This window comes from Lycium barbarum, chromosome 7 (genome assembly GCF_019175385.1).
Source record: "Lycium barbarum isolate Lr01 chromosome 7, ASM1917538v2, whole genome shotgun sequence".
NCBI classification, from domain to species: domain Eukaryota; kingdom Viridiplantae; phylum Streptophyta; class Magnoliopsida; order Solanales; family Solanaceae; genus Lycium; species Lycium barbarum.
Genome location: NC_083343.1, coordinates 37,184,880 through 37,256,968, shown reverse-complemented (window position 1 = coordinate 37,256,968; position 72,089 = coordinate 37,184,880). Strand labels below are relative to the sequence as shown.

At 38.4% G+C, this 72,089-nt stretch overlaps 2 protein-coding genes and 1 long non-coding RNA gene across 3 annotated transcripts; 1 reads left to right on the top strand and 2 right to left on the bottom strand.

Moving 5' to 3' along the window:
- Window positions 1–24,847: 24,847 nt before the first annotated feature.
- On the top strand, window positions 24,848–46,679 carry LOC132602234 (uncharacterized). Its single transcript, XR_009567674.1, has 3 exons — window positions 24,848–25,254; window positions 43,766–43,852; window positions 46,420–46,679. It is a non-coding gene; the product is annotated as an uncharacterized LOC132602234 (long non-coding RNA).
- An 8,902-nt stretch (window positions 46,680–55,581) lies between these two features.
- LOC132603390 (uncharacterized) lies at window positions 55,582–63,320 on the bottom strand. Its single transcript, XM_060316417.1, has 7 exons — window positions 62,547–63,320; window positions 59,010–59,248; window positions 58,726–58,929; window positions 57,976–58,059; window positions 57,773–57,889; window positions 57,283–57,667; window positions 55,582–55,812 (listed from the first exon to the last, which is right to left on the bottom strand). Exons 1-7 carry the CDS (start codon window positions 62,605–62,607, stop codon window positions 55,760–55,762), a joined length of 1,143 nt encoding a protein of 380 aa, XP_060172400.1. The 5' UTR covers window positions 62,608–63,320; the 3' UTR covers window positions 55,582–55,759.
- Window positions 63,321–63,355: 35 nt separating this feature from the next.
- LOC132601463 (uncharacterized) lies at window positions 63,356–65,104 on the bottom strand. Its single transcript, XM_060314542.1, has one exon. It carries the CDS (start codon window positions 65,102–65,104, stop codon window positions 63,356–63,358), a length of 1,749 nt encoding a protein of 582 aa, XP_060170525.1.
- Between the last annotated feature and the right edge of the window lie 6,985 nt (window positions 65,105–72,089).

The following is a 72,089-nucleotide window of genomic DNA, read 5'->3' as shown; positions in this document are numbered from 1 at the left end:
ATTGCATAAACTTAAGGCACAAGCTACAAGATATGGTTGACAATCATGAGCTTATCCTGGAACCAACACCTCTAAATGTGGACACAAATCCTCTCCCGAAGCATGGAGGGAATCAAATTCACATGATAGAAAGAGGTGATGAATGGGAAGAGAGCCTTATGATCATTTGTCCAGATATTGAAGGATTGGAAAGCACCGTCGCCTCGTTGTCCTTACAAGAGCGAAAAGAAGTGTTAGGCCCTTTGACAAGGAAATCTGAGATATCCCAGTCATTTGCTTTAGCCAAGAAAGAGCCCTTCATGCTAAAATATCCCTCAACAGTCGCTTGAATTCAGAACAAGGCGGTTCTGCTCAAAACATCCAGGGCTAGTTGAGAATGCACCTTTTGTGATCAAACCACCGCACCTGACGATGGTCAATAAAGGAAATGAGATAGCCGCTGTGGTTTAAGGCATGACCAGGTCCGGAAGGTGTTATGCTCCAGAAGAGCCTGTACTTGAAGCGCCACATCGCAAAAATCCTCAAAAAAGACCAATCACTGAAGGTGAAGCTGAAAACTTTTGGAGGCAAATGCCAGTCAAGGATTATTTGATTGTTGAGCACCTGCATAAGACTCCTGCCAGGATATCAGTAATGTCATTATTACTCAGTTCGTCTCAACATCGCTTAGCCTTAATGAAAGCTTTGGATGAAGTCCAAGTGCCCGCCGGCACTATAAGTGAAACATTGGCCGAGATTGTAGGGTATGTTGTACGAGAGCATAGGCTATCATTTTCTGACGATGAATTACCAAGATGGGGTAAGACCCACAACAAGGCCTTACACATAATAATCAAATACCATGATAAGATTATCCCTCAAGTGCTGACTGATGGAGGGCCTAGGTTGAATGTATGCCGTGTGACGACTTTGAAACAGCTTGGATATGATATTGGCAAAATCTGCCAGAGTCGAACAAATATAAAAGCTTATGATGGCGCAACCAGTGACCTAATTAGAAAAATAGATCTACACATACAAATGGGTCCCGCAGGGTTCGTGGTGGAGTTCATAATCATGGATATCAAAACAAACTACAACTTATTATTGGGACGACCATGGTTGCACGCCGCTGGAGTCGTGGCATCTTCGCTGTACCAGTATCTCAAATTTATATGGGATGATCAAGACATCGTGATTCATGGTAAAGGAAGTATTCACAATTATCCGGACAATTCTGTACAGGTCATAGAGAAGTCACCAGTTGGTGCTGATTTTCACACTGTTGAATTAGCCATGATAGATCGCAATGGAGGTAATGAAGATATCGCTATGTCATCAGTCTACAAAATGGTTGCTACGACTGTGATAAAAAGTGGGTTTGAGCTCGGGAAAGGTCTGGGAAGGAACTTACAAGGAATCAAAGAACAGTGAGTATCAAAAATGGGAAATATCGATTTGGGGTTAGATACGAGCCATGTGAGGCAGAAAAAGAAGAAGCAGAACACGAACGGAGAGGTCCTATTAAAATAAGTAAGCCATTTCCTCCTCTATACCAGTTCTTCACCGCATGCCCATTGGCTTACGGTAATGAAGATCCAGAAGAGGGTTTAAGGACATTGTTTTGGGAAGAGGAATGCGCAGCCATCATTGAAGAATGCTTTGAAGCATTGGAGATTCGTCGTGCTAAGCCAGGAGAAACAATAAGTGGATAGACTTCTACCCCGACGTTCACTCTGCGGTAGAAAGAATGCTCACTTTCAGAAAAAAAGGAGAAAGTTAGCTTTGAGGCCCAACTTATCGCCTTTTCATATTTTCTTATTATGTGTTGTTTAATAACAGAAATGGCTCAATGTTCCATTCCGAGTCAGGACAACAGTTTGTATCACTCTTTTAAAATTTCAATGAAAACGCCTCAAAGTTTGCAATAAGACAAAATTGTTTTACTTTACCTATATATATATACACGTAATTAAGATTGCTTTTACATGATTGATAACCATGTTATTTTACTTTACAGTAATAATACTGAAGCCACAAATAATGTCATGACATGTTACGAAATAAGTAAAAATGACGACGAACAAAACAATGATCAAGAAGAAGAGATAACTGGACCAGAAAGGTTGTAGACGTCGAAGAGGAATGTGAAAATAGACCAACACCAAACCTATAGGAAACAGAGGCAGTAATCTAGGGAATAAGGAATTGATTCGGGAAACCAGAATCAGTGTACATCTAATAGAGATTGAGAAACAAAGGTACCAGAGCTTGTTGAAAGAGTATGAAGATGTTTTCGCTTGATCATATGTCGTTACGCTGAGTTTGAGTACAAACATTATTGCCCATAGGTTCCTCGAGGGATTCGCCCCGGTAAAACAGAGAATCTGGCAGCCTAAGCCTGATGTCAGCATCCGAATTAAAGAAGAAGTAGAAAAACAGATACAGTCGGGAGTTGTGAAAGTGACACCATACCCGACATGGTTAGCAAACATAGTCCCGGTGTAAAAGAAAGATGGGAAAAGAAGAATATGTGTGGACTATCGTGATCATAACCGCGCTAATCCAAAGGATAACTTCTCGCTCCCTAACATTCACATAATTATTGACAATTTCGCCAAGCATGAGGTGCAATATTTTGTGAATTGTTATGCGGGTTATCATCAGATACTGATTGATGAAAAAGATGCTCAGAAAATGCATTTCGTCACACCATGGGGGGTATATCATTATCAGGTAATGCTTTTTGGGCTCCAGAATGCTGGCACTACTTACATGAGGCCGATGACTGCCATCTTTCATGATATGATGCATAGAGAGATTGAGGTATATGTAGACGACGTCGTTATCAAGTCTCGAGTGGGTGAGGATTACCTTGAACATTTGAGAAAATCCTTCGACAGACTCCGTAAGTACGATTTGAAGTTGAATCCTGCGAAATGCGCATTTGGAGTGCCCGCTGGAAAGTTGCTAGGATTCATAGTCAGTCATCGTAGAATTGAGTTGGATCCCACAAAGATCAAATAAATTCAAGAACTCTCACCACCAACGACAACGAAAGAGGTCATAAGCTTCATAGGAAGGTTGAATTACATTGGACGCTTCATTGCTCAGTCCACAGTAATTGTAGAACCAATTCTCAAACTCCTCAAGAAAGATGCTCCGACTAAATGGATAGAAGATTGTTAGAAAGCCTTCGACACAATCAAAAGATACTTGTCAAATCCACCCATTTTGGTCCCACCAAGGCCGGGAAGCCCTTTACTGCTGTACATGTCAGTATCAGAGAATGCTTTTGGGTGCATGCTGGCACAAAATGACGAAATAGGCAAGAAAGAGAGAGCCATCTATTACATCAGTAAGAAGCTCACACCATGTGAATCCAGATATTCCTTAGTGGAAAAGACGTGTTGCGCTCTGACATGGGTGTCTCAAAAATTAAGATATTATATGGCTGCATACACGACTCATTTGATTTCGAGAATGGACCTCCTAAGGTACATCTTTTTGCAACCTATGCCGATAGGGAAGCTGGCCAAATGGCAAATGCTATTGAGCGAGTTTGACATCCAATACATCGTACAGAAAGCAATTAAGGGGAAAGCGTCAGCATATTTACTAGCAGGAAGCCTAGTGGATAACAACCCCATACCTTTGTGGACTTACTTCCCAGATGAAGAAGTGATGACAATTGAGGGCGAAGAGAATGAAAATGAATTAGGCTGGAAATTATACTTTAATGGAGCCGTCAACTTTAAAGGATCAGAAATCGGAGCCGTTTTGGTTTCAGACTCGGTCAATACTATCCAGTGGCTGCTAAGCTAAACTTCAGTTGCACCAACAACATGGCTGAATATGAAGCATGTATCATGGGTCTTCATCTAGCCCTTGACATGGATGTGAAAGATCTTCAGGTAATTGGCGACTCGGATTTGCTGATTCATCAAGTTCGAGGAGAATGGGCCACCAAAAATGAAATAATCATACCATATGTGGGACATGTACAAAGATTGGCAGATCGATTTCAAGAAGTCCAATTCACACACATACCAAGAACCCAAAATGAGTTTGCTGACGCATTAGCGACAATAACATCCATTGTTCAACATCCTGACAGTAAATACATTGATCCTGTCAAAATCAAAATCAAAGATCAACCAGCCCATTGTGCTTTTGTAAAAGTAGAGATCGATGGGAAACCCTGGTACGCCGACATAAAAATGTATTTATAAAAAGGAGAATATCCAGAAGGAATTATCATCAATTAAAAGATGACTATTAGGAAGTTGGCGAATGCTTTCTTCCTCAACAAGAATGTTCTGTACAAAAGAGCCCCAGATTTGGGATTGCTTAGATCCGTTGACTTCGTCGAAGCCACAAGATTTATTGAAGAAGTGTATGCTGGAACCTACGGGCCTCACGTGAATGGGTTCGTGCTAGCAAAGAAAATCTTAAGAACAGGTTATTACTGGATGACCATAGAAAATGATGGTAGCAAATTCGTCCAAAAATGCCACAAGTGTCATCTTGATAAAGGTTCCTCCAACAAAACTAAACGCAATGACGTCACCTTGGCCCTGCACCGTTTGGGGAATGGACGTCATAGGGCCAATCGAGCCAGCAACGTCAAACAAACACCGTTTCATTTTGGTCCCCACAGACTACTTCACCAAGTGGGTGGAAGAAGCATCTTATGTATCAGTAACAAAGAAAGTAATCGCAGATTTTGTGCGCAACAACATCATATGCCGATTTGGCATCCCAAAATTAATCATAACAGACAATGGGGCTAATCTGAATAGCCACCTGATGAAAGAGATATGTGCTCAATTCCAAATTACTCATCGGAATTCAACTGCATGCCGACCACAAAAGAATGGAGCTGTAGAAGCCACCAACAAAAACACCTAGAAGATCTTAAGAAAGATGATTGATAACTACAAACACTGGCATGAGAAATTTCGCTATGCATTACTGGAATATCGCACTACTGCCAGGACTTAAACTGGGGCCACTCCGTACCTGTTGGTGTATGACATTGAAGCAGTAATACCAGCCGAAGTAGAAATCCCTTCACTTCGAATCATACAAGAATCTGAATTGGACGATGCAGAATGGATCTGCAGGAGGTATGAACAGTTAGCTTTGATAGATGAAAAGCTAATGATTGTTGTTTGCCATGGTCAATTATACCATCAAAGGATGGCGCGAGCTTTCAACAAGCATGTAAGAACCAGGGTTTTTCAAATTAGGCAATTGGTGCTCAAACGAATATTCCCAAATCAAGAAGAATACAAAGGAAAGTTTGCACCAAACTGGCAAGGGCCCTATATGGTGCGAAAGGTACTATCAGGAAGAGTAGTGGTACTTGCTGAAATGGATGGTCAGGTGTGGCCCAGAGTAATAAATTCAGACGCCATCAAGAGATACTACGTGTGAGAAAGAAGACAACTTCAGATATTGTAGCTTCTAGTTTATGTTGCTTTTTATTTGCATTTCCTTTACTTGTAATTTTGCATTTTTTTAGGAAAAAGCTAAAACCCAAATTATGTACGAACTACGCAAGGACCTGATTTCCTATACTTATAAGGGGATACGTAGGCGCTTTTCAAAGCTCAGTCGCTTTCAACCAAAAAAACTAAAATTATGTATTCTGAACTATGTTATGACCTAATTCCCATTTGGGATACGTAGACGCTCTTTGAGTTCGGTCTCACCAAAAAATTCCAATATATTTACCCCGAACTACGTCGACCTAATTTCCTGAAACAAGATACGTAGGCGCTGTTCCGAGGTCGGTCATTCCAAACAAAATTCCTAACGAACCCTAGGGAACCTCAGAATTGATCTAGCAAGAGAGAGATCAAAGTAACCCCACATAGAAACCGGGGCAGAATTTTTGAGAGGACCTCAAATATTCTATCAGTATATCAGTTCAAAAGAATGAACTGATTAAAACTTCTACACTAGGGTAGAATTTTTGAAAAAGGTCTCAAAAATTCTTTCGACGCCATAAAATCCAGAATCAACAAGTTCACACTTACACTGGGGCAGAATTTTTGAGAGGGTCTCAAAAATTCCCTCGACATAGCAAAATTCGAGTTGGTAGAAAGACATATACAAACTGGGGCAAAATTTTTGAAAGGGATTCGAAAATTTTACAAGTCGAGATCAAGAAGAAGAAGAAGAGATGGAAGACCTTGTTTGAGTAATTAATGTCATGACATTAAAAGGTTGTATATAAAATATATCATTTTCAAAAAATATATAATATACCAAATATATATATGTTTTCCAAAATCGTCGCCAAAAATTTTCAACTTTGCTAAAAAAATAAAAGGATTTTTAAGGAAAATGAGCATTCTTTCCTGTTGAAGTATGAACAAAAGAAGTCCATGTGCAGGGAGAGCAGTCGACCATATAGGAAACTAATGAATTTTTCTATGGATGTAGGAACAAACAAGCGTGGACGCTTTACGCTAACTTTTTTGCTAAGATTTTTGAAACAAGATAACAACATCGAGCAAAGTGAAGAAGAAATTTCAAGGAAAGCGGCAAAGAAGAGCATATGAAAGGGTAACGAAGCCCTCCCTAAGTAAAGTTCATTTTAGGCTAACAAGTTTGTTCGTTTTGCAGAGCATGAAGATTTTTACAAAAGAATTTTTTTTAAGATAACAAAAAGATATAATCACGATTTACTGAAGTCTGGTCTTCACTAAACAGTATTGTATCAAATTATTGAGACCCTGGCCTAGACGTCGCATGGCTTGCCTTGAATACAATGATTGATTAGCCATCTTAAATTTGGTAAGCACAATCCTCACCGAAATTAGGTGACATAATTCTAACATCAAATTTAAGATCGTCGACACAGAATGTCACCAAAGATGGATTAATTTTGACCCGAAGGGTGGTAACAATTTTCATCCTAACAATCTGTGATTTGAAGAAGATGCGTTGATATCGACATTGAAATGTCGTATTCACAAACAAAAGAATCTAGTTCTTTCGGAAGATATAAACCCTGTCAACGGGCGGATATTTTTCACCGGAGTCAAAAAAGAAGGTGTCAGTCTTGCCACCGAGGTAAGATTCATTCCTCAAGGTGGTGATATGGATTAAACGACTACGTGCCGAAGGAGCTGAGTCGTCATCAATATATATAGCCAAAAAGAAGTAGCATAATTTCGAGGTTGATGTCCACAATCGTTGAATTACGAATGAGATTCCTATATCAAGATTTGCGGTCGCCACTGCAATTTATCTCAAGTTAGCGTAATCCTAGTTGAGGGATAGTGGTAATCATGAGAAAAGGCTTCGCACTTGAGTATGCAGTAGTTAACTTAAATATTCTGACTAAACATTGCAATTCTGGACACAGAGGTTAGTAGTCCTCATGAAAGGAATATGATACTGCACTCTGATGTGCAATCTTCATTTGGGTATTTTTGACTATAAGGGGTCGTTTGGTAGGAGGGAGAGGATGGGCTGGATTATTAATCCAATGGGATTGGAACTAATCCTATGTTTGGTTGGTGGGATAACCTTTTTGATATCCCATCCTATCCCATGTAGATGGGATAAAAGGTGGGATTAGGTGGGATCAGTAATCCCACATAAAGTGTGGGATCAGTAATCCCTTCTTATCCCACCCAATCCCATCTACAAGGGATAACTTATTCTCCTACCAAACGACCCATAAGTGATGTAGTCCCAAACTGGTATACCACAGGCTTTGTATGAGGATAACGTTGCAGTCGACACCATATTTGCGACAGTCACCGCAGTGTGTGAAAATGATGTGAGTCCAAATCTTTAGGGGTAGCGGATGTCATAAGAAACAAGAATGACCCCGCACTTGAAGACACGGTTTTCATTAATAGCATCCTGCTTACAAAAACGACAACCAGACTAGGTTGTGAAGGTTTCATAAAATGCGGTATAGCCCGACCCAGACCCCGATAGAAGTTATCATTGAAAAATGACAACATATGAAAATAACGAGAAAAGAGACAACTGAAGTATCGTGATTATTATTCCAAAATTATTTCAAAAAATATGCATACACAAAAGCACACACTTACAGGAAAAGAAGGAAACACGGATGAACGTTCGCCAAGAGCCGAACAAATTACGGAAACTGACAGAGCCAACCTTTAAAGCAGATGGAAAGAATGCCGCATAGGTATGGAATTTACGATAAAGATAAAAAAAATTATAAATCACTAACGCGCAGGACTTAGCACTTAGAGATGGCTAAAAGCTACCGAGATAGGAGCAAAAGAGCAAGACTCAAGACATGCGGAGCAAGCGTGGAACTTTTCTTGGGCAACCGGTCAAAAACCATGTACGAGAGTCAAGCTTTCTACACCAGGGTTTGAAAAATCACTTCAAGCATCAACACTCATAAACCTCTTCAAAAACCGCTTCCGGTCGGATTTTTCACTGGAAATAGTCAAAGGGATTCCCACATAAAGGGATATTTCTTTTTGAGCTATCGAGTCCAACTACAATGGGTCTGATTCCCAAAGCTAGGGATATGTAGGCTACTCAAGTTTCGAGGATCGGCCAAATAATTATCCCGGGACAACCCGAGATAGTTTAAAGATTCTTTATTTATGGTCCTCATAGAGTCAGAACTACAAGCAGCCTGAATTCTCATGTAACCTGAGATATGTAGGAAGCCTAGAAATCGGGGTCCGACCATACTTTCAAAATTTTGCACAAAAGAAAGCTGTAATTTCCTTTATTCAGTAAAACATTAAGTTTGTCAAATTTGTAGCTTAAGGATGGCCTTGCCATTCTCAAACTCCTAAAGGGAAGTTGTTGACACCTAATTTTCACCTTATAAAATGTGTATTTTAATTTTCATAGTTTCCGAGTCCAAGACGGATTAAGGATGCTCTTAAAAAAATCAAAAAATTCAAAAAGACCGAGAAAATGCATCTTAATTATTATTTCATAAAAATTGATGATTGCAAGAAAATTTCGAGTTATTTAATTTCATAAATATAATTTGAAATGAAGATACATATCCCACTCTATCTTGCTCGGAAAAATTGTTAATTGAAACCACGTATGAATTACGGCTGATTTTGACCGCATTTTTCACATTTCTAAATATTATCCGGAACCATGTCAATATTGGGCTCATATTAACGCTCGTATTTTAAAACAACATATTATAAATTTTATTTCCGTCAAAAGACCTTTTACAAAAAGGATTTTAGATGAATACATTTTAAAAAGGAGATGTATTTATTTTTAAAAGTGAGGTACAAGGTTTGGAAAAGGTCTTTATTTAAACTAGGGGATCATTTTGAATACTTTAAAAACTTCAGGGGGCGGGGGGATTTATTTTAAAAGGGGGAGAGAAAAGTTTAATAAAATAACTTTTCACCCCCCCCCCCCCACCCCCCACCATATCCTCATTTCCACCCCGACCCCTTCTCTTTTCTTTTTAGGAAAAAATGGTGACTTTTCTAGGGTTTGATTAGAAATCAAATTCGTAGTGTTTCATGGTTGTTTTACGCCGAAATTTTGAGGGCTTTTGTCCTCTACCATGTTTCCTCATGATTGTCAGGTTTATTTTTGTGTAATTCGTATTTTTTGATCTCGAATTTGATTCGTATATCGAGATGTTGCTCGGTTCCTTCATGTGTATGGTTGCCATGGGCGGAGCCTCGAGCTCTTGGCCATCTTGTGCCCCACACACAACAAAGTGAAGGACCCAGGGATGATTTCCCATGAGTCCGTTCAATTCGAATACTATTTTGAGGATTCTATCCTGTTTTGGTACTATTATGCTGTTGGAATGTACTGGTTTTTGTTTTATTAGTGACTAAGCGTACTATCCTAGGATTTTCGATTTTATTGGATTTTATTTGAATTTTTAGGGTACAATTAGTTGGATTCTTAGTTGTATTATGTGATTTATCTGAAATTGTGATTGGAAATAGTATGAATTGGTACAATTTTGAGAAAATTCCTTTTGTCTTATCTGATTTTTAGAATTATTTGGGGATATTTTGGAATTGGGGGAAAATCTGTTTTGGGGGAACACCTAGAACTTTCCATTTTAGTTTTTAGGGTTCACATTTGTGTCCTATAAATATCTAGCGTTCATGACTAGTAAAAGATCCCCAACTTTTCATTTCCCGCGGCTAAGGTTGAAATTTTTAAGTTTCTATACTAGCTTTACACATATTAATATACTACCCCCCTACAATACCTATACAAACATAATACTACTTAATATACACTATAATCATATCAATATACTACAACACCGTATAAAAACACAACTATTTTTTTAGAAAAATCTCAGAGTTAAGGGCTGTTTAAAGGTTTTTGGTTGTTGGTGTTTGAAGTTTGAAGATTCAATACCCATTTTGATCCTTAGGTTGCACCACAAAAAGGTAATACTACTATTCTAGCCTACTTTACTCTATTTCTAGCCTATATTGTTATTTGTATTGTTTAAATCATGTTCTGCTATCTTAGCTTTTGAAACTGTTTAGCTGTGTAAAATGATAGAATGGAGTTGTTTGAATGTTTCTAGTGTTGTTTAATATAGTTTAGAACTGAAAATGGTTATTTGATTATGGAAAATTTATTTGAAACCTCTACTTACTGTTCTGTAGGTTTTTTTGGACTATGAAAGCTTGGACTCGTAGATTCTGAGTTATAGTATGTTTATGAGTGATGGCATGATGTTGTTTGAAGGATTTTTTGCTCTAGAAATAGCATTAGATAGGTGACAAGCTATGTTTGGTGTTGAGTTTATAGTTTCATTAGTTTTTCCTCTTTGTCTTTGTATATGGAATTGATTCTATACCTTAATGTAGTTGTTAGTTTGTTTTCTTGATGTGGTTTCAGGTGTTTGATTTCTTGACATGGTCCTAAAATGAATGAGGGGTCTATTTTAGTTTGATGATTATGTCCATCATTTTCTTGTTGTCAAGTTGCTAAAAATCTGATACATGATAGGGTAAATTACCTCTAACTTGACTTGTAGACTGTACATTCTCATTTATGTGAAAAAATGATTTCAAAACCTTAAGTCACTAACTAGAAGTTAGCTTGTAAACCTGAAACTTTGGAAATCTGTTACATGTTCATTTTTTATTAGAAACTGAAAACTAAGTAGCTTGTTGACCTTATCAACTTGACTGAGCAAGTTTAAGAAGATGGAACACTGATTTGGAATGTAGTTTGTAAGGTTTTTGAAATCACAAAGTTGCTAGTGTAAGGCTGGTTATCAAACTAAAACCCGTTAGGCTAAAATGAAGTACTAACAAGCTCTTATAGGCTTATGTGTGTTTATTTGAAGTTTTGAGAGTTGAAGATAAAAACAGGTTGGAAAGTTCCTTTATTTTGACATTTACTCTATTTTGAAGACCCCTTAAGTCAAATAAGTTTGAATAAATAAATCCAGTCTGAAGAAATAAGCAAAAAGGTCTAAGTTAGTGTCATGTTTTTTGAGAAATTTCAGAATTTATAAAAGTTGATTTCATCTTCCTTTGTACATCTTAAGTGTTTAACCTACTTCCCTTTTATAACCAAGTTCTTACCTAGATCATTTAGCTAACTATTTGCCTCAAAAAACAGCTTGCCTTACTTGAATTTGCATAATTAGGCATTGGAGAATAGAAAAATAGCTCTAAAACAGGAAGAACCTTATAAAGTCTTAGTTTAATCTCTTTTCACTTATGAATAGTCTAAAATGTGAACCTAATCATTTTGTCATTGCATAACTTACTATGTGCTCATTCCAATACCTTAAAATAGGATCATCTACCCTATGTGAATTCTTATCTTTAAATTCTTTATGGACTGACACAATTTTGTGGAAAATTTTGAGATGTGTGACTTGATATGGAAAACTTGTTTGCAGTTTGCTTTCTTGACCATGCAGTGTTCATTTAAGTCTTATATAGGGTCATGATGGTCCATTTAGGAAAAGAACTCATAAGACAATTTTGGTTCTAGTTAGACCCAAATTGAACTTGCTATATGGTTGTTTGATATCACCTAGTTATTAAGGTTTTGAATACCTCACAGAATTGGCATTGTTGATTCTCTTTGGATTTTGCCTTAGCTTATGGTTGGGAAACCCAACTGTGCATCATTTTAAGATCTGCCAACCTCTTTACATTTCTATAAAAAAAATGTAACTTGGGATTTTGGCTTTGGGATTCAGTTTGGACCTGTGGTTGCATAAATGTCTTTTAAAAGCCTTTTGAGTCCACATTTGGGAAAGTCTAAAAACTGAAAATCACATTGAGAGTAAACTGGTGTTGTTTCACTTCTTATTTAAATTTGCAACATAGTTAATGTGATAATGCATCTCTATGCTACTCCTCTGCATTAACACCTCTGAAAAATGCTTTTGAACTTGGTTCATGTTTAGCTTGTTTGCTTGAGACTGCTTGGTTTTCCCTTTTGTGCTAGATGAATTACTCTATGACACTTTTGTTTTTAACATGTTGGAGACTGGCCTTGTACAAAATTGATTTTGAAAAAAAAAATAACTCACGATTTTAAAATAAAGGATGGACTGATTAAGTATAAATTAGACTGAAAAAGATAAATTTTTAAAATTTTGGGATGGATTGGAACATTTTTTAAACCTGTGGACTATTGACCCGCACTAGACTGATTTAGATTCTCTTGGACAATTTTGGACTGTTTAAACACTTGGACTATAAAATATAAAAAGACTAAAATTGGACTATAAAAAAAAAGTTAAATTAACACGCCTAAAAAATATTTTTTCTACACTTAAAAATCTTTTCAAACCTAAAAACGTACAACGGGTGGACTTACGTGGTGTTGTACTTAGGTTAAAGGCCTTCGGGAGTTAACTTAGGTGTTCTAGTCCGAAACCCAATGCCCAATTTTGGGCAAAACTCTGTCATTTTCATTTCTTGAAAGAATGTGATATTTTGCATGAATGATTGACTTTTATTTGCGGAAATGTACACAAAAAACAGTTTTATCACAAACAGTTTATAGTTGCAAAAACTAAACTATTAGAACTCGTAGGCCAACTGTATTTTACGGATCCTTAATACCGGGGTGCCTAACACCTTCCTCGGGGGGTCACCACAACCCTTACCTGAACTTTGGTTAGATTAGGATTCTTTTAAAATTTGACCGTTTTAAATGAACCCTTTTCGAACTGGTTTTCCTAATTTCCAAAAAATTAGGTGGCGACTCTAAAATAATATCCATTTAGAGTACCATCCACATAGGAGTATATTTTTTCCTTTTTCCCAGTACAACTGACACCCATATTTCCCCGGGACACTTTCCTTTTCGAATCAGGTAAGTGCAAATACGAATCGGAAAAAATAGAACTGCTACAATGCGTGCTTTTTGTCTCCAAAATTCTTCCTCAAAATGTATATATCTTTTCTATTCAGCCTATGCCAGCTGCAACACCCCTCTGTTTTCTTTTGTTGGATCTTCTTCAAATAATTGTTCTTTAATCCTAACAATATCCTCCCTTATTGTTAACTGTTTAAAAAAATCTTCAAATGTATCTTTGCTCTATTTTGATAAAGCAGATTTCAACCTTTTCATCTTAAAATTAAAAGTAAGGAAAGGATCACCCACAAAATCAGTTCTCCAATGTTGTTCCACCACTTCTCTAAATGTCTCATGCTCCAACCAAAACTTCAAGAATCTAAAATGCTTTTGAAACCGCTGAATTTGTTCTTTTGCCGAGAGAAGAAGAGGAGCATTATCTGATCCAGTTCTTGCTAAATGATCCATACTCAAGTTACTAAACCAATTCTGGTATTGCTGATTGAACAGGATCCTGTCTAATCTCTTGAATATGCAATCTTGACCAGCCCTTCCATTCCACCAAGTAAATTGTCTACCTTTAAACTCAACCTCTGATAATTCACAAGAGTTCATGCAAAACGCAAAAACTTCATATTCTATTGGATATACTGGTAAACCTCCTATCATTTTATCCTCATGCATAATGACATTAAAATCACCCCCTATCATCCATGGAAAATTCATTGAGTTTGCCAATTGATAGATATTATCCCAAAACACCAATCTTTCACCAGCATCACACTTTGCACATTCTAAGGTTGAAATCAAAGACTTGCCACTATCTTGAAACAACATTTTAATGGTCACTTGTTGATCAGTGTTCATTAATACATCCACCTCAATACCATTAGCAACAAAATACCAAATATTTCCTTGCAATTATGATTAGCAATGTTCATACCTAATCTTCTATTGTATCTGTCTATATGTCTGGATTGTTGGAAAGGCTCCAGTAAAGTTACCAATACAAACTTATGGTGTTTGTGCAATTTCTGAACCTGTGAAAAGCCTTCTTAGTATTGACAGGCCTGATATTCCAAATAAATGTTTTCATCATTGAGAATTTGTTTTGTTTGCAACATTTCTCTTTGGTAGAATCTTGGATGGTTGTACTTCACCAATTTTGTATCCTGTTTGCAGTTTTTTACCCTGAGCTTTAGCAAACTGAATTTCTCCTCCATGCTTATTCCTTCTACCCTTATTTGAACTTTTATTTCCTTTTTTGACAATCACATCAGCCACTTTTGAAATATCTACTTTATGAACCATAATATCTTCATCCTCCATGTTTCCTGATTCTGTACTTTTGCATATATCTTTCTTCAAACCCTCTCCTTCTTTGTTGTTATCCATGCTATTTAGATCATGAGAGCCTAAGGCATGCAACTCTTTATGTAGAGACCTCTTTTTATTGACAGACACGATATGAGTATTCTCTTTCAGTACCATAACTATAATATCAGAAACTGCATTGCTATTTCTATTGGAAGGTGGATAACATCCAACAACAAGAATTTTCAATGGGACTACCTGATACGTCACTATCATCTTGATAAAAAACTATATTAGTTCCATCCTCAGTGCTATCCTCCTTTGTTAGAATATCTTCCTCATGTTGGTTATCTAGTGAACATCTTGTCACTTCTTCAAACTTTTCATGCTGATCCACTGCCTTCAGTTCTTCAAAATCCAAATCCTTTTCCTGATGAATTGCCTGAACAACTTCCTTATTTATTGCAAAGTTGACCTCTTCCCCATTATTATCAACAGCTGCAATAATTGCAATATCAGTCTCCACATTATCCAAAACAGTCTCCAAGTCAGATTGCCTAGGGATTTGCACTACTTTCATTACTCCTTCTAGCTCTTCACTTGTTGTAGGTTTAAGGCATTACTAGAAACACCATTTTCGTTCTCCTGTTTCATTTTTATTGGGAAAATTTTCTCCCTTCTCCTCTGAGTCTTTGTTTTCACCATCTACCTTGTTGATATTACTTACCACTGCTTCAAAATCATTCAAAGCTCCCTTAATAAATTCCCCATTGTCAATACTGATATCAGTATCACTAGTAAAATTATCATTTTGATCTTCTTCCATATTTAAAGCTAACTGTTTATCTGTCACCTCCACCTTATTCCTACTATTACTCATAATTACAGAAATATGTGGACCATTATCATTCATTTCCACATAGATAGGATCTACTGCTACACCATCTACAACTTTCTCAATTTCAGACATATGTGGTTCATCCTTATTCACTTCCACATTATTAGGATCAGCTACAAAAACCTTAGCTTTCTCACTTGCATCCTTGTTCTGTAAACCATCATAATCCAGGTCAAGATTATTAGGATGTGCTACTTTAACAACAAAATCACCAACTTTCTCCACTTCATCCTTGTTCATATCTACTCCATTGACTGTCAAACTCTTGTTTTTTCCTGCAACTTGTTGGCAGTGTTCTCCACCACCGCTACATCTTGACCATCAGTGGAGTTTTGACATGACTCAAATTTGTCCAGCACCCAATCCTTTGTTTTCTGCTTTTCCTGAACCTTTTTCAGAAATACTTGTACTTTCCTGATTGTGTTGATCTTCCTCTACCAAACTACGAAGAACATCAAATTTATTCTGATTTTGGACTCCTTGTTGTTGCTTTGTGTTTTTATTCTTCTCTTTCACATCAACCTTGTTCTTTTTCACTTCACTTTGATTAAGTTTATTCTTCTTAGCAGTCTCCCCAGGATATGTAACTACAACACCACTGGACAAAACGTTTGGAACAAATTTTTGTATTAATCTTCCTATATATCTCAAGTTACTTCATGGTTTTGTTACACTAGCTACTTCTTCTGATCATCATGGTTCTCCAATCGTTTATCCATGCAAGGAATATCAACATTCTCCTCCTCCAGTCCTGGATGCAACACTCTACATTCAACATTTGAGTGTCCTTGTAACATGCATTCAGTGCAATATCGAGGTAAGTAATCGTATTGAATCTTTACCTTGGCTTCACTGATATCATTAGTATCATCATCCTCAATTTCCATCATCACAAACTTTGGTTTATCAGTTATTAAGTCCACCTGAACTTTAACCCTCGCATAGTTTGGCCTTGTTTTGTTACCAACAGCCAAATCCAATTGTATAGGTTTTCCAACAGCAGATGCCATTGTAAATAGAGACTCCTTCACAAAGTAGGTAGGCAACAAGTTTGGAAACGAAATCCAAGCCATGGATATGGATGTTTCTTCCTCTATTTTAAAGTTGGAATCATAAATTAGAGGCCTCATTTGATAAGTACAACCATCCCTCGACTTCTACCAAAATGCAAGTTTAGAAGAAATAGTAACAAAATCTTCCATTAACGTGCATCGTATCAAAACATGTCGATTTCTAAAAAACCCTACCATACATTTACCCTTTGCACCACATTGTTTAGGAATGATAGTTCTCAATTCTTCCAATTCAAGCCAACTATATGAAAACTTACTAACGATGACATATTGCAAGTTTTCTATCAATTTCATTCGAGCCACTTCATTCAACGTCTATTTCACATACGGTATACCATCAATGTACGTTACTTTATTCTGAGGGATTGGTTCACAATACACTAATGATGAAGACTCAGTAGCTTGTAGTACAGTTTGAGCAAAAGAGATATTAGGGTTTGATGAAAGAGATGGGAGAGAAGGTGAGGTTGTGGGTATTTTCGTAGAAGGTAATGCAGGGAAAAGATCGTAAGAGACAATATCTAGAGGCTAGCCAGCCATTGTAGATGGATGAACAGTGTCCGACGTAGCCATGGAGGCTACACTAGGTTTAGAGTTTGCATGGGAGAGGAGAGAGAAGAGAGCATATAAACAGTCCAATCTTATCGCATACCTCAAATAAAGAAATGTAGCAACTTGGAATTGAACCTGGATATGTTCGTTGGCATTAAAGGGCTTTACCACTAGACCACTATATAGAATATATATATATATATATTTTAAATGGAGGACTTGTTGGACGAATTTTATCCACCATTCACATTTCTAATGTGTGGTTATAACAACAATAGAAAAAGAATTATAAGAAATTTATGGCCACTGTAAGTGGTAATACTTCAAAGGTTCGAGGGTGAGTCCCAATACAACTTGGTCTATTATGTCATTGGTTGAGGGTAAGACGGTGGATTCAAGTCTCATTTCACCAAGAGGGTAAGAAATCGGACTTGAGTCCTGATGCATTGTAATGATAAGATGTTTGGTTCAAGTACCATTTTATTTTATCCTTACACGCCTTCTTATGTGTAAGACGTTGGATTTCAAGTTCCAATTCACTCTATTGATGACTGATGAGCAAAGCTCTTGATTCAAAATTTCTGACGATTGTCACATTGAATCTACTCAATTCTATAATGTGAATCGGGTAGCAATACATAAAAAGTCCAAAAAAATATAAGTGGTTATATGTATGAATGTGAGCATGGAGGATAAAATAATAGTCATCGTTGTGGTAATTTAAAAAAATAAAAAATAAAAACAATATGTGTTCTCAAAATGGTCCTTCAAAAGGTGAAGGTCATTTTTGCCATCAATGTGGTATGAAAGGTCATTGGACATGTGGTTGTCATGCAACGTGATTTGATAAGTTTTATAAATTCTCCATAAAAAAAGGAATATAAAGAGGAGGTGCACTTAAGCTTTCAAAGTGATGTTGAGATGACTCATATAAATAAATGTCAAGGAATGATAATGAACTGATAATCAAAAATTTATGAAGCATGTCCAGATGATTATAGTTCAATCCGTGAAGAGAATGTTACATGTGATTAGTATCGTGATTGCTCACACAATATTCTTGAAAGTGAATGCATGTGTTAAGATGTGATAAAAATTATGAATAAGGACGTGCTTATGTATGATTGGATAAATACCAAAATTTACTTTCACGGGAGGTTTGAGAGAAATTAAAAAAAAAATTGGCATAGACGGTTATTGGTCACATACTTTTAGTACGTCACAAATATTGTAGCATGTCTTATCATGAACTACCGAAGGACAAAAGCAAGAATCTTTCCTATAAATATTTTAGCCATGATCAAATTATTATTGTGAGATAATTATAAAGACAAAAGTAAAGCAAGAAACGAGTTTTGCCTATAATGATTTTGACCATAACAATAAGAATATGATTATGCTCAAGGAGTAGACATTCACCATATGAGTGTTAGTTGTTCCACTCTTAATCTCCCACCATATTTCATGTTCCACTGCTTCTCTAGCCGCTAACTTAAATTTCCTCACTTGAGATCTCCCTTTCCATTGTACAAGATTAGGAACATGTTTTTTGCAATATTTATTCCACATGTAGTTTGTCCAGACTAAGTTTGTGATTTTAAATCTCCACCATAGCTTAGCTAATAATGTTTTTTATACATCAGACATGAATTTAAAGCTCAAATCATCCACATATGTTGGTAAACAAATATTTTGCCAAGATAACCAATGTCTACTCCTCTTATCCTCCTTGCTGCTCCAAAAGTATCTAGCAAATATTTTGTGTAGCTCTATCAATACAAACGTAGTGTTACACCTCTCGCTTTTATGGTGGGAAGAACTTACGGTTTCCTAGTAAAGTATGCCTTGAAATGGAGAATTGTACCCGAGTATTGAGATGCTAAGCATTTTACCCCGCGTATGGAGGTACTAGGAGGTATTCCAGGTACATGGAGGGATTAGAAGTTGAACGGATCGAACCGATGCAGGCTGAGCAGATTGAGGGAAATTTGCAGACACCAGACATTATCGATGGACCGTCGATCACGTCGACGGGCCGTCAATATGAACCGTCGTTATGTTCTGAGAATTCTGATCTGCAGAAACCGATTGACGAGACATGCCGACGGACCGTCGACGGGCCATCAATCGCCGCCGTCGATATGACTCTGCAGCTTCTAATCTGCATAAGCAGGTCGACAGAGCAAGTCGACGGATCGTCGACACGTCGACGTGACTGTCGACCCGTTCGTCGAACCGCTCATTTGGAACATTCCAGTTCCAGTTATAAATAGACGAGTCACACCCCGAAATTCAGATTTTATTCTCTCTCCAAGTATTGAAGGTTCTAGAAAAATTCTCTCATTATATTATCACATATCCAAGGGAAATCAAGGAGTAAACACCAAGAAATTGTGGAATCAAGGGTGAGGATACTCTCCAGGGTTTGTGGAACCCAAGAATCTTTTGGTGTTGGAGTAGGGTTTTCTCCAAGTGAAGAAATTCCATTCAAATTCCATTCCTACACTATCCAAGGTAAGCTTTATGTTTATTTCATGTTATTAAAAGTATTGAGAGGTTGAAAGACTTGGATCATGGAAAGGAGGAGAATATGGAGTGCAAATATGAAAATAATGATATTCTTGAATCATGACTTGACTTGAATTATAGTTCTTGATATGTAATGAGTATAATATTGCTATAGATAGTATTAAGGATGTTGTAGAAGCGTTGTATGAGGACGGATACAGTATGGTGCTATAGTTAGGGTTATAAAGGAGTTTGATAGGGAATGTTGAGCATTCAATAATGTCTAGCTTGATGAAGTTGTTGATTAAGATATTGTGGGTGTTGTTATTGATATTGGGAGTTATTTATTATGTGGAGGAAGTCATCGAAATAAAGGAAGATGTTACCCAATTTTCGTTAGCTTTAGCTTAAGCCTAAGTATGTCTTCGATTATCTAATTTTAGTACTAACTCTCTTGAAGGTAGAAACGTGAATATTGGAAGGAAGCATTCAAGCGATATAGTTAGCGAAATGTAAAGGTATGTAAGGCTAGTCCCATCTTTTCTAAGGCTGATTCCTATGACATGACTTCCTTTATCTTTCCATGACCTTCTTATGTTCCGAAAATTATGAGTCAATGTTTATAAAAATCTTCCTATGAGATAAAGATAAGAGATATGTCATGAGTATGATAACGATAATGATGAGTCTAAGCCTAGAGATCCAAAAGCTTATGATATGTATTTCCATGAAGCCAACAATCCCTATACGATTCTTAGACGTTATTTATTGTTGCTAAACCTACCTTAGATGCTGGTTCCTTCAAGGTGAGGAATGGTGATTATAATTACTCCATAACGGAATCGGGGGTTCTCGACCTTGCGTCACCCCGATATGGTTATAGATTATCTTTGAGTTCTAATGCATGCTTTATGATAAGTATATGATGATGAGATTACACCGTGCGTAGATGGCCAGACATGTCACCGCGAAGGCGGGCTGCATATTATTACACCGTTCCTAGATGGTCGGACATGACACCACTAGTGGGCGGCGTGGGATGGTTACCCGGACGCGGGTTAATGATGATGATATATGTGATATGTATGACATGTGTTTTCTTTTAAAGGATAAGCAGGTCATATCTTTATCTCATGTTTCCCTGATTTCTTTATTTTGCTAGTATCATTCATGCCTTACATAGTCAGTATAATGTTCGTACTGACATCCATTCTTTTTGGACGCTGTGTTCATACCCACAGGTAGACAGGGAGACGGTGCAGATCCATAGGAGCTTGTCAGCGGATTCACAGGAGCACTCCACTACTTTGGAGGTGCTACTTATGATCATATTCTTCTGTGTATATATTTGGGCACGACGGGGTCCTGTCCCGTCCTTATGTCTAGTACTCTAGTGGAGGCTCGTAGACACTTACGTGTGGGTAGCAGATGTCCCAGGATGATCATATTGAATATTTGTATCTTATGTTGATAGCCCGAGGGCCGTATGCATATGATTTTAGATATGTTTTGGAAGTGATAAAGGTTTCCTTATGGCTAGTCGTGTGGAGAATAGTAAATGCATTTAAGATGAGTATGATGATTAACATGAGTGGTGCTCGGTAGTCAGCTCCGGGTACCCGTCACGGCCCCCTAGGCGGGTCGTGACAAAAGTGGTATCAGAGCAGTTCCGTCCTAGGGTGTGTCTACGAGCCGTGTCTAGTAGAGATGGGTGTGAAGCGCGCCACACTTATAAACAAGAGGCTGCAGGGCATCTAGGAAAAATGACCATTCTTCTTCTTATTAGATCGTGCCATAGAACCATGTTATAAGGTTTTCTCCTTCCTAATTGTGCGTTATGATTCAATGATGCCGCCAAAGACAAAAGCTACACCCGAAGGGCAGGGCTACAACGATAGAAAGGGAGCCGCCAACGAATATAGAAAAAGGTGAATCACATAATGAGCCTCCATCTAATACCTCTCACACTCCGCCTATTCTGGAAGAACAAGAGGGGGCCTCAACTCCAGCTCCTATACCTCCAGTTCCTCCATCGGGTCCTTCGGATCAACAAATGACTGAAGCTATTCAGTTATTGACAACTTTTGAAATAACTTTGTTGATGAAGTTTGACAGACTGATTGGCCTCATATGTGAGAAGGTTTTGACAGTTGGTTCTTTAGGAAGAAGGATTAGATTAGTATTGGTGATAGATTTAGGAAATTCTGCACTATCAAAGAAAGCTAACATCAAAGTATGTACATCATTACCAACAATATCCTAGCATTTGTGAAAAAATAATCCAGTGAATTCATCTGGCCCAGTGCCACTTTTACCATTTAGTGCAAAAATTGCATTCTTCACTTCCTCTTTTCCTAGATAATAGCATAAGTCCATATTTTGAATGTTTGTTACCATGTTAGGTACATTTTTTAACTGTTCAAAATTATGGATATCTCCTTTTGTTGTGAATTTCTTCTGAAAAAACTATACTGCTTCTCTCGATATCTGCTGAATATCTTCTAACCAGTTCCAATGATTGTCTTGAATTCTTGACAGCTGCAGTTTCTTTCCTCTACTAGTTATATGATTGTGAAAAAATTTGGGGTTTATGTCCCCCTCCAGATACCACGTTAAGCCTACTTTTTGTCTCCAAAACTGTTCTGCCAAAGATATGTACTTCTTCAATTCTGTTTGGACTTCCTAAAGAACTACCGTGTTTAAAATGCTAGGCTCTTCTTCAAACAACTATTCCTTCACTTTCACTATGTCCTCCCTTATGGCCAGTTGCTTCAATATGTCTCCAAAAGTTTCTCAAATTAGACCTTGGGTCTAACTCACATCCCAAAAACTAGCTCAAATAGAGGAGGATCATCCAAGCCAATAGCCGTTAAGGAGTCCAAGGAGCTCGTCCTCCACTGTTGTTGGATATATCCATTCCATTCATCACTAAACTATCCTTAATTAAATATTTTACCTAATTACTATAGTTTCTTGATTACAAAAAAAAAAAAAAAAAAAAAAAAAAAAAAACTCACTTATCTAAATAGGGATAAATTTGAAAAAGAAATAATTAGTTCCTTCTTGAGTATGTAAATAAATACTTATTTTGAACAAAAATAAAAAAGCTAAGTGAACACTTATTATGAACCAGAGAGAGTAATAAAATTATAGTTCTTTCTTGAACAATCATGTCTAAACCAAATGACACACTATGATGTATACAATACCTTACATCATAGCGAGCATGGGTACTGGAGGGCAAGATCGATCACTTATTCATGCCACTTTGACATAACGATTCGTAAAGAATCTTTAAATTTAGTTAACTTAGCTAATAGCATCACTTTCCTAAATCACAGGAAACTAATTGAGCAAGTTGGAAAGTAACAGTTTGTTCTAAGTAGTAGCTTTTCAAGTCGACATTCACAAACAGACCATTATAAATGATAGCCCAAACATAGAACCTAAGGCTGGAAACTCTGGTCATTGCACAAATGGCCCTATTTGGAGTGGTCTTTAATTTTTGTTCCTTAAGGTTGTGGTCTTTAATTTTTCCTCTTCAGTATTTTTAGCACGACATAATTCAGATTTCACTCGGCATAGTTTATATTTAGCTTCGGCATATGTAGTATAACATTCTACAAATTGGCAAAACTTTCAATACTCAACATAATCTAAAAAATACTACTCATAACTTATGCTGCATAACTTAATTCTTACAGAACTTGTGCCGAGCTAGGCAAAAGTTCAGTTTCTGAAGATACAAATGCAGAATTTATGCCGAGCGAAACATGTCTAGATATTTTTTTATTAAATAAGAAACAAGGCCAAAAATTAAAGACCACGGATATGAGAGGTAAAATTAAATACCGCACATTTGAAGAACAATCCGTCCAAAAACTTCAAACTCTGATTTACACTGTTCAGCTTAATTGAAGTGGGCCTGGTCCAACATTTTCTTTAACAATTTTGATAAAAGAAGATTAAAAGAGACAGTGAATCAGAAACAGGAGTCCAAAAAAAAAAAAAAAAAAACACACACACACACACACAAAATTCTTACTATATATAAAAGTAAAGTCCAAGTTTGATGTTCTCTCAATAAATTTATTTGCCATGTGGGTGGAATGAGCTTTGACATTTTAGCTACTACAAATACTTTATTTATAAATTTCTCTTATATATTAAAGTTGTTGGGGTGTCAGGCATATTTGTTGATATGTAATTTTCATCTATAAAAGAATATAATGGATTAAAAAAACGTCAACATAATTTTCGTCAATCGTGAAACAGAAAAAATCATAAAGTCATATTCGTAGGAATAAATCTCGTATGAAATATTCTTGTTGGTGGAAATCATCGTGTAATCCAATCAAAGGTGATTGTTAGCGTTAAAAATAGGGTACTAAACAATTATATTTCTTAATTTGGAAATTCCGTGATCTCATCCCTTACCGATGTGTCCAATGGACTTTCTTATAACTTATAATTATGTTTTTTTGGTTTATCTATGGGCTTGGAAAATACTAAAATTGTAAGGTAAGTATTTAGAAGACAAAAATAGCCGTTCCCAACTTATGATTTTACAACTTATATGCACTTTTAGTTTGAGCACTCCTTTTTACAATTAAATCCCTAATATCTTTTGTAATCTCCCAAATACTATTTCTAAAACATGACTTTTAATTCTTTCTCTATTCTATTTTCGTCATTTATTTATTTTTACGTAAACATCAATCACTTTTAAATATATATTGTTTCCGAAATAACTTTGAGGACATTTTCGTCATTTTAAAAGAAAAAGTGCTTATTAACATCTTTTACTAAACACATTAACTGCTTATTATTAATTTCAACACTATTATCTAAACACGTAATTACTTATTTATAAATTCAACTTCAATACCTATAAGTGCTTTTCAGTACTTGATGATTATCAGTTACTTTTAATCAGCTAACCTAAATAGACTCTAAAGCATACCATTTCCCTCCAACTTTCCGCGACGAGAAGGTCAAGAAAAGGAAGAAAAAAAAAAGGATGATAACGCAATTGGACAAAATATACTGCCAGAGTTTAAACAACTAAGGACCTGTTGGGATATTATTGTGAAATATCTAGATTATATAATTACTAGTGTAATAATTACACAATCAAGTGATCATATATTTTTTTATATATATAAAATTATGGTGCTCGATTGGGCTTTTATTTATTCAGCAAAATAATCTAATCTAAAACAAAATGGGTTGAGCCCATAATAAGGCCCAACCCCAAATAAAGAAAAACAACATGGTCTGTCTAACTTTTGTCCTAAATCACATTTAGGAAAGTAAACTCTATGCCCTAATTTGCATTTGCTGATATGCGCCGGTGTGGAAATGACGAAGTTGCCCGAGTTTGTAACTCTCCCTGTTCGCTTGATTTGATCCACTCCTCCATTCCTTGCTCTTTTGTGCTGTTAATGTTGAAATCGATGTAAGTACGTCTTTTTCAACATCTTTTGCTTTGTGTTGGATTTCCAAATTTTTGAGAGATTTGAACCTTGTTCTTGTTCCGCATGTACTGATTCTGTGCTCGAGCTACTGAGTCGATCTCTCCCTGAGTTGATCTTGATGTTTCCATCTCCACTCAACTTGGTAAGCTCTTCATCTGTCACTGTTTTGCCCTTTTGTTGCAATTTACTTCTCTTATGAACTATCGATGTGAAAAATATAAGTCTCCTTCTCTTCGTAATTTTGACTCATATAGATTTGATTTTTGTCTATTTGAATGAGCACCATACGATGCTAATACCACAATAAAACATCCATCCTATCTATTTGGTCTAAATTAGTAATGAGAATCTGACTATATTTGTTCTGCATAGGTTGTCTCTAATGTGCGCTACTAAATCTTGTATCTGGGCTAAGATGAACTTGTGTGCTTGTTTCTTTTCCTTTGGCATTGCTGTTTTTGTGCTATTGTTGTCTCATGAATACTCCATTATAATAACATGAGTACCTAGAAACCTTGAATCTCTAAAATTAGAGCCTCCTACCCTTGTGTGTGTTGAATTATATAGTTTAGAAACCTGCAAAAAGGTAAACAAAGTTAGTAAAAAGTACCACCATGTTTTCCTCCAAAGGGATTTGAACATGATGATTAATCTTCTTCCATTGTCCTTTCTCCAGCTTCCCAAACTACTCCCCTGGCTGCCATCACACCTTTCCATTATCTTTTAGTCCTTACAATCAAGTATGGAATCCGAGAATTATCACTATTGAGAATCTTTCTACAATTTGGTCCTAAATCCTGAAAATCATGACATTGAAAAGAGGCTTCATCTAAAGCCTGATTGGCTAAAGCATCAGCAAGCTTATTCCCTTCCCTCAAAATATGACTGAAAGAGATACTCATAGTATTCCTTATTTCCAAAATCTCTTCTATCCAAGTAGCAATTCCCCATAGTGGTTTCCATCCTTCCTCTAAAATTTTATAAATCATTTCAGAGTCAGTTTAAACTATTACATTATCAAGTCCTCCAATCCTACAATACCTTATAGCTTCTAAATGTCATCATCTCAGCATCTGTATTTGTGGTGATGCCTATCGCTGCAGCTTGAGCATATTCCAAGTTCCCATCAGTGTTCCTCAAACAGAAACCATAAGCATTTCTACCAGGATTTCCCCTAGAGGCTCCATCTATATTGCACAACAACCAACCTGCTGGTGAAAAATTCCATACAACCTTTGTAACTTTTCAAACTATTACTTCCATTCTCTAGCATAGTAATCAATTCTTCCCATTTGTGTGGCACCTGTGTCATTAAGGGATTTCTGATCATCGCCAATCTTTGAATAGTTGCAAAAACTTGGTATATGACTCTACCAATTGATATTTTCCCTCCATGCTTGATTACATTCCTTTTCTTCCATAGTTCCTAAATAATGATAGCAGAAATAGCCTGAAAAATCATCTTTTATCTTCCTTTAACTGGTGCAGTCCACCACTTCACAATTCTTTGTTGTAGAAGTATATCCTTCCATGTTCAACCCTACAATTGAAGAAAAGTAGGACCAAGTCCTATTAGCTGCATGTGAGGTAGCAAACAAACGTTGGATTGTCTCTTCCTTAGGATTAGAGCAATACCAACATCTGGATGCTAGATTATAATGCATTTTCTTCAAAACATCATCCAAAGGTATCTTGTATTTCTAACATCTCCATAAGAAAATATATATCTTGAATGGAAACCCCTTAATCCACATGTGCTTATAAACATTCATATTTTTCCCTCTCAATCTAATATACTCCTATGCTGATTTTACAGTAAATTCACCCTTAGTATCTAGAATCCACCATGGTCTGTCCATTCCCCTTTATATAATTATAGGTCTAATTGTGTTGCTAATATGCTGCACTATATCTTCAGGAAGTAATTCTCTCAATCTCTCCAAATTCCACTGTCCCTGATCAACCACAGCAGCAACATTTTGAACATTCTCATCATAACCTTCTACAGAGTAGTATAGATCACCCATTCTTGTCTAATTATCAAACCAAAATTGAGAATTCCCATACCTACTTGCCACCAAATGTGTTGTTATTGTCACGACCCAACCCCGTAGGCCGTGACTGGTGCCCGACCTGGACACCCGTATACATACTCTTTAGCCATATGTTCATTTCACAACAAATTCAATATGGATCATATAACGACCAAACCATGGTCTCAGAACTGTCACATAAATATTCATATAAATGCAAGCCGACAAGGCTGCTACCACAACATGATGATATTTGCAAGCCGTCGAGGCTGCTACCATGATAGAATAAGCATACTGATAACACACACACAACTGATCACGTCTGAATACGACCCACACACATGTCCACAGACCTCTAAGAGTTTAACAGTAAAATATGACGGGACAGGGCCCCGTCGTACCCTTAAACAACATATGCATATATTTAGATCAAAGGGTCTATACCAAAGTCTAGGCTCCGGAACAACAGAACTCTCCAAGATAGCAGAAGGGAAATCTTAAGCTGTCGGATCACCAAAGCGAGTATCTGCACCTACGGGTATGAAACGCAGCCCCCCGAAGAAAGAGGGTCAGTACGGAATATGTACTGAGCATGTAAAGCATGAAATACAGCAAACAGGATTATAACTGAAATAAGGGGTACATAAAATTGGTACAATAATCAGAATACCAAATGCTTGCTTTCGAAACATAATCATGCATGTCATTATCATATATTATATCCGGCACCATAATGGGACTCGGTGAACATGGTCGCCACCCCGTCTCTGGCGCCATAACACAGCATACTCCAGAACATAATATAACTCCGTAACACAGCATAACTCCGTAACATAGCATAACATCATAACACAGCATAACACCATAACACAGCATAACTCCAGAATATATACTTATATATTGTACCCGACCCTTTAATGAGGGACTCGGCGAACAATGCAGTGGAAGTGTGCACGATAACATACCCGGCCCGGGACTCGGTGAAAGATATAATGAGATATGCACGATCAGAGTAGTGAGAAACTATATGCAATTTAAAACATTTTTTAAGGACTCAATAGAATAGTCAACACGAACCATCGTTCGCAAATTTCAAATAATAGTCATCTCATATACCTTTCGAACGTCCCTGTGGATTATATCAAAATGGAACTTTTAAATCATGTGTATATATCAATATATATGAACCAAAATATAAATTATGGGAATCAAGATCAATAGCCATCCTAGTGGCTCTAGGAATAGGAATTTCCTTTGGAATCGTATATATATCGTATATTCATTTCACAACGATCATGCCAAAAGAAAGAAGGGTTAGCTTCACATACCTTTAGTGCTTATTCGTCACACAGTATGTATACGCTACCCAATAATACTTCGACCTATATTAAGATGCCAACAACTACGTTTAAGTTACGGGGAGATTCAAAACGTATTCTAACGTTAGTAACTCCTTTCTAGATGTTTAGACGACATTTTCTCTTGCATCCAAACCAACCACACACAACCAATCCAACATCAATAATTATGTGTTCAATACCAATCCAGACAGCCCACACAACATTCCAAACAGCCCACATTCATAACATGCAATAACGATTCACATACGGCTACGACATTCTCAAGTTACTTCTAATAGTTTGTAGCCTTAACGTTTGCATGTAACAACTTACAACAGCCCATCCAACATACAATATGATGTATACTCTTAACCTATAATTAGGCTTTCCAACTTAATGAAAACACAAGTCCAAAACAGTCCCTAACCAACAACACATCCAAAACAGTCCCTAATCGATAACATAACAATGTTCGGAATTCTTGCAAACGTTTACGAACATACTAAGACAACCACATACGATTTTTACGCATTATTTCATGTCTTCTTTTCATATAATTTCAGTAAGTTATGACCAGCTATCCACACGACAAGTACAACATCAATTCATACGCAACTAAGCTATATCGTCATTTCTATAATCCTTACAACAACTCACAAACGACTTTAGTTTCAACTCCAACCATTAAACACCTTCATTTCCATCATAAATTTCATGATAATAACAATCAAAATATCAAGTAAAAATAGTTCACTAACTTCCTTACAAAACAGTCCACACACGGTTTCAACATGCTTCAACATCACTCACATAAAATCATAGATTCACTTTATTTTCATACTAACACAACTTCACCTTTAACCTTCCAATTCTTTTCATTATTTTTACCATGAGATCTATGATAGTAACATCCATATTTATTAAAGAAAATTAGTTCATTAATTCCACCAAAACAGTCCCCTTGGTCACAACAACATTCCAACACCAACGTTCATGATTTTATGCATGCGATTCATGTTCATCAAGTTACAACCATACTTCAACATCAACACCTATAACCTCATGGTTATTATCATGTTCCAACATCAAAACACCTTATTTCATGCATACAACTTATATTCACACATCTACATCACCCTTAATACAAGCAAAAGAAAGTTAGATCTTACCTTGACAACTTGACTTCTCAACTTGGTTAGAGTTTGTGAATTGAGATGAAAATGGTTCTTGTTGCTCCAAAGAATATCTTCACGTTTTAGGGACCTTATAAAGGGTTGAAACACCTTGGAAAATAATTTTTGGATCAAGACTCAAAGAGCTCAAAAATCAGCCAAGGTGGCCGAATGCTTTCTCTCACTAGGTTTAGGTTTTTCTTTCTTTGTGTTGTGTAGTTGAAATGAATTGTGATGGCTGATTTCTTGGTCAATATTTGGTTCAACTTTGATGCCTACAAGTTGGAACATGCTCCACTTATGGCATGAGTCATTCCATTAACTTTACACTTAAAATTTTCTAATTTTTTTCCCCTCAACATTCGGCTAGACTCCTTGGCCGAACACCCCCCTTTGTCTCCTTTCTTCTTTATTTTCAATTGTTTACAAGACAATTGTAAGTGTGTTGAATGATTCATACACCACCCTTTGTCCTTTTGTAATCATACCAAGATGAATGATCAATTTTTAATGTGAAATGATCCCTCCACCATGTTATGTCTTCACAAAATAATGTATACTTTCATAAAGTAGTGGATGCTTCATTATTCAATTGCATGACTAACTTTTTCTCCTCCAAATTTCAGTCCTATGGCCGAATGTAACATGCATATTTCTTCCAATTTAATTGTCCACAATATATTGAAAATGTAGTGGATGAATCAACATTTATTTGCACATTTGTATGTCTTCCATTAGCCTTATTTTAGATGACTTTGTGTCATCCTTTTACCTTGGACGTTGATGCTCTTGTTGACTCATTATTGTCACAAATTTTTACTTAACACCACAATTAAGTAATTCCTAATCTCCAATAACATTTTTATACTAAGTAAAATTTATAACCGATTAGTTCTAGTTTAGAAATTAAAAATCCGAGGTTTCTATCTCACGTCGATTCCTCCGCGAATAACTCGACGTATAAAATACGGGGTCTAACATTCTCCCCCCCCCCCCCCCCCCCCCATTTAGAACATTCATCCTCGAATGTTGAATTGGTCCAGTAAGGTCCTATAGAAATTTTGGGGCGTCTCCCTTATCGTTATAACATACAGTTCATCAGGCAATTAATATAATCAAGTGAGGAGTTGAAGTTACCCTTAGGCGTAGAGAACAAGTAGGGATACTTGTCTTTCATCTCCTCCTCGGCTTCCCAAGTCATCTCTTCCCTGTTGTTGTTTCGCCATAATACTTTGACGGAAGCCACGTCCTTAGTCCGTAACCTCCTAACCTGCCGATCAAGTATGGCTATAGGCTGCTCCTCGTATGATAGTTCCTCTGTCACTTGGACATCATCTATAGGGAATACTCTGGACGAATCGCCTATACATTTGCGAAGCATTGACACATGGAAGACTGGATGCACTGCTTCCAAATCAGCCGGTAGGTCTAATTCGTAGGAAACCTGGCCCACTCTGCGGACAATCTGATAAGGTCCAATATATCTCGGACTTAGCTTCCCTTTCTTGCCAAATTTCATAACACCTTTCATGGGCGACACCTTCAGAAATACCCAGTCACCAACCTGAAACTCTAAGTGTCGACGTCGATTATCTGCATATGATTTCTGCCGACTCTGGGCTGCCAGTAATCTCTCCTGGATAAGCTTCACTTTATCAACAGCCTGCTGAATCATATCTGGGCCTATCAAGTTGGTCTCACCAACATCAAACCATCCAATAGGTGATCTGCACTTCCTCCCATACAAGGCCTCATACGGTGCCATCTGAATACTTGAATGGTAGCTGTTATTATAGGCGAACTCAATAAGTGGCAAATGATCATCCCAGCTACCCCGGAAATCCATAACACAGGCCCGTAACATATCTTGTAATGTCTGAATGGTACGCTCGGCCTGTCCGTCAGTCTGAGGGTGAAACGCCGTGCTGAGACTCACTTGTGTCCCCAATCCCTCCTGGAAGGATCTCCAGAAGTTAGCTGTGAACTGGGCTCCTCTATCAGAAATAATAGTTGTGGGAACCCCGTGAAGTCTCACTATCTCCTTAAGGTACAACCTGGCATAATCCTCAGCTGAATATGTAGTCCTGACTGGAAGGAAATGAGCTGACTTTGTCAACCTATCAACGATGGCCCAAACAGAGTCATATTTTCGCAGAGTGCGAGGTAAACCTATGACGAAGTCCATATTGATCACCTCCCACTTCCAGGTCGGAATCTCCATCTCTTGTAATAGTCCTCCGGGCTTCTGGTGTTCAACCTTAACCTGCTGACAATTCGGACACTGAGTAACAAATTCTGCTATATCCTTCTTCATGCCATCCCACCAATCTGAGGTCATGATACATCTTCGTTGACCCTGGATGAATAGAATAACGGGCACAGTGTGCCTCTCCCATCACCTGTTGTCGTAACCCTGCAACCTCAGGTACACATAATCTATCTTTGTATCGTAGTACCCCGTCAGGTGCAACCTTAAATGGGGTCTCTTCCTTTTGAAGAGCTGCATACCTATGATGTACAAGGATAGGGTCCTCGTACTGGTGTCTCTTTATCTCTTCTATGATAAAGGACTCAGTAACTCCCCGAACAGAAACCCTGCCGTTATCAGAATCGGCCAAACAGATTCCTAAATTAGCTAGCTGGCGAATCTCACGGACTATCTCGTTCTGTTCTGGTTGCACGTCTGCCAAACTACCCATAGATCTACGGCTGAGTGCATCTGCTACAACATTTGATTTCCCTGGGTGGTATAGAATATCAACATCATAGTCTTTCAGCAACTCTAGCCACCGCCACTGCCGCAAATTCAGCTCCTTCTGCTTAAAGATGTACTGGAGACTCTTATGATCTGTATAAATGTCCACATGCACACCATATAAATAATGTCTCCATATTTTTAGAGCATGAATCACCGCTGCTAATTCCAGGTCATGGGTGGGATAATTTCTTTCGTGCTTTCTGAGCTGTCGGGAGGCATAGGCTATAACTTTTCCATGCTGCATCAGCACACAACCTACCCCAACACCGGAAGCATCACAATAAATGACATAGCCATCCGGTCCCTCAGGAAGAGTTAGAACTGGGTTTGTAGTCAATTTATCTTTCAGCAATTGGAAGCTCCGCTCAAAAGCGTCGGTCCACTGGAACTTAGCTGCCTTCTGGGTTAGCCTCGTTAAAGGTGCTGAAATTGAGGCAAACTTCTCTACGAACCTTCTATAATACCCTGCTAGCCCCAGAAAGTTGCGTACTTCAGTAGGTGTCGTAGGTCTAGGCCAAGTCTTCACCGCCTCAATCTTCTGCGTATCTACCCGAACGCCATCAGCTCCAATAATATGCCCCAAGAATGCTACTGAAGTCAACCACAATTCACACATAGAGAACTTAGCATACAATTTCTGGTGCTGGAGCACCCTAAGTACCGTTCTCAAGTGATCTGCATGCTCCTCTTCTGATCGTGAGTAGACCAGAATATCGTCAATGAATACGATTACGAACAGATCAAGAAATGGCTTGAACACTCTATTCATCAAATCCATAAATACCGCTGGAGCATTGGTCAACCCAAAGGACATCACTCTAAACTCGTAATGCCCGTATCGGGTCCTGAATGCAGTCTTCGGAATGTCTGCCTCCTTTACCCGCACCTGGTGATAACCTGACCGCAGGTCTATCTTCGAGAAACACTTAGCACCCTGCAACTGGTCAAATAGATCATCGATCCTGGGGAGAGGATACCTGTTCTTTATTATTACTTTATTCAGCTACCTATAATCAATACACATCCGCAACGACCCATCCTTCTTCTTTACAAATAATACCGGTGCTCCCCAAGGTGATGTACTAGGCCTTATGAAACCCTTTTCTAATAAATCTTTCAGTTGCTCCTTTAGTTCCTTCAGTTCCGCCGGTGCCATTCTGTAAGGAGGAATAGATATGGGCTGAGTGTCTGGTAACACGTCTATAGCGAACTCTATCTCCCGCTCAGGCGGAAGGCCTGGGAGTTCATCTGGGAATACATCGGGAAACTCGCTAACCACCGGCACTGACTGAATAGTCGGCGCCTCTGCCTTCAGGTCGTGTACCCGTACCAGATGATAGATATAACCTTTTTGACCATCTTCCTTGCCTTGAGGTATGAAATAAACTTACCCCTCGGCGATGCTGTATTTCCCATCCACTCTATCATCGGCTCTCCTGGGAACTTAAATCAGACTATCTTGCCTCGACAGTCGACGTTAGCATAACAAGAAGCTAACCAATCCATACCCATAATAACATCAAACTCAGTCATATCTAGTTCTATCAAATCTGCCTTAGTGCAACGACTATATATGTTCACTGAACAGTCTCTATATACTTGTCTTGGTATAATAGAACTCCTACTGGTGTAGCTACCTCAAATGGTTCTATCGATTCGGGTTTTATCGCAATTCTACTAGCAATAAGTTGGGAAATATATGATAATGTGGAGCTTGGGTCTATCAATGCATACACATCTCGAGAGAAAATCAATAGCATACCTGTAACCACATTAGGTGACGCCTCCTGATCCTGCCTAGTAGACAAGGCATATATGCGGTTCGAAGGACCGCTAGAACTGGAAGCTCCGTCACGACCTCTACCGCGGCCTGCTGGTACCTAGAAACCCTGCCCCATAGGGCGCACAGCCACAAAAGAAGATGAACCAGCCACTAATCCAGTAGGCTGAGCTGCACCGCCTGGACTACCTCCGAGTGGGCAATCCCTCATAATATGGCCCTGACGGCCGCAAGAAAAGCAAGCACCTGTAGCACGATAACATTCGCCAGAATGTTGTTTCCCACATCAAGAAAACCGAGGCAAGGGTGGCCTCGACTGACTCGGAACCCTAGGCATTTGTGAACCCGAAGCCTTGGAGTTCTGACCGGCTCCTGAATACCCAGTATTATCAAATCTCCTACCAGTGAGTTGTGGGGGTGCACTCCGTGCTAGCTGAGAAGGATATCTACTGTGCTGCTGCTGAGGCTGCCTGCCTCGAAATTCACCCGGATAGCCGGCTGACCTAGCTCTCTTGTGCTGGCCTCTGTCATAGTCTCTATCGGGCTGACACCCCCTGTATCGATCCTCCATCCCCTGGGCATACGCCTGCAACCGAGCGATATCCATCCCTGGCTGGGAGGCCATTACCATACAGCTATCAACCATGTAACGATCCAAACCCATCACATACCGATGCATCCTATCGGTCATATCAGCTACAATGATAGCCGCATATCTAGCCAACGAATCGAACTCGAGACTATAATCCAGAACGCTCCTGCCATTCTGCCTCAGTCGTAAGAATCTATCGACTCTGGCTCGCCGCATTTCTGGAGGCAGAAAATGGCCAAGGAAAGCCTCCACGAACTCATCCCACACTGCTGGAGGAGCATCCGCGCCCCTAGACAACTCCCACAACTCATACCAGTTGACAACTACGTCCCGCAGTCGATACAAAGCTAACTCCACAGACTCAGTCTCAGAAGCCTTAATTAACCTCAGCGTACGCTGCATCTGTCGAACGAACTCTTGCGGGTCCTCCTCGGGCTTCGACCCGAAAAATTCTGGAGGGTTACAACTTAGGAAGTCACAGGCCCTCAGACTGTCATGTCTATCCGCCTGGTCAACCCCTAGTCCTTGCCTGCGAGTCTGTCCGACCACTAGTCTGGTGAGTAACTGAACTGCATCCCTCATAGCTCTATCCTCCGCCCCTGGTTGAGGAGCTGGAGGCTCATGTGCTAGGTCCTCGGTAGCTGGCAGTGGAGCCGCCCCCTGACCCGGAGCTGTCGCTGCCCTAGGTTCCTCTTGAAATGGCGGTGTGGCAGAACTCGCGGACTGAAGAAAAACCTCAGGCAAAATCTGAGCACGAGCCCTAGTAACTCTCCCAGTCTGGCTAGTTTCTCCTGCTATTGATTTACCCTTCTGGGCAGCTGTCGCTTTCATCGGTGGCATAGCTGTAAACGTAATAGTCTGTTAGAAAAAGATCACCCTAATAATATAACTCTATCGCACGATCTAAGATAAGAAGGAAAGATGACATCCTAAATATCCTGTAGCTTCCTGTTTATAGATGTGGTGCACAACACACCGATAAACAAGACTCTACTAGACACGGTCTGTAGACACTCCGAGGATGAACTGCTCTGATACCACTTTTGTCACGACCCAACCCCATAGGCCGTGACTGGTGCCCGAACTGGACACCCGTATACATACTCTTTAGCCATATGTTCATTTCACAACAAATTCAATGTGGATCATATAACGACCAAACCATGGTCTCAGAACTGTCATATAAATATTCATATAAATGCAAGCCGACAAGGCTGCTACCACAACATGATGATATTTGCAAGCCGGCGAGGCTGCTACCATGATAGAATAAGCATACTGATAACACACACACAACTGATCACGTCTGAATACGACCCACACACATGTCCACAGACCTCTAAGAGTTTAACAGTAAAATATGACGGGACAGAGCCCCGTCGTACCCTTAAACAACATATGTATATATTTAGATCAAAGGGTTTATACCAAAGTCTGGGCTCCGGAACAACAGAACTCTCCAAGATAGCAGAAGGGAAATCTTAAGCTGTCGGATCACCAAAGCGAGTATCTGCACCTACGAGTATGAAACGCAGCCCCCCGAAGAAAGAGGGTCAGTACGGAATATGTACTGAGCATGTAAAGCATGAAATACAGCAAACAGGATTATAAGTGAAATAAGGGGTACTGAAAATTGGTACAATAATCAGAATACCAAATGCTTGCTTTCGAAACATAATCATGCATGTCATTATCATATATTATATCCGGCACCATAATGGGACTCGGTGAACATGGTCGCCACCCCGTCTCTGGCGCCATAACACAGCATACTCCAGAACATAATACAACTCCGTAACACAGCATAACTCCGTAACACAGCATAACTCCGTAACATAGCATAACATCATAACACCATAACACAGCATAACTCCAGAATATATACTTATATATTGTACCCGGCCCTTTAATGAGGGACTCGGCGAACAATGCAGTGGAAGTGTGCACGATAACATACCCGGCCCGGGACTCGGTGAAAGATATAATGAGATATGCACGAGCAGAGTAGTGAGAAACTATATGCAATTTAAAACATTTTTTTATGGACTCAATAGAATAGTCAACACGAACCATCATTCGGAAATTTCAAATAATAGTCATCTCATATACCTTTCGAACGTCCCTGTGGATTATATCAAAATGGAACTTTGAAATCATCTGTATATATCAATATATATGAACCAAAACATAAATTATGGGAATCAAGATCAATAGCCATCGTAGTGGCTCTAGGAATAGGAATTTCCTTTGGAATCGTATATATATCGTATATTCATTTCACAACGATCATGCCAAAAGAAAGAAGGGTTAGCTTCACATGCCTTTAGCGCTTATTCGTCACACAGTATGTATACGCTGCCCAATAATACTTCGACCTATATTAAGATGCCAACAACTACGTTTAAGTTACGGGGAGATTCAAAACGTATTCTAACGTTAGTAACTCCTTTCTAGATGTTTAGACGACGTTTTCTCTTGCATCCAAACCAACCACACACAACCAATCCAACATCAATAATTATGTGTTCAATACCAATCCGGACAGCCCACACAACATTCCAAACAGCCCACATTCATAACCTGCAATAACGATTAACATACGGCTACGACATTCTCAAGTTACTTCTAAAAGTTTGTAGCCTTAACGTTTGCATGTAACAACTTACAACAGCCCATCCAACATACAATATGATGTATAATCTTAACTTATAATTAGTCTTTCCAACTTAATGGAAACACAAGTCCAAAACAGTCCCTAACCAACAACACATCCAAAACAGTCCCTAACCGACAACATAACAATATTCGGAATTCTTGCAAACGTTTACGAACATACTAAGCCAACCACATACGATTTTTACACATTATTTCATGTCTTCTTTTCATATAATTTCAGTAAGTTATGACCAGCTATCCACACGACAAGTACAACATTAATTCATACGCAACTAAGCTATATCGTCATTTCTATAATCCTTACAACAACTCACAAACGACTTTAGTTTCAACTCCAACCATTAAACATCTTCATTTCCATCATAAATTTCATGATACTAACAATCAAAATATCAAGTAAAAACAGTTCACTAACTTCCTCACAAAACAGTCCACACACGGTTTCAACATGCTTCAACATCACTCACATAAAATCATAGATTCACTTTATTTTCATACTAACACAACTTCACCTTTAACCTTCCAATTCTTTTCATTATTTTTACCATGAGATCTATGATAGTTCTCTAGCTTGCAACAAGTTCTTCCAGGTTTGATATTCATATTTCCATTGAATAATCACAGGATTCTCTTTTCTACAATATTTATTGAACATAAATGCACTCCATAAAGAAGGTTTTGTTCTAAGATTCCACCACAATTTATAAAATAAAGCCATACATACTGGCACGCCCCAAAACCCACCCTTAACGTGACCGGCATCCGACATCATGAACAACATCGGAAGAACCTAAAACATGCAATAACAACACTTGAACCCGCCAGGTTCAATATTCACCTCCAATAGTTTATAAAATAAATACAATCAAATCATGAATATATAAATTAAATCAGCGACAGTCTTTATTAATCAAATACATAGTTAAACGTAACAACGTGCCCGAGATTTAATCAATAACTCAACAACTACCCACAAATGTATACTATAGAGATTCTAAGCTAAAGGAATAATAGTCTGACTCATCGGGACGCCGCCCGGAAAACTAATATAATGAATGAATGAATAAATAAATAAATAAATAAATAAATAAATAGGGTGTCCCACGAATGAATGTGTGGACTTACCAAATTAGCAGCAACAGAAAGTCCTTCCTTATACGCCTGGAGTATCAAGAACCCGCTCTTCTCCATTACCTAACACACCATAAAAAACAACAATGGTATGCCTGAGTACTTCGTACTTAGTGAGTGCCTCGGGGACAATCAGTAATAAGAAAATAGAGTACATAATACATAAAGAAATTAGTCTTGAAGATCATGTGAAAGTAATGTAAGAGCAGTTATTCAGTTTGTGTGTCTCAATAAGAATTATCAAAACCGATTACAAGGCCTCTTGTCAAGGTACGACTTCAAATATGCCTTTCAGCTGACCATAATTAACAACGACAATTCCATGAGAAAATAAGAATATCACACATGCCAATACAGGCCCAAAAATCAAGCACATCGAATGGGTGACTGTAGAGGTTCCCTTGTCACAGCGCACCACACCGAAATATGAAATTCAACGGTGGCTATCCTTCCTTCCGAATAGCTAGGCATAATCACACCCCAAATAGCGAACCCGGAATTAGACACTCTTCCTCCCGAATGGCTAGGCATTATCACACTAGGATCCATAGTGATCACCCTTCCTCCTGAGTAGCTAGGCCAAACACAACAATGAAGTTCATAGCATAGCAGCCGAATCATATTTCCTCTCAAGGTAGTCACTTTATCAATTTGCATTAAAATTCATTAGAACATTATAAAGTTATATCATCTCATGGTTAGCGTTGAAAACGTTTGCAATTCTTTAAACAAGATTCAATTATCATTGTTTCATTATGAACACCATTATCAACAATTAGCATTCAATTATGATCATCTCTTATAGACGAAAACAATAATGATTTCATATACAAATATAGAGTATGTTACAATCTAAGTTTAATGTGGGTTTGTCCCCTCACACACATTAACAACCGTTTAGACATGAATTAGAGTTCAAGAAACATGAAAAGGTTACCTTTTTATTCATTAATGAACATTGAATGATTTCAAACAAGTTTTCAAAGGAGAGATATACCTTAATATGTTAAACAAAGTTTAACAATTCACTTTTCTAGTGAAGAACACCCAAACCCTAGCCTGAATCACTTTAGGAAGAATTATGTTGCAAACCCTAGGTTGTAGTAACAAGAATCATGGGTTTGATGTTAGGATTGATAATTAACGATTAAGACGTTCTTACCTTAGTTTGGAGCCCTAGAGAGAGATTTTCATCCTTAGGGTTTTTAAGAGTGAAAAGAATGAAAGAGAACTAAAATTTTGCAACTTATATAATTTCAGCCCGTCAGGTACATTCTACGGTACAAACAACGGAGCGTCGATCTGCTCCATCGAATGGTCTTTGTGCTAGGTCAATTCTACAGTACAAATGACGGAGCGTCGATCTGCTCCGTCAAAGTCATGAAATTTTCAGTGAGCAACTTTCTTTTCCTTACTTTCAACAGTGCAATGGATGGAGTGTCGAATAGATCGACGACACAAAGGACGACCGTCAAACCTCATTTTCGCGAAACTACTATGAATTTTAATTTTCACCATCTCCTCTTGGGTCTTTAGCCTAAAGTCATGCACGTAACCCAATGTATAAGGTTCCAAAGGACTCATACAATGCTTTCACACTCTATATGAATTTACGGGATGTTACATTATCCCCTCCCCTTAAGATTCATTCGTCCTCGAATGCGAATAATAGTCGGGAAAAGGGTACCAAACACGGGTTGTATCAATCAATGAAATCAATCCATCTAAGAATAACTAAAACCTTAACTCCTGCCTGCAACGGGGAACAAGTGAGGATATCACTTCTTCATGTCTTCCTCTATTTCCCAAGTAGCTTCCTCAATATTATGGTTTGCCACAAAACTTTAATCGATCTAGAATCTGGGTTTCTCTTCATAGGTTAACCCGTTATTAATTTCAATCTCTTCATAGTTCAACACATGGGTCAGGTTGTAACAACCTTAACATCGAAATGTGAAACACAGGATGCACCATGGCCATACCAGATGGTAACTTCAACTCATAAGCCACCGTCCCAATTTTCCTAACAATCTCATAAGGGCCAATAAAATGAGGACTAGGTTTCCCATTTTTACCAAACCGCATTACTCCTTTCATCGGCGACACTTTTAAGAACACCTTGTCACTGACAGAAAACTCTAGCTCACGCTGCCTCATATCCGTACAAGACTTCTGTCTACTCTGAGCTGTCTTGTGTCGTTGCACAATAAGATTAACTTTCTCAATTGCTTCATGAACTGAATCAGGACCCAACATTTCCACTCCAGTTGGTTCAAACCAACCAACTGGAGACTGACAACGCCTCCCATAAGAGCCTCATAGGGAGCCATTTGAATACTCGCTTGGTAACTATTATTGTACGCGAACTCCACAAGAGGTAGGTGTTCATCCCAAATTCCTCCAAAATCAATTGCACAAGCACGTAACATATCCTCCAAAGTTTGAATAGTTCTCTCTGCCTGCCCGTCAGTTTGAGGATGAAAGGCAGTGCTCAACTCACTCTAGTCTCCAAACCTTCTTGAAACGCCTGCCAGAAATGAGCAGTAAATTGCGTACCTCTATCAGATATGATGGACGCCGGAACACCGTGCAACCTAACAATATCCTTCAAATATAACTTGGCGTACTCCGCCGCAGCATATGACGTCTTCACCAGAAGAAAATGGGCAGACTTTAGGGGTCTATCCACGATGACCCAAATCGAATCAAACTTGGCCCTGGTGTGAGGTGAACCCGCTACAAAATCAATATTTATCATCTCCCACTTCTATTGAGGAATATCAATGTTTTTGTAACGACCCGTTTGGTCGTTATAGTCCTTTATTGACTCATTTTGACCCGAGGTTAAACTTTTGATAAACGGACCTTTTCAGAAATTTCGTCAACTCCGAGAGGTCCGATTGATTTTTTAGAACTTGTATGTATGATTGGTTCGGTTCCCAATGCATTTTGATGCATTTTGGGACTTTGGATGGGAAATGAGAAGTAGGCACCGGTGGTTGACTGTTACACCTTGGATAAAAAAAACTTCCGTTGGTATGCAAGTGAATGAACTAGTGATGAGTACGAGCGTACGATGTTTCCGCGAGTAAGAAATAACATTTGACGACCCTAAGTGAGATTACGAAGGTAATCGCAATAAGAGAGAGGTTATGCTCCATAATGAATAATTATAGGTTTTGGAAATGTGAAAAGTTGCAAGTTTGCATTCTGGCCAGTTGGTCATAAAATGAAATACGGACCGTAAAGTGGTATACGTTCCGTAAACTGCCATGTCGTATTTTGGCTTCCAAAAATTTAACTTTCTGCCAAATGAGCAAATGGTTAAAAACGACCCAAAATACGGACCGTAAAGTGATTTACGGCCCGTAAACTGCGTCCGTAAATCACCACATCTCAGTTTGAGTTTCTGTTTCTGATATGATTAAATATGACCACGAAGGGCGGTCCGTAAACTGGAATACGGATCGTAAACCAAGTTTACGACCACTGTGCACTTCAAATCAGATTTTAAGTCATTAAATATGGGGACCAAGGCTTATTTCATTTCACTTCTACATCACACCCCTTCTCTCTAGAACATCTCTCTACATATATTCCATAAGAATTCAAGGATATTTGGTGATCAACAACATAAATCAAGGGAATCAAGTGTAAGAAAACCATCAAGATCATCCAAGGTCAAGAAATCCAAATGGAGATAAACTAGGGTTTTGCTCAAAGTGGAGTATTATCAACTAAAGCTTGTTCCTACAACATTTAAGGTAAGATTCATGATATTTATATGTTGTTTAAGGTAGTTAAGAGTTGAAATACTTGGATTGTAGAAGAGTATAGAAAAATGAGTCATGAATATGGAATAGTGTCATTTTGAGAAATAGTATGAATTGAGCTATGGGTCTTGATGTATTGTGATGTAAATACGATATAAATGATGTTGAGAACATGAGATGAACAATGTATGTAAATGGACGTCGTGTGTGTTATGGCCATGGTTATGGATGAATTACATGTAAGTCTAGAAATATGGATAATGTGAATGAGTGATGGATATTGTTATGGCATCGTGAATTTATTATTGACGTTTGGGAGTTGAGATACGTTATGGAGGAGATGCTATCCGATTTTCTCTAGTTTTAGTCATAGATGCTAGTTATCGATTCTAATGATAGTATGACTTTAATGAAGGTAGAAACGCGATCGTTGAAGGGGAACGTACAAGCGATAAATAGTCGAACAAAAAGGTATGTAAGGCTAACCCTTCTTTTATAAGGCATGATTCTTTGACCAAACATCTAAATCCTCTATACGAGTATGTTGTCTTTCAAATAATTTTATCTTCCGAGCTTGTAAGCTCATGAGTCTTGATACGCTACGATTGTACTAAGTTCCTCGCATGACGAGTAGGCCTATTAAGGTAGATGAAATGAATGATGATGATAGTGATAATGGTATTGATGATGGCTATAATGATAATAACGATGACGATTGTGATAATGGGGTTAAAAGTAAAGATGCTTATGAGCTATTGTGTATATGTATGACTATTACGGAATACCGAGCTTATATGGCCGGGTAGTATATGTATAGATGTATATGTATGTATATTTACGTAACGCGCGCACACCACTGCAGTCGGGTATGGACAACACTGAGCCTTGGTAGGGCCAGGTACGTGTAACACTGAGCCTTTTTTGGCCAAGTATGTATGATCACCGAGCCTATATATGATCGAGTACGTGAAACACCGATCCTACGTGGTCGGGTATGTTATATAAGGATATGTATGAAACACCGATCCTACGTGGTCGGGTATGCTATGTAAATGCTATGTGTATGACATGATTATGTATATGATATGATTACGAATATGATATGACCATGTATATGAATGTGAATAAGGGCATGTATACGAATACGAGCACAAATATGGTACGGGTATTATGGTGGAGTACGGATAGTGATGTATGTACACAAATACATATTAGTAAGGGAAAGTTCCTATGAAAGGCAAGTAAGTGCATATGACGATGATATTGCCATTTCCCATCTTATGATATTTCTTATGTTGCTATCTATGATTCTATATTGATATTGACTATGCTTTACATACTCAGTACATTCTTCGTACTGACGTCTTTTTATTTGTGGACGCTGCGTCATGCCCGCAGGTGCACAGGAAGACAGGCTTGATCCATAGCGGTATTCTCAGAGAGCACCTAGCAGAGCTCCATTTCATTCGAAGCCATAGCTTTTAGGTACTCATTCTTTTGTGTACATAATTATGGGCACAACGGGGTCCTGTCCCGCTCATGTGATATGTTATACCCTTCTTAGAGGCTCGTAGTGACTTGTATATGGTTAGATATGTCTGGTCTTGTTGGCCCATATTTTGTATATCGTTTTGATAGCCTTGTCGGCTCATGTACGCTGGTGTGGCATAGATGCCAATCATTATATAAAGGCATTGTCGTCCAATGGGACTGGTATGATGAACGAATAGATTTATGTGTTTAATTGTATGGCTCACCTAGATGTAAGCATAAAAGTGAGTTAAGGGGTGCCCGGGTGGGCTAGAACCGAGTGCTCGTCGCGGCCCTCTAGACGGGTCGTGACATTGACTCGGTCAACGAGACCTTCATTGGAAATTTTCAGACCATGAGTGCGCTCATAGCATCTTTTTGTATGGTTGGATTATGAGCAGATGGCCTCGGGAATAACCCAGAAATTCGATGGAACACATGAGAATTTGGAGATTTCTGGTGTCTGGTGCCCGCAACAGCGGCACTAGAGCCGCCACGGCGGTACCGTTGTGGCGGTGTAGTGACCACTGGGGCGGTCATGAGAAAAAAGGCCCATACTGCTACAGCGGTGTACCCGACGCCGCAGCGGCGCCGCTGTGGCGGCACTCCCTTCGCCGCGGCGGTCACGGGCAGGGGAGTTTCATTAAATGTATCTTAAAATAAGACCTAGACCCTCATTATGTCATAACTCAATATTGGAGCTTGGGAAGGCTATTCTTGGGAATAAATTGAGGAATTTCTTGGAGGTAAAGCTTTGTCTAATCACTTACTTCTCTTTAAGTATTATCATCTTAGAATCATCCTTTCTCTTTTCAATCCCTTAGAAGTAGAATTTGAAGAAGGGTTTTGGGATACTTCTCCGTAAGGTTATAATTGATAAAATTGATGATGTTAGTACTAAAATGTGATGAATCTTAGCTTAGTAACCCCATATCTTCCACTTTTAACGTTGAATTTCAAATTTGGGGAATTAGGGTTCATACCCAATTTGGGGGTTTAACTAGGATGATTTAGGGATAATCCTTGAGCTAAATCATGAATTAATGTTTGGGTTATGATTGCCTAGGATTCAATTTGGTATTTTACTCGTGAATTTCCCATTTGGCCCTTGTGGGCCCTTTTCGCCCTTGTAGGTCCGTTTCCCCAATTTCTATGGTGAAATTGGACCTAATTTATATCATAGCAATATTAGTATCATTATTCATGATTTATAATTTAGAGTTAGATTATATTTAGACTACTTTGGTTCTGAGCTTCAGAGGAAGGGCAAGGCGATTGAGTGACTTGTTGGTGTTACAGTTCGGCAGTCTAGGTAGGTTTGGTTTACCTTTAGTTAGACTTAGTATAGTGAATCACATATTTATATTATGATGTCGGAGAAAGCATGTGAACCTTCGGGTGTGAAGTTGGGATGAATATTGCCTTAGGTTGGGCCCTGATGTGTGTTGCGACTAGCCACCCCGTTATATGGGTTCGAATTAATTGTGTTAGCTTGATGCCATGTGTAGTTGGTACCTAGTGAATATTGCTTATTTTCCTGATTTGGGATAGGATTGACATACCCGTTGATGGTATTTGTACTATGATACCTTACAGGCGTACCCACTGTTGGTACTTAAGTTATTGATATATGTTGGCATACCCACTGTTGGTATTGAGATGTGATATATTTTTGGCGTACCCGGTGATGCTCCGGTATCGTTGATTGAGAGAAACTGATATTTTATAAACTCTGTTACTTGAGTGATTGTGGAAAAGGCCGATGTCCGAAGATTCATTCCGGAATCTTTGTTTATATGAAACTGATAATGAATAAACTCTTTTACTTGAGTGATTGTGAGGAGGCCAATGTCCGAGGTTCAATTTCGGAATCGCTGATTTATGAAACTGATATTTGAAAACTCTTTGAGTGATTGTGAGGAGGCCGATGTCCGATGGTTATTTTCGGGCATCGTTGTGCATGTCCGTTTCCGATGTTAACCCAGATTTGATTGTAGTGCATGGGCTCCGCGAGTCCCCAGAGTGGTGCCGGTGAGACTCCCCCTGGGAGAAATTAGCCAGGGTCCCGTCTGTCTGTTTGGCAAAGATCCAGGATGAGTGGCACTTAGACTTTGCGAGTCACACTGGGTTGTGTTGCCGTGACGTCGATATTTCCGTCCAGAGTACATGTGTACATCTTATTTTCATAGCATGTCATGGCATCACATTCATACCATCATTGCATTGCATTATGACTTGAGTGAGATGTCGTGATGACTGTATTGTAATGGATTGTATTGTTGGTTCTATTGTGTTGAATGTTCCAGGATTAGATATACTCAGACTCATTATAGTGGGGTTATATACTTACATAGGTGTTGATGGATACTCGGTTATGATTATATGGTTTCATGCGTGATTGTTCTACTTGTTTATTTGCGTTATTTTCTGAACTGTGTTAACTATGCTTAGTCGGCCTATGATGCCTACCAGTACTGTTGTTTGTACTGACCTACACTTGTTGCATTCTTTTATGAATACAGAGTATCAGGCCGGATCTACTTCTCTGACTCGTAGCTGATCGACTGCTCAACTTCTACTTGAGTTTTCCAGGGTGAGCATGGTGTCCGCTAAGCTCGAAGACTCTTCTATTATTTATGTCTTACTTTTCTTCCAAGAAATGAATTGAGACATTTAATATATTTTTATTCAGACCAGAGTTATTCGGATGTAGATGCTCTTGTATGACTAAACCAGATACTGGGGTTCATTTACTTTCGGACTTATCTATATTATGCTATATTGTGCGACTCAAGTCATTTATTTCTTCCGCTATTTATTATATTTATTGATTGTGAACGTTGAGCTAAGGGTTCACCAGCCGAGGTGGGAATAGTAGGTGCTCGCATGACCTAGGCTAAAATGGGTCGTGACAAGTTAGTATCAAAGCCCTAGGTTACTCGGTCTTTAATATAAGAGTGTGTCTAGTAGAGTCTCATGGATCGGTACGATGAGCTTCGTACTTATCCGCGGGAAGCTATGGGACATTTAGGATATCTCATCTTCTTTCTGTCCATCGTGCTAATTTATTCAAATTGGTATTTGGAAAGACCAAATTGGTATTTGACTCTTATCTCTTCTCTCACAGATGGTGAGGACTCGAGCTACTACAGCCTGAGGTCAGGTGCCGGAGCCCATAGCTACAGCTGGCTCTCGAGGGCGCCTAGTCAGAGGTCGCGGCAGAGCAAGTGGCCACGGGGCTGCCCCAGCCAGAGGTAGAGCTCTGACGATAGGCCAGCGACGAGAGAGGTCTCCATCTCCCGAGCCCAAGTACCAGTCGGGTGAAGACCAGACTGTAGGGGAGGGCATAACCCTAGCACGGACACAACCTGAGGTTACTTCTAACCAAGCCATGCATGACACTATGGCTAGGATCTTAGTTCATCTTGATGGCTAGCAGGCGGCCGCTGGTGTTGCTACTCCTGGCAGGGGTTCACAGACTAGGGTTGGAGCACATACCCCTGAGCAGGGACCCACGCGGGTAGTACATCCCACTGCAGCTATGGCTCCCTGCATTGATGATATACTCGCTCATGGAGAGGATATTAGGCCTATGGATGGCGCCGTTATGACTGTTGCTGATCAGGATCTGGTGGGGAGGTTCAGGAAGTTAGAGCCGCCGAGGTTCCCTGGTACTTTGTCTGAGGATTCCTATGAGTTTATTCTTGATATGCATGAGTTGCTGCACCGTATGGGAATAGTGGCCACCCACGGCGTTGATTATGTGTCCTACCAATTTCAGGGCGACGCGAAGACGAGGTGGAGGTATTTCGTGTCGTGCAGACCTGAGGGTTCTCCTCCATTGACTTGGACTCAGTTCTACCGGGCCTTCCTTGAGAAGTATGTACCCCGGTATTTGAGATAGGCTCGTAGGGAGCAGTTTCTACACCTTGAGAAGAGGGCCATGTCCTTAGAGTCTTATGTGACTTATTTCCTTTATCTGGCCCGATACTCTACTCCGTTGATTCCTACCGAGGCTAATAGGGTCAGACGCTTTGTTGGAGGGCAAGTGGGCTCTCTATAGATTCCTTGCCTTCAGATGGAGTCTATGGGGGCTTCTTTCCAGTCTATTATTGAGCATACTTCGATGGTTGAGGGCGCCCAGGCCCGTACTTTTAGTGGTGGTGACTAGAGGCAACGTAAGACTGGCAGCTTTGGGGGTTCTGGTACAAGGGGCGCTGGTCAGTTTTCGAGGCCACCTCAGCCCTATTCCAGTCGTCCCGTACATTCATCATTACCGGCTTCCTCTAGTGAGCCACCTAGACAGAGAGCTCATGTGAGCTCGTTCTCTAGACCAGTGGACAGGACTGCTTTATTCGGTCTTCAGTGTCCGTGTTTCAGCATTCGACTCCTCTTACCTATTTCTGTTGTGGGGAGGTTGTGTATATTGGCAAGAGATGTCCCCGACCTTGGCGAGATTATCAGCCGTCGAGGACTTCTGTATCATCCGGTAGTCGAGGAGGGACTTCTCGGATAAGCCGTGCTCAGTCAGGCCGCGGTATTTCCCATGGTTCTATAGGTGGTCCCAGTGAGCTAGAAGTGGTACTCAAAGTTCGAGAGAGGGATCCTAGGCTGGGCGTGGTGGAGCCCATTGTTACTCATTTCCTGGTTGGCCCGTGGCAGAGGCCTCAGATGCCGTGATCTCAAGTACCATTTCTGTCTGTCATAGAGCAACATCTGTGTTATTTGATCCTGGATCCACTTATTCGTATGTATCTGTATTTCATGCCGTTGGTTAGGATTTACCCTGTGATAGCATAGATATACATGTTCATGTTTCTACTTCAGTCGGAGATTTTGTGGTGGTTGATCGAGTCTACCGGTCTTGTTTAGTTACTTTTATGGGGTATGGAACTGGGTGGATTTAAGGATTCAGGATATGGTGGACTTTGATATTATATTGGGTATGTCCTGAGTTTCTCCTTATTATGCGATCTTGGACTGTCACGCCAAGGCAGTCACTTTAGCCATGCCGGGCATCCCTAGCTTGAGTGGAGAGGTACTCCTAGTCCTGCTCCGAAGAAGATTATTTCCTTCCTTCGGGCGAAGAAGTTAGTAAGTAAGGGGTGTTTAGTGTATTTGGCGCATATTGGTGATACGACTGTTGCATCACCATCCCTTGAGTCTATTCCTGTTATATCCTGCATTTTCGAACGTCGAATTATTTGTAAGCTGAGGTGGGGCCCACACGTCAAGATTTTTTTTGGGACATGTGACAAATTATATAACTCACATATGTGAAGTTAAACACAACTCAAGAAGGACCCTTGGGCCAAATAAAAGTGGAAGCCCTTCAAAAGGACAATTTAAGGAAGCATTTTCGGATGATCTGACTTCTAGGGGCAAAAACGGTATTATAAGTTTGGAATTTGGGAAAACGCCCAGAAATAAACGTTGTAGATAATTGAATTATCTTTCCATCCATAGGTCGTGGGCCCTCATACGATATCGGGTTCAAAGGTTATGACCGTTTTACTGAACGAACATCCAGTCAGAAATTTTAACCCTGCGCGAACGCGCCCAGAGGGGGCGCGAACGCGCAGAAGGAAATCATTTACTCTACGCGATCGCGCCAGAAGGCAGCGCGATCGCGATGAGCACTTTTCTAGCTGCTTCTGGCAGCTTCCAAAACAATTATAAAGAGGGGGAGACCCCCTCTTTTTCAGTCCAAAACCACGAACACCACCCCAAAAATCCCAGAAAATTTCCCAACTTTCCACCACCAAATTTTAGCCCAAACCAGGTATAATTTCCCAATTTCAGTCCGGATAGCGTATAATTTTCACTGCAGAATCGTATGGCGGTGTGTTGTGGCATAAAAATAAGGTGAAAAAGGGAAGATACAACAATATTAAAAGGAGAAAGGTATGAATCTCTTCCTATTTGTGTTAATACTAGTTTATTTACGAAGAAGACGCGATTAAATAATTGTATACTGAGTTAATTAGTTAGGAAAGTTGGAAAACAGCGTGTGGGCTGTTTTATGGAATATGTTGATATGAAAAAAAGGATATTATTGATGTTGGTATTGTTGTTGTGTTGTTGACTGCTGAATTAAAAATTCGGGCTAGGCATATAAGCAGGGGAGATGCTGCCCAAATTTCTGTAGACAAATAGTGAATTAAAGAATGCTAAAAGTCTTACTATTGACAATTGGTAAATGTTACCATTTGTAGATTTTGAGCGAAACGGGAATTGAATTTGGACAAGCGTAAGACGCAGCTAAGGTATGTAAAGCCTTTCCCTTCATTCTTAGGCATGTTCTGAACATAATAGGCTCGGCCGCGAGCCTTAAATACGACTCCGTTCCTCGGAATTCGATATGGAAATCTGCTCCAATTCCTTCAGTAAGATTGAAACCATGTCCTTATAAAATATCTTTAAAGTATGCTTTTGTACGAAACCTTCCTAAACGGAGTCGGAATACTTCCGAATGATTATGGGTGACCTCATAAAGTCTTTTATCAGTAATTTATGTATCTTGCCTCGAGTTGGTCCGAGGTGGGCCCACGGAGCCCCGATACCCCGTGAATGATCTAAATTACCTCATTTCCGTCCGTTTTTCACAGGCAACATCTGAACTATCATTTTGAACATAATATGACTGTTTTTATATAAATCTCACAATATGATTTTGATATCTGAAAATCTAGTTCGGGTTATGATCGGTCGTGCCTCCCCAAGTGACGTGTAGGCGCGTAGTTTGAAAACTATCTGAATACTTTGATTCGATCTGCCAGTTGGCCTATTTCTGTTCCGTTGAATCTGTACGACGATCTGTACGTATGTGGTTTTTCATTAATCAGTTCGTGCATGTGCTATGATTCCTTTCACCGGATCCCGGACCGGTACGTGTATCGTGCGGTGGGCCGCCGAGCCCCATATGTGAATTCCGAAGTATGACGTGTCCGGTTCCGGGGTACTGTGTTATATGTCCGTCCCCGGTTACCGAGGATAAATTACGAAGTATGATGTGTCCGGGCTCGGGGTGCTGTATTATCTGTCCGTCCCCGGGTACCGTGGTTATGTTATGATGTGTGACGGAGATCGGAGAAGAATTTCTGATATCTGACGTATTGTGGTGCCAATGGCAGGAGTGGCGACCACATTCCTGTACCCTATGTGTGATTCTGTCTGTCTGTATGATTTACGCTTCTGTCTGTCCGTCTGGATTATCTGACCGACGGGTTACGATTCTGTCTGTCCGTCCGGATCATCTGTCCGACTGGTTATGATTCTGTCTGTCCGTCCGGACCTTCTTTCCGACTGGTTATGATTCTGTTTGTCCGTCCGGATTATCTGTCCGACTGGTTATGATTCCGTATGTCCGCATGGATTCCGATTCTGTATGTCCGTAGGGATTCTGATTTTGTCTGTCTGGATCATGATTCTGTCCATCTGTCGGGACTATGACTCTGTCTGTCCGGCTTATGAGCCTGTCTATTATATTTTTGTGCTTCCGGTCCAGATCATGATTTTGTTTGATATATTTCTGCTTTACATACTCGGTACATTTTTGTACTGACCCCCGGTTCTTCGGGGGCTGCGCTACATGCCCGCAGGTACAGACGCACCAGGTGATACGCCGCCAGCGTAGGTTTCTGACTCTGCTGGTTGAAGAGCTCCTTCGATCCGGAGCATATACTTTTGGTATATATCTTCTGTTCTTCCGTATGTTCTGTATGTATGGAAATTCTGGGTACGGCGGGGCCCTGTCCCGTCATATGATTCTGTATGTCTGTAGAGGCCTGTAGATAGATGTGTGGGTTACGGGTTTTGTCTGTATGTTAGCCTTATCGGCTTATCTGTAAATGTCTGCATGTTCAGGTATATACATATATATATGTTGCGCGCCTGTCGTATCTGTATCGGCCTACTTCTGTAACATCTGTTTAAAAAAAAAAATTTGTATGATATGAGATTCGGCCAGGTAGGTATGTACGGGTACCCAGTTAGGGTACCAGTCTCGGCCCACGGGGTTGGGTCGTGACAATTCCTATTGTGAGCGAGTTCGTGGAGGTATTTCCGTCAGATTTGCCAGGAATGCCCCCCGATCGTGACATTGATTTCTGTATCGACGTGGACACGGGTACTCGTCCTATTTCCATCCCACCATATCGAATGGCACCAGCCGAGTTGAGAGAACTAAAGGAACAATTGCAGGATTTATTAAGCAAGGGTTTCATTAGACCGAGCGTCTCCCCTTGGGGGTTCCCGTGTTATTTGTGAAGAAGAAAGATGGGACCATAAGGATGTGCATTGATTACCATCAGTTGAACAAGTTCACTATCTGGAACAATTTCCATATGCCTCGTATTGATGATCTATTTGGCCAGCTTAAGGGTGCTTCGGTGTTTTCTAAGATTGATTTTCGTTCCGGCTATCATCAGTTGAAGATTAGGGAGGAGGATATTCCGAAGACAGCATTTCGGATGAGATATGGTCACTATGAGTTTCTAGTAATGTCTTTCGGGCATACTAATGCCCCAGCTGTATTTATGACCTTGGTGAATGGCATCTTTAGGCCGTTCCTTGATTTTTTTGTGATTGTGTTTATTGATGACATCTTGGTGTATTCCAAGGGTAGAGTGGAGCATGAGAGCCATCTTCGTATTGCCCTTGGGTTGTTGAAGAAACATAGTTTGTTTGCCAAATTTTCTAAGTGTAGAATTCCTGGGCCATATAGTGTCCAAAGAGGGAATTATGGTTGATCCATAAAAGATTGAGGCTGTGAGGGGTTGGGTGAGGCCCACTACTGTTACCGAGATTTGTAGTTTTGTTGGTTTGGCCAGTTATTACCACCGTTTTGTGAAGGGTTTTGCTGCCATTGCTTCGTCCTTGACCAGATTGACTCAAAAGGACGTTCCCTTCCAGTGGTCGGATGATTGTGAGGAGAGCTTTCAAAAGCTAAAACTTCTTTTGACCACATCCCCGATCCTAGCCTTACCCGTGGAGGGCAAGGACTTCGCGGTCTATTGTAAGACTTCCCGTATATGTTTGGGTATGGTGTTGATGCAGGAGGGTAGAGTGATAGCTCATGCTTCCCGTCAGTTGAAAGTTCATGAGAAGAATTACCCTACCCATGATTTGGAGTTGTTGGCCATAGTCTTCGCCTTGAAGCTTTGGAGGAATTTCTTGTATGGCGTCCATTGCGAGGTTTTTACCGATCACCGTAGCCTTCAGCATGTGTTCACCCAGAGAGATCTCAATTCTAGGCAGCATCGATGGATGGAGCTCCTGAAGGATGATGACATCACTATTCTGTATCACCCTAGTAAAGCTAATGTGGTGGCTGATGCCATGAGTCGCAAGGCAGTGAGTATGGGGATTTTAGCTCGATTGATTGTTTCCGAGCATCCGTTGGCCATGGAGGTTCAGACTCTGGACAACAGTTTTGTTCGACTCGACATCTCGACCCCGGAGAGGATTTTGGCTTGTATAGAGGCGAGATTATCGTTATTGGATCGGATCAAGGCTCATCAGTTTGAGGATTCTCAGCTGAGAAAGATCCGAGACAGTGTGTCGAGAGGTGAGGCCAAGGAGGCCGTGATTGATTCTGAGGGCATTCTGAGGATTAGAGGACGCGTATGTGTTCCTCGTGTTGGTGAACTGATTCAGTTGATCTTATCTAAGGCCCACAACTATCGCTATTCCATTCTTCCAGGGGTGACTAAGATGTGCCGTGACTTGAGACTGCACTGTTGGTGGCGCCGTATGAAGAGGGATACAGTTGATTTTGTGGCTAAGTGTGGAAACTGTCAACAGGTAAAGTATGAGCACCAGCGACCCGGGGAGGGGGGGGGGGGGTGTTTCAGAGGATTCCCATTCCCGAGTGGAAGTGAGAGAGGATTACCATGGATTTTGGCATGAGTCTTCCGAAGACCCTTGGCGAGTTAGATTCTATTTGGGTGATAGTGGATCGATTGACTAAGTCCGCTTACTTTGTTCCGGTTCAGGTTTCTTATACAACAGAGAAGTTAGCCAGGATGTATATTCAGGATATTGTGAGATTACATGGGGTCCCTATCTCTGTTGTGTTTGATCGGGGTACTATCTTCACTTCCCGATTCTGGAGAGCATTTCATGACGAGTTGGGCACCCGATTGGACTTTAGTATAACTTTTTGTCCCCACACCGGTGGCCAGTCTGAGCGGACCATTCAGGTGCTAAAGGACATGATGAGAGCATGTGTTATTGATTTTGGTGGTCATTGGGATCAGCACTTGCCCGTGGTAGAGTTTTCGTACAACAACAGTTATCATTCGAGTATTGGTATGGCGCCATTTGAGGCCTTATATGGTAGGAGGTGTATATCTCCGATTGGTTAGTTCGTGTCACGACCCGACTAGGGGCCGCGACGGGTACCCGAGCGCTAACCACCGAGCACCGCTCGTTCTATTACTCGTCATACTCAAATACGCCCTTTTATCGAATTATATTCAAATCATAGGAAATTTTTCTTTCATTGGAAACATACACACTTTTGTATACATTGTCCCTTCGGCTATCAAAATAAAATAATATATATATATATATATATATATATATATATATATATATATATGTACATATATCCATAATAGAAACTTCGTGAGACCATATAACCCACACTGCGTATCTACAAGCCTCTACTAGAGTACTAGACATATGGACGGGACAAGACCCCGTCGTGCCCAAAATACATATACATATATATATACACAAAAGTATAAACCCGATTAGCACCTCCGGAATAATGGAGTGCTCCTGAAAATCTGCTGATAGCTCCTATAGGTCTGCGCCGTCTCCCGGTCTACCTGTGGGCATGAACACAGCGTCCAAAGAAAACGGACGTCAGTATGAATATTGTACTGAGTATGTAAGGCATGAATGAAATAAACATGGTAGAGAATCATAAGTCATGAGGTGAAGGCAAAACCTGCGCGACCTTTAAGGATGAATGCATTTCATACATATATTACATATACATAATCGTCGTACATGGATCATTGGACATGCATTAAGGCTCATGGACAATCTATAACAATGTCGGGGTGACATAAGTTCGAGAACCCCCGAGTCCATTATAGAGCATTCATAAGCATTATGCCTCACCTTGAAGGAATTAGCATATAAGGTGAGTGTAGTCAATGAACAATATCAATGCACTACTGGAAAATAGGCTTATGGCAACGCCGAGAAACCCGTTGCTATAGACGGGAGCACCGTTGCTATATATCTATTGCAACGGTTTCACGTGCGTTCCATCTGCTCGCGTGCCCATATATCTATGGCAACGGTTTTTGCAACGGTTGGCGAAACCCGTTGCTATAGCCTTATCTACAGAAACGGTTGTCCCTCTTTCTGATGCAACGAGTTTTTGTGTTTATATGGAACGGTGTCCAACCGTCCCCATAGACCTTTAAGCAACGACCTTTTGAGGCTATTGCAACGGTTTCGTAGAGGTTATTGCAAATACCTTTTACTTTATTGCAACGGTTTTTGTCTATTGCAACAGGTTTTTTGTTTGTACAAAAATCCAGGGCAATTATTTGGAACAGCCTATTGCAATGGTTTATCTGAAATAGTAGCCCTGGTTATAAATTGATATATATATATATATATATATAAATAAAATACATTACAAATTACATAAACCAGAAAACACAATTTTTCATAATCCAAAATATCCAACATTCCTAATCCAACATATATACCCGTAAAAGCAAAATGTTCAACCCAAAATGCAATTAAGTTTTACATTTCAAGATTTAGGATAAGTTTCAAAATGTTCGATAGCAAAAGGATTCTTAGAACATGTAGAAATCTTCATAAAAGATCTTCTCAAGTAAGACCAATGTCTTCACTGTCTCCTTCCCTTTCTTCATTTTCGACACCTACAAAAGAGAATAAATAATGTCACTGCCCTTCAAATGCACGCGCACATAATACAAAGATAAAACTTATTATAAACAGATACCAATTTTAAACTACAAAGATAAAAGATCTGTTATTTCTTTCCTTTTTTTTTTCCCTTAAGCCCTAGGTTTTAAATGTTTGTATGGGAAGGTGGGATTTTGAACCCAAGACCTTAGTGACTTTGAAAAAATGGAGCAAGAAATGTCAGCATTTAAAACAGTTTGTAGTGTTAACTATATGATGACACCAAGATGTCCATTTCCTTCAAATAAGGAAAAGATAATGCAAGTTAGCTTCAAATAGACAAACAAGACCAATCAATGGAACAGAGGAAGCTGTGTAACTCGTTGAGGAGAACTACCCTTGACTGGATGTGGAATTCCCTCATATCATATCATGCTACAAGAAAGAGGTCAACCAACCAATAGTAAATGTAGATGTGTTGGAGAAACATCAAACATCAGTGGCAAAAGACCACAACTAAGCAGAACTAATGAGACAATTATCAATTATCAGAGACCATGATAAAAGGAAATAGAAAGCTGGGAAGACTTGTACGAATATTACTTGCAACTAAGTGTGTATTGGTTTATAGGAAGGTATAAAACTCCAGGACCCTAAATATGATATATGATTTAATCCCAACTCATCACAAGAGAATAGAATAAAATGGATAATGACGCCTCTTTTAATCAGAACTCGGTAGTCCAACATTATCTTTGAACGAGAAGTTAGTACCAATTTTTAATTCAAAGTGTTTGCAATTTTAATCTAGGTTACACTCAGCTTTAAAGGTTCGCCAATATACATCTAGTTTCTGCACTCTTGGAGCAAGACTAAGTAGAGAAATTGCTGATGTAATAGTTACAACCAAAAGAGACCAGTAGAGTCTACATTCAAAATTCGAAAAGAAGAAATAATATGTTGCTCCCTCCTCCACCCTCTTACCACATAGCTAGAGCAAAATATATCAAAAACTTTAAGTATCTAACTCCTGCAGCTATAGACATTCTTTGTGCAATTCATTCGGATAATTAGAGCATAACTAAGAATGCTAAGCCTAGACAGAAACAACATCACATGATAAATTATTTCGCTACAAGACTGGAATGAAATCACAAGGCATTTGTTACCCTTTTTCAGTTTTCCTTTCAACAATCCAAACACATACAAACTCATGAATTGAACAAGAAAAATGTGACCAGTAAAAGATATATAGAGAAATAGAAATAAGCATGCAAGCAAACTTTGATTCCTTTTTCTTTTCAGGAAGAAGTATACTTTTCAGTAATGTCAGCAAGAAAAAATCAGCTAGCATAAGAAAATTAAAAAAACAAGCAGGCATAAGATTTGACTAAGTTTAGGCAAGAAAGAGAGATATTTAACATAGAGAATAAGAAGGATGAGAAGATGAAATAGATCAGAATAAGTTCGACCTTGATTGTTACCAGGTGCAGAAGAAGCTTCTCCTGGCGAACGAACACTGAACCTTAACATATTAGGATCAAGTTGGAATTCTGGATTTAGCTGCTGAATTTTTGCAATGACTTTCATTGTAATATCTTTTTCCATGGTATCCTTTTGAGCGTTGAATTTTTCCTGCATTCTTTGTTGCATCCTCTCTTCTATCTCCTCCATTTTTTTCTCCATATCATCAGTAACATTTGAAGAGGGTCCAGAATCCGCTGCTTTCTGTTTCAAGAGAGTCTTGGTAACCCCACGTCCATACAATCTTACTCGACCTGGATGATCAGGTCCCATTACTGATACATATGCGTCAACTGATTGACTGCCACCTTCACTTTCTTGAGTTTCAATTCTCTCCATTTCAGCCTACATATCAGATTGAAGAGAAGGGAGTTCAAGTAAATGAAACTAATCCAATATTTAAGAACAAGCAAATGATATCGATAAACCTTTAAATAGAAACTTTCATACTATTTTGCTAGTCGTATCTTCATATGAGTCCTTGTATACTCGGCCTGGTTTCCTTCTTCTAGTAGCCATAAAAAACTCCTTACTTGACAAAGCTTCAGGATTTTCCTTCTTTTTTTTCTAGTTAGATAAAAGATAGCATAAAAATCTTCCCAAGTAAAGTCAACAAGTTCATAGTAAATGAACAATACAAGAAAACACCAAACCTCATGGATTATAGCAAAACTTGTTTTGCCAACAGTGTGTGGATACCTCAACTTTTTATTCTCTGTATTTTTTCTGGACATGTCCTGCAAAAATATGAGTTAGTGAAATAATAGAAGCCAAAAAATATATAGATGAAGGGCATAAATCAGATATCTGAAGGATGCTGCTGGTTGCTAGTTATTGGGAAGACATGTTGTTTGTACCATTGAATGTATATAGGAGATGATAAGGGATTTTCAGCTACTGTGATATGCATAAGTACTGGAATTTGCAGCAGTGTTTTGTTGAGAAAATGTGATATGTGGAGAAGGAAAACAAGCCTGGTGCTGGTTTTGAAGTTGGTTTTTGGTGATGGGTTGAAAAGAAGACTTCATCATCATACTCAAATCCTATAGGAAGAGGCTATGTTGATAATTTTTTTCACTAACACTGGTTTCTTTTTTACAGGTTTGGTTCTAGCATGGAAGGATAAAAACATCAGAAAATCAGGAAGTTTGAAATATATTTGTACCACTGATCATTTGAGAAAGGATTTGGTACAAGTTTGTTCATATTAGACATGGTGCATCATATCCTATTATTTTTGGAAATGGAATAATACAATATTGATTAGTGTTGGTACTGAGCTAGAATATGAGTTAGTGCTAACTTTGGGAATTTGATACAAAAAAAATAAAATCAGATATCTTTTGCTTTCGAATAAGGCACTAATTTAAAGAAAAGAAAGTTGTCTATGATTTATATCTTACTTGAGCCGCATCGGAGTTCCAATATTCGAGGAGAGCCTTAAACTGAGATTCTGAAACTTCTTTAGGCCTTTTTGCCATTCGAAGTTCGTCATTGGCGTAGCGATAGTAGTGTTTCTTCTTCAACCCATTCTTATACTTTCTCCAAGCAAGTTGAATTGTTCGCAAAGTCCATTCTTTCGCTACTTTAGGAATGTCATATTTCTCCTACAATTTGATGCAATTGGGTTAGTGCAAAAAATCTGAAATACTTTCAAGTAAAAAATGGAACATTGAGAAATTCAAACCAAGGTATAGTTCCACATATCATCATGTGTCTTCAATTTCTTCCATTTAAACACATTAAGAGGACAAAAGGTCCCATTCCTTGCTAATGTGCCGAGGAAGCTACCCAACTCTTTAACAATTGCTTCAATAGGACCAATGGATTGGTGCAACTCATTTAGCACGATCAGTTTGCGCTCACTCCGTCCATGTACACTTTGCATTTGTGTTCCACCTCTTTTTCTTTTCTGAGTGGAAGGGCCTGTAATAATATGAACCAAACAGTTTATAGTCATGCAGAAAATTGGTCCAGACCTATTTCAAATTTGGTAATTTTAGAACATGAGCCTGCTTGCTCATGAACTGTTTTTAGTAAGATAAAAATTAATTCTAAGATGAGTCCCCTGTCAGTGGATAATAGATTGAACAGATAATATGGTTTTAAATAAAGGACCAAAATGCTCCAAAGGAAAGATGCCAGACAACTGGAATGCAGAAAAGTATGTTCCTAGCTATATTGAAATATGAAGGGCAGCAGCCAAAAGCAGTGTCTGCAGTTTATATAACTTGGAGAAGTTTCAGTAGCACTTTAATAACAAAGACAAGAAAAAAAACGAATCTGTCAAACACACTAAGGCCAGCCAAGTCAAGAAAAAAAATGATAGCATTATCTATTCTGCCTGATATTCTTAGACTGACAAATAAAGGAAAAAAAGAGGCTCCGAAGAAATGATTAAACATTTACAAAACCTGCTGCCTGACCATCCTAATGCATTTCTGGTCCCTTTTCTAAGTGTAATTACCTTTTATTAACAGGATCGGGAAAAGGAGAAAACAAAAAAAGAAAATTTTGCAGCTTCCAGGATCATGTAACAGTGGAAAGAAATGAAAACGAACATTCAGTACTCAGCTGCCAGTTCAACTTCAGATCTCAATCTCAACATACAAAGGGAAAAAACAGTGGAAATACTTAACTTAAAGATGATTCAAAATTAGAAAAAAAAGAACAAAAAAAAAAAAAAAAAAAAAATATATATATATATATATATATATATATATATATATATATATATATATATATATATATATATATATATATATATATATATATATATATATATATATGAGCACCAAACTTGTGAAAAACAAAAGGAAACTTTACTTAATCCTACTCATAGTTATCACATAAGAAATTCTCGAAATACACAGATCGAAGTGTTTGAAACTGAAAAAATTACTAAAATTAAAGTTAGCAACATTTTCTACTATAAAAAAACTGAGAAAAACAGCGTAGTTTGAGAGTATTCTCGAAATGTAGAGATCGAACTGCTTATAACTGAAAAATAAGACAGTAACAAAGGAAATTCCACAAAAATTAGAAAAATCAATTAAATCCAAACTTAAAAGCACTTCAACTCTGAAAACTAAGAAAAAACGAAGTAGTTCAAGAGTATTCCCGAAATGTACAGATTAAACTACTTCAAACTGAAAAATAAGCAACAAAATCCACAGTAACAAAGGAAAATTCCAGTCAAAAAGTTGAACAGTAATCACACTGCTAGAATCAAAGTTAGCGAGCATTTTCTACCATCAAAATCGATGTCAGCGGCGTAGTTTGAAAGTATTACTGAAATGTAGAGATGGAAAAGCTTAAAACTGAAAAGTAAGCAGCAAAATCACCAGTAAACAAAATTTGGAACAATCACACTGCTAAAATCAAAGTTAGCGAACAACTATCAGATTTTATAAGCTAAAGACAAATTCTAATTTCAAGTGCATGTAGTTTAAATCTGTAAAATCTTGCCTCTTTCCCCAGATTGGTCATTTGCTTCAAGATTAGTAGAATCATGTGGATCTTGTTGGATTTGTTCATTAACTGCTTGTAATGCAGGAATGCTGGAAAGTTGTGAGGTTTGTTGCACTTGTTCTTATGCTTCTCCTGATTCAGCAGTGGTGGAATCCAACAAGACTTGCTCATGTACTGTTTGTGCTGCAGGACAGATAGAATCGGGACACACTTGCTGCACTTGTTCCACTTCAGATCCAGCTGGAATGTAGTTTGAGTTCTGCTTGTGCTTGTAATGCTTTTCATTTGACTTTGTAACATGAACATCTGAAATGTATTTTTAGTTTGGCTTGTGCCTGTGATTCAAAACCCTTTGGCTTAGCAAAGATGCAACTGATCCAGGTGGAATGAAGTTTGAGTTCTTAACTCTCTTGCTTTTTCTTGAACTCCCGTCTTGATTCATGATTACTCAAGTCTCTGCAAGTTTTAGAATATGAAATACAAAATTGGTTAGTAGAATGTCAGTGCTGAAAACAAAATCAATCAGAATGGCAGTGGGATTATATTAGCTAGTACTATTGTGACACAAACTAGGACTATGAACTCGAGTTCTACTATATGTAGGTAGAGCATTAATCTAAGTAGAAATAGATAAAAGTTCACACTAAATAGGCAAATTAAGAGTTAAACAGAAACATGATTTTATTGCATTAAGAAGGGATATTCTTGTAGAAATTCAAGAAAAGATCATAAAATATGTATGAAAAAAGACATTTATTAGACGCTCAAAATAAAAAATGAAAACAATGATGAGCATAAATAAAAGGAGTTCAGAACTTTATTGTCTAATCATTTTCCTCCATCAAATCCCAATCAGTATCATCGAACTCATCCTCCTCTTCCGATGTTTCCATAATTGTATCTTCTGAATGTTGTGCATTAGATGGAATATCAACGACATCAGCGGGCACATCTTCCCTTGACCATCTAATGTCACCATCATCTAATCTAGTTGATGGACCAATGTCATCATTAGGCTCCCTCCAAAATGTGTCTCCTATATTTGGACAATCCTCTTTATCTAGATCATACAAATCAACAGGGACTTTATTCCTTGCATAATAAACATCTTTCTCAACTGGATCTGCCACATAAAAAACTTGATGAACTTGTGATGCCAACACAAAAGGATCATCTTTACTGCATAACTTATTGAAGTATACCCGAGTTAACCCATATTCATCTACTTCATTATAAAACCAATCACATCTAAACAGTACAACACTAAAATAGCCAGAATAATCAATCTCAATGATATCTTGAATAAATCCATAATAAATAACCTCGCCATCTATGGGATTTTGGTCCCTAGAACTAGCAAAACTATCTGTTGTTGCTGCTAGAGTCACTCCACTATTTTGAGTCTTTCGTGGGGCGTCCCGACTTTTTGTATGAAATCGGTATCCATTAATGAAATATGCAGTGTATCTCTTGCCCACCACATTAGGCATTCTAGACAGCCATATTAGATAATCGGGTACTTCAACATTTTTAACTTTCTCTTCAAACCAATTGCTAAATTCCCGACTATGATTCCTTGCTCTTGCCCATGCGTTTGATCTAGTATGATTACTCATCAAATTCTTATGTTCCCTGCAATCATGAATATTTGAAATTTAATATTTAGGACTTTATAAATTGAGCTTAACAGACGTTATCATAACGAAATGAACGAAGTTTAAAATATAAGTAATTGTTATGTATTTGATCTTACTCGATAAACTTTTCAACTTGTTCATCTCCAGTGTTGAATAAAGCATACCGATGTGCCTCATAACGTAACTGTGGATCCATCATAAAAGTCGAATCCTTTTTCTGCTCAATTCCAATTAGATGACCTATCTTAGGGAATATAGGTGACAAATTCTGAACACATTCATCATCCTCAGTCTGGTACCTACTGAATCTTGTCTTCACACCATCGCGTAGGTATCTTGAACAAAAGGTCAAGCACTCTTCAGCCAAAAAACCCTCTGCTATTGATGCTTCTGCACAAGATCGATTACGAACGAACGTCTTCAACTTACAAAGGTGCCTCTCATTGGGATACATCCAGCAAAGATGAGTCGGACCCCCAAGCTTAATTTCATTCACTAAATGAATAGGTAAATGTGGCATTATATCAAAAAATGTTGGATGAAAATTCCTTTCGAGGTCACATATTATTTCAACAATTTCAGAATCCAGTTTCTCAAGATCTCTTCTTCTTATAACCTTACTACATATGGCTCTGAAGAAATTGCCCAATCTAATCAAGGTTAATGAAACATTCTTGGGCAGCACTTTTCTAACGGCAACCTGGAGTAGGTAATGCATTATAAAATGAGCATCATGACTCTTGTACCCCGATATTTTCATCTCCTTCACTTGCACACGATGTGATATATTAGAAGCGCATCCTTTTGGTAATTTGGCATTTTTCAAGACGGTGCAAAACAACCTTTTCTGTTCGGGCTTCATGGAGAAACAAGCTTGAGCCAAACTTACATTTCCATCATTATCCTCTATTGGTTGTAGCTCCTTTCATATTCTCATTTCCTGTAAGTCATAGCGAGAATTTACATGATCCTTTGACTTTCCATCTATCTCCAGTAAAGTCCCAAGCAAACTGTCACATATATTCTTTTCTATGTGCATCACATCAAGATTGTGCCTCAATCTGTTTTGTGCCCAATATGGCAATTCAAAGAAAATAGATCTTTTTTCCCACGGACCCTTATTATCTCGAGGCCTTTTTTTTTTTTTGCCCTTTCCAAACACATTATTGAATTCATGCAGCTCTTCAAGCACTTCTATACCCGACAAAGGAGTAGGTGCAGGTCTATGCTCCTCCTTACCATCAAATGACTTCTTATCTTTTCGCATTTGATGATCAGAAGGCAAAAATCTATGATGACCCAAGTAACACATCTTACGACTATGTTTGAGATATTGAGAGCATGTGTCATAATTACAAGTAGGGCATGCCAATTTTCCCTTGGTGCTCCATCCTGAAAGCATTGCTAATGCTGGAAAATCACTAACTGTCCACAATAAGGCTGAACGCATTCGAAATGTTTGGTCGGTTTCAGTATCATATGTTTCTATCCCAGGTTCCCACAGTTCTTTCAATTCTGCAATTAGTGGTTGTAGATACACATCTATATCATTTCCTGGAGATGATGGACCTGGAATGATCATTGACAACATGATATACTCAGGCTTCATGCAAATCCATGGTGATAAATTATAGTTCATCAACATAACAGGCCACGAGCTATGAGAAATACTCATGGTTCTAAATGGGTTGAAACCATCACTTGAGAGACCCAATCTAACATTACGAGGATCTCGAGAGAAGTCTGGGTACAAACGATCAAAATCCTTCCATGCTTCCCCGTCAGCAGGATGCCTTAAATTTCCATCATTGGGTCGTTCATTAGCGTGCCATCTCATTGCAACAGCTGTTTCAGAACACATGAATATCCTTTGAAGCCTAGGCTTTAAGGGGAAGTACCTTAAAACCTTTGCAGGAATTTTAGAGCGTGAATTAGTCGAGGCATCACCAACACTCTTCCATCTAGAAGTTCCACAGACAGAGCAGTTATCTACTTTCTCATTATCCTTCCAAAATAACATGCAGTCATTAGGGCATGCATGTATTTTTTTGTAATGAAGACCCAAATCTTTAATCACTTGTCTAGCCTTATTGAAAGACTCTGGTATCTGAGCAAAGGGAAATGCCTCTCTTATCAAATCTAACAAGTCTGAGAATGCTACATTACTCAAACCATGTAATGATTTAAATAAGTACAACCGAATGGTGAAATTCAATTTATTGAAATTTTCACAACCCGGATATAACTCTTGTTTCCCTTCCTCCAATAATTTAAAAAAATTCTTTGCGTCTTCAGATAAACCCTGTCGCACTCCTTCTTCATGCCCTGACTCACCCTCTACATTTCTAAATGTATCATGAAGTAGTCCATCAATATCATCACACAAGTTAGAACCTTCATCGTCATTTATTGGATGCGGTGTATTGCTCGATGAAACCCCTTCTCCATGAAAAACCCATTTGGTGTAATTATCAACAAACCCATGAACAGCCAAGTGACCCTCCATCACATTTCTGTAATGCCAATAGCGATTCATGCACTTCTTGCAAGGACATAATATCTCATTTCCTTGAGAAGCTCGTTCAAATGCCTTGTCAAGAAAATAATTCACTCCAGCAGCATACTCTTCTGTCCATCTTAGGTGATTCATCCAACTTTTATCTCCATTATCCATTTATTCCTATATATCACAAGCAAATCACCAAAACTAAGATTCATGCTAAGCTTAGAAACTGAAGTCAAGATCACCAGATCCCTTTAGCAACAAGTAAAAAAAAATAAAGATAAAATTCTAGACTTGTTCAGTGAAGTCAGGACTTAGGTAGATCAAAGCTTTGAACATAGATGCACTTGAATCAAGTCAAGGAAATTGGGGTGGTACAGATCTAACCATTATAGCTAACCATTTTGTTATAGCAACACTCAGGCCTTAAGAAAATAGCTAAATGAACTTATTATTCTTGTTGCAACTGTAATATAGCAGCATTTTAGCCTACCAGTCCACTAGTTAACTTCACAAAGCCCATCTCAAATAAGCAACTTCTTATTTAAAAGTAATGATATTTACAAGTTCCTATCGACCACACAAATTATTGAGTTTAGCAGTTTACAAAATTACAATAAAAAAACTGAAAGTGAGGCTAGGGCACTTCTTGAAGCTGCAAGATACTGTCTATCTCGACATGTGTACACTTTCATATTAGAGACTGACTCACTCTTATTGAAAAATATTTTGGATAGGCAGTGGAAACCCCCTTGGAATATAGCCTTTGCTGTAGAAGAAATTTGGGAGATTATTGATAATGCTGATGTCCAAGTGATGCATATCATGAGAGAGGGTAATAAATTAGCTGACCATTTGGCTAATTATGCCCTGGATCATGGGGAGGTGAGTGTGAATTCATTTGCAGAACTGGATCCAATGGCAAGGAAGATTCTCAATAGTGACAAGTTGCAGTGTCCCTATTTGAGAATTAGAACTCAAAAGAGATATTGATGGATACTAATCTGATGGTCTGAGGTGGAGCAGTACTTATCATCATAATCAAGCCCATATGGAGGAGAGTATGGTGGTAAATTTTTCTGCTAACTTGATTTCTATCTTGCAGGTTTCAAATTCATGTTGTTTGAAACTTGTGATGAAAAGGAAAGTCAAGTCATCAGGAGCATATTTATATTTGCTGTTGTGTGTATCACTGATCCTTCACAATTGGCAAATGATTTGGTATTCACAAGGTTCACGCCTTTTGGTGGTCCTAATGAAGAGGTTAGAAGTCACAAGGGGAAATGTTGTGCTATTATGGCTTATGCAGTTTTCTGGTGGACTACTGGTTTTTGGAGGGGAAGATTTTAACATTCATATGGGAAACGAGATGGTGCTTGGCTGTGTTCATTGGTTATGGAGAGTTTCTGGTGAAGTGAATGAAAAGGTGCAGAAATGGAGTGTGGCTTCATGGATGTAGCTTGAGGTGGCAAACGCAAATTGTCCTCCTTAGCTATCAGCTGCATATGGTTTATGGCAAGTAATGGTGTGCACAAATTTGAGATCCCTGATGACAGTTCTGAAGATGGAAGTTAGTGGTGGGATTGAAAGGAAGATTCAGAACTTGATGTTTGGAAAATTTGAAAAAAAAAGAAAAAAAAAATAGACAGCAAGGGTAAATTTAGACATTGTGGACAGACCTGGTTTTTGGCTACTGGTGTGAGAAATAGTTGGACTGGTGGTTTGAAGTTGAGGAAGTTTTATCATCATACTCAAATCCTTTTGGAGGAGAGTCCATATTGTTTTTCTACTAATCTAATTTTCTTTTTTGCAGGTTGGATGCTCAAGTATTGGCAAGAAATCTGTGCAAAAATGAGAAACAATGTCATCAGGAATTCAAAAATTCCTACTGCTGTGTCTATCAATGATCTGATGTTAATTAGAAATGATTTGAGATATACAGAGTTCAAGGCAATATTCTTCTACTGGACCATAGATTGTGCGGATGAGGTTCAGTTCTGGTGTCACATGGAATTACAAGGATAATCACCGTGCTACCGATCATATTGCTACGAGAACACACATGATCTATTTATTGGTCTTATTTAGTGGATGGTATCAGTACTATGTACTCATTCCTACTGAGGAAGCACCAGTAGATAGAGAATGTAGTGAATTTGGCATGGATTGGAATTTGATAGCTGGAATTGGTTATACAAAGTAGGCTCAGAAACATGCAGCAGCAGCTGGAATACAACAACAATCACGAGGAGGAACAGAGTTTGCTACTTTATTGCTAATGATTGTTGGTTACATCAGCAACTCACCAGGTTGCACTTTCAAGTTGGTAAAACTAGGATCTGGCATCATTAAAGACAATAAGGACATCATCAAATTAGAATGTTGTTGCTACATCAGAGTTGGTTCACTTGATCATGCATTGAGAGTACTAATTCTAGTGGCATTGTTTGAGGATGAAAATGATAAAAGGAGGCAGTGCACTGCTGCTGCTGATGCTATACATATAGGAAATGAGCTTAGCTTTGAATGAACTGGTTTTTTTACTTGCAGGTCTTTACATGATAGCACACACATGTGGAAAATGTTGTGCTATATTACCATGTTGGATCTGCTGGATGTGCTATATACATGCTGCAAAGGCAATCATGACCTATGTACTGACTAGGTTCCAGTATGCTCACTTCACAAGACATTGGAGCAGTTCTAGTTGCTTTATTATTTGATTATTGGTTAGTTATTTGTAATATCAACTTAGGATATCTATAAATCCTAAGTTGATCATTAGTTTAATTCTTCATTTCATATTATCCTTTGGCTACATTTGTAGACTTTTGGGATTTGTTTTTGAAAAAAAATAAAAATAAATAATATATATATATATATATATATATATATATATATATATATATATATATATATATATAAAAAATCAGCCCTAGGCCAAAAGCGTAGTGGACTTTATTAAAAAAAAAAAATTAAACCTTAAATTGTTCTTAAATGGAAATCATGCAGATTGGAAATTTAGAGGATTGAAACACTTAGATGCTGCACTAGGCTACTTAATCTGGCTAAATGAGTTGCTGCTATTTGCAGCAGCTTATGATGAAAAGATACAGTGAAATGCAGTGATCCATTGCTATCTCCATACTCAAATTCTTTGGGAGGAGAGTAGGAGGGTAGCTGTTATTATTAAGTTGGTTTTCTTCTTTGTAGGTGAAGTACTGATTGAAGGAAAAAACTTTGCAACAAGATACACAGATTCAGGAAATGATATAGAGTACAGAGTTGGCACAAAAATAAACAACTGTAGTCTGCAGATTAATAGTGTGACTGGTTTTACTGGTTTTTTAATTGTGTAGGATTCAAATGGTTGTTGTTTTTCATGTGGAATATGGATACATGACTTTTGCATGGAGTGTCAACACAATACATTCACATAATCGAGAGAAAGAAACATAAAGACAAGTAACTGTTGTGAAATGGAAATAGCACAATTATGAACGGACAATAATTCAAAGCCAAACTTCCATGGCCAAACAAGAAAATCATAATATCTCCTAAATTGGAACACTCCAACCTTAGACATAGCATTAACTTCAGGAAATCAGTAATAACCATGATTTAGCTATTCGAAAACAGTAAAGCTCCCACATTTCACTAGATATTTACTAAATTGAAGTAGTCCCATCCATTTCTTATCTTCTTTAAATGATATAACAGGAAAATAAGCAACCAGATATTGTAAAAATATTGAGACAAAAACTCAATAATTTGAACAAACCAAAATCACAATTTTAATAAAAAAGAAGAACATGAAGGGACATGAAGAAATCAAAAGCCCCTACCTCACACTAGCTATTCACGGGCTCTGCGATGTCGAACCAGTCTTCTACGAAGTGACCAAAGTGTTGTAGAAGAACACTTGGGATTCTGGGAGAACAATCAAAACCCTTAAAGAAAAAACTGGGCTCTGCGATGTCGAACCAGTCGTCTACGAGGTGACAAAGTGTCATAGAAGAACACTTGGGATTCTGGGAGAACAATCAAAACCTTTAATGAAAAAACTTTCTTTTTCCTGTTAGCCAAGACCATTGAATTCTTTTCACATCATCAACAAGAAACCAATAGGTCAAGCAATTATATGACAATATATAGGCTTATTTACATCTGGCAGATGACTTATTTCAAATTTTAGGATCTAGAATAGCAATAAAATACGCTATATGAACCTAAAGAGATTTCTTCATTTACTATTTGACTTAATGCCTTCTCCTTTGAATTTAATCACATGAATATTCTTCCAAAAATACATTATTCTACAAACTGAAACCAACAAAATTTTCCTCTGTAACTACATTTACGAAGCAGAGCAGCAATAATCTTGCTTTTTAACTATATCTTTTCAAGCATTCAAAAACACCATGTTGAGAAAAAGATAAACTTTCTATACTTTATAGCCACTTCCATGGTAGTTTTTAGTCACTCAAGATATGGTCGATTAAAGTTATACACAAAATTACAACAAGAAACAAGTTTAGATCCAACATTAGGTCCACAGAAAATAATTTCACGATACTATATAAAATCACCACTATAAAATGCACCCAACAAGAGTGAAATTGCAGAGAAAGTAAAAGAAAAAAGGAAAATCTCAGATTTTTCATTTGACAACCACAATAGGGAAGAAAAGTGATATTGTAGAACCAACCAAAGCAAAGACCCAACCAAAAAGCTTAAAATTATTTCAAACCCACTTCGATAAAGGACCCAATTTAATTGTTTGCTGATATCACAAAAGGGGTTCTAAAATAGTTGCATGCAACAATTTTTTAGCCTATATAGGAGTTTCCTGAACTTAGCTTATATCAAATAAACTACCCACACCTCACAGATTAAAGAAAAAAAAAAAGATATTAAAGAAGAAATCCAAAAATAATCAGCAAAGAACATACAATTTCTTCAGCTAATGATGTCTCAAATATGTCTTCTTAGATTTCTCAATCAACCACTTCTTCAAACCATTTAGCAGCTTCAACCCTAGAAATTAACAGAGAAGATGAGAAGCCAAGGGTTTAGTTCATCCAAGAAGAGGAGTTCTGATGGAGAAGATGAGAAGCAAAATCAGGGTTTTTTTTTACATACGTTCATCATTTACAGTGTATTTGATATATGATTTAAGAGGTAAATGAAGAGAGAAGATATATGATTTAAGAAATAAATGTAAAAATAAAATAAAAGAAATGATTTTGGTGGGTTAAGGAAAAAATAGAGCGGGGAAATTAAGGGTGGAGGGAATTAAAACCGTTCCAATAGATAAAAAATTTCATTTAATAGTTGACACAGCTAACATTAACAACAACGGTTAATAACTGTGTTGCAATAGGTAAATCTATGGCGACGGTTTTTTACAGTGGCAACGGTTTAATTATTAAACTGTATACGGTATCCCAAAACCTTTTGGCAACGGGTTGAACCGTTGCAATAGATTCTCTACAGCAACGGTTCAACAACTGTTGCTAAACATTCCGTTGCCATAGGATCAATTTCTGGTAGTGACGGATCGTAATATGGATCACTAACCTTGTAGAACCATGATATTATAGGCCTTAGTATCTTTAGACTTAGACTCATCATCATCATTACTACATTCGTAACATACCTCTTATCTTATCCCGTATGGCTATTCATGAACATAGGCTCTTAGTTTTCCGAGAAATAGGAAAGTCATGGAGAGGTAGGGAAAATACTATCACAGGAATCATATAAGGATCATAACTTCGTAGGAATATCATATCATGAGCTTTATGACTTCTAGACCTAGATTCATTATCAACGTCGTCATGCTCGTAATGTGTCTCTTTTCTTTATTTTGTGATGCCCTTTATAATCATAGACTCATAATTTTTGATACGTAGGAAAATCATGAAGAAGGAAGGAATATCATATCATGGGATTCATGCCTTAGAAAGAAGGGACTAGCATTACATACCTTTGTCGTTTAGCTAAACTATCGTGTTATAGCCCGTATTTTGTACGTTCGGATAATTCGAGATAATTGCGAGAAGTTAAGGGCAAGACTACCTTCCAAAATTATTTTAATGAACAAGTTGTTTACTAGTATGGAAACATTGAGAAAGGCTAAGGGTAAAAAGGAAAATTCACAAGAAGGTTCATGGTAATATTGAGGAAGGCTAGGGGCAAAACGGGAATTTCGCAAAAGTTCAAGAAGGTTCTACCCAAGCCCCTCTTGGCCGTGTGGCATAAATATATATATATATATATATATATATATATATATATATATATATATATATATATAACTATGGAAAAGTGATGACAAAATGAGATAAATTAGTCATCCTTATTTTAATTTAAGAAACTTCAAGAAAGAGGACATGTGTCCACATTCTATTTGATGAGGCTAATTATATATATGGAAAATTGCTCACAAAGCAAGACAAATATTCATCTTTCAACTCAAGAAAACTTGGAGAAAGAAAACAAAGGCCATTCGGCCATGGTTCCAAAATATGTGTCCATGGAAATTGATCAAGAAAGTTTTTTTTCTTCTAGTATTCTAACTAATTTGAAGGCCCTAATTAGCATGGGGTGGTTATTGAAGCAAGCAAACCATTCATTGGTGTGATATACACCCTAGCCGAGTAAAGAGATGTGTGGAGAAAGGTATGTGTTCAATCTTCTTTTACTTGTGTTAGGGATGATTTATGCATGTTGTAGTATTGAGAAATGGATGAAATTCATGAAATATGTGTGTGCAAGTGATGGCCGAATAGGAGTAGTGTTGTGTAGATATGATGAGTTGATTTTATTTAGTATTTTGATTGTTATAGTTGTGGATTTCATGATGAAAATGATGGTTTGATGAATTGAAATGAAGTTGGAATCATTGTGGGCTTGTTGAAGAAGTTAATGTGTAGGTTGTAAATATAACTCATGAACTTGGAAGTGAGACATGTTTGGAAGATTGTAAGTTGGGTTGTTGTGATTGAATTTGAAAGAAGGAAATGTGTTGTTAGTGTTCTTGTTGAATTTGGAAGGTTTCGGGCAAAGTAATATGTTGATTGGGTTGTTTGGAATATTATGAATTGTTTGAAGTATTCTTGAACCATGTTAGAATGATTCCGGATTAATACTT

Excerpts from the sequence above, each read along its gene's own strand:
- LOC132603390 (XM_060316417.1), bottom strand. The coding sequence starts at position 62,607 with ATGAGGCACATCGGTATGCTTTATTCAACACTGGAGATGAACAAGTTG. Across the intron at positions 57,668-57,772 it reads AAGATACGACTAGCAAAATA|GCTGAAATGGAGAGAATTGA; the intron begins GTATGAAAGTTT and ends TCTGATATGTAG. Across the intron at positions 55,813-57,282 it reads AGAAGCTTCTTCTGCACCTG|GTGTCGAAAATGAAGAAAGG; the intron begins GTAACAATCAAG and ends TCTCTTTTGTAG.
- LOC132601463 (XM_060314542.1), bottom strand. The coding sequence starts at position 65,104 with ATGGATAATGGAGATAAAAGTTGGATGAATCACCTAAGATGGACAGAA.